Source organism: Eurosta solidaginis, chromosome 2, assembly GCF_040869045.1.
Source record: "Eurosta solidaginis isolate ZX-2024a chromosome 2, ASM4086904v1, whole genome shotgun sequence".
Taxonomy (NCBI): Eukaryota; Metazoa; Arthropoda; class Insecta; order Diptera; family Tephritidae; genus Eurosta; species Eurosta solidaginis.
The window spans coordinates 150,888,762-150,960,850 of NC_090320.1; positions in this window are offsets into that span (position 1 = coordinate 150,888,762).

Consider the following 72,089-nt stretch of genomic DNA (forward strand, 5'->3'; position numbering starts at 1 on the left):
AATGTGCTGTCACTTTTTTTGAAAAATTTTATTTTAATGCAGTTTTGAAACTGAATTCAAAATACATCGATCACAAAAAAAATATTTACATTTTTAATTTTTACGTGATGTGGACATTGTGTCGTCAGCTATTAAAAAGAATGTTCTAAGTCAACCTTTCAATAATATCTATCTGAATTACTAGTCATTTTATTTATTTATTTAATTCATTCAGTCTAAAAGTACATACTTTGTTGTTGTTGTTGTTGTTGTTGTTGTATTAACGATAAAGACACTCCCTGAAGGCTTTGGGGAGTGTTAACGATGTTGATGGTCCTTTGCCGGATATAGATTCGGTACGTTCTGGTAACAAAGCACTATTAAGGTACTAGCCCGACCATCTCGGGAACGATTTATGTGACCACATTAAACCTTCTAGGCCATACCGCCCTCCCCATCACCTCGTTCCATAAGGAACTTGGCGTCGCCAGAGCCTCGGCTGTCAATGAAACGGGACTCGCCACGGTTAGGTGAGGTTGACAATTGGGTTGGAGAAGCTATATATTGCGCTGGAAAGCTCTTTAGAGGGTTGCGAACACAACCCCTTGAAATTGGATTCACTCAATTGGGACATGCCTTTGGTGTTTGATAAATGCTTTGCGCTGACCATAATCCACTTCAATTCTTATATGTTGATAACTATGTAGATACATGCTTTCTTACAGACTAGTTAAAAATAGAAAACAATTCAAGCTTAAACTTATATAAGCTGTTATTAAGATTAATAACACTACTGAATCGATTTGCTAGATGTAGTCCTAGTTATAGGTTCATTCATAGCATAATTCGTTTTATGAGTTCTTTCGATAAATAATCTATTATGCCGAAGATGACGCAGTGGAATATATGGAATGAGCAAATTAGATAAATCAGAGCAATTCGTACTAAAGTTTATTACATTATAGGCAAGCATGAATGAGATAAAAGTTCTTCTGTCATGCAAAGCCTGACGACCAAGCAATTTGTGCCTGCTAGTATATGATGGGAGGCCGTCTGGCCAGTGAAGCATACGTAAAGCAATTTTTGTAAAATTTTTTTGAACTTTCTCAATTTTATAGGAGTTAGATTCATAGAAAGGATTCCATATTATTGAGCAATATTCAAGCTCTGACCAAGGATATATAAAGTGCCTTCAACGTCATAGGGGCCTTAAAGTCGCTGATGTTACGTCTACTGAACAAAACCATTGCAACAAATTTTGAAACAATGAAGTCAATGTGACTAGAAAAAGAGAGTTTGGAGTCAAAAATTACACCCAAGTCTTTACTCTCTTGACAACGATTATGAGATCTAGCATTTAGTTTATAGATAAAGTATGTGGCAGTTGTCTTTTTTGGAATAAGACACAACACAGCATTTGTTTGAATTTAAAAATAAATTAGTGTCTGCGCACCATCCGTCAAAAGAGTCAAGATCAGAACCGTTAGAAATTACTTACTTAATTGGCGCTTAACCGTCTAAACGGTTATGACCTTCCAACAAGGCGCGCCAGTCGCTCCTTAGCTCCGCCAACCGGCGCCAATTGGTCACACCAAGGGAGTTTAAATCGTTTTCCACCTGGTCCTTCCAACGGAGGGGGGGGGGGGGGGGCCGCCCTCTACCTCTGCTTCCATAGGCGGGTTCCGATAGAAACACTTTCTTGGCCGGAGCATCATCTTTCATTCGCATAACATGGCCTAGCCAGCGCAGCCGCTGCGTTTTAATCCGCTGGACTATGTTGATGTCTGCGTATAGCTCGTACAGCTCATCATTAAATCTTCTTCGGTACTCGCCATCGCCAACGCGTTGAGGTCCATAAATCTTTCGAAGAACTTTTCTCTCGAACACTCCCAAAGCCGCTTCATCTGCTGGTGTCATGGTCCATGCTTCTGCCCCATATAGCAGGACGGGTACGATAAGTGACTTGTAGAGTATGATTTTCGTTCGCCGAGAGAGGGCTTTACTTTTCAATTGCCTACCTAGTCCAAAGCAGCATTATTGGCATTTATTTTTTGTGAAATATATAGTTTTAGTGTTATATTTCAATCATTAAAGGGGAGGTGTGATGGGAAAATATTGAGTAAAAAGTGCTAAGTCAGGAGAAAAAATTTGGTTTGAGTGCGGAAATTGTGCCAAGTCATAAAATTGCTGCTGGGTTAGCATATATGATCTTTATTTATCTTTTTCAAAGCTTCTACACTCAAAAGTATTGCAACGAAGGTATCCTCATTCACAGTTTTGTAAAAACAAGGTTATTTAAAAAATTATTCATTTTTTTCGTCTCCTGTAAAATTCGTAAAAAGTGACTTTTCACATTAAGCTAACGATATACCAAATTAAAGGTAATGAAATTATCTTCAACACGATGGTATTAAAGTAAAGTGCCAATAACACATTTTTCGACTTATTATTCGATTTATGATAAGTTAGCAATCATTTTCCCATAAAAACATAATTTTTTTTAAAGAAATTTTTTCTAAATATAGATGTTTTATATATCAAACAAAACATTGTTTTATTACCTATCTAAAGACATTACAATTTTCAAGATTGACTCAATAGTTTCAAAGATATTTTGCTTTAAAAAATGTAAAATTTACCTTTTGACGTGGAATTACCCCTATAGTTATTATTTGCACAAAAAAAAATTATACGGTTGAACTCACCATAAACACCACTATCGATACTCATATAAATTTTTTTAATTTGACAAATGTATGTATTCTGCACTTAAGCCCAAAAGTGGGGATAGGACACCACCCTGTGGCACCCCTTGTTTAATTCTTCTTGGCTTTGATGTATCGTTTCTAAATTGCATCGATGCCTGCCGACCACCCATATAATTTGCGGCCACCTTTTAAGAAATGGGTAGACCCTTTCAGGTCTTGCAGTAACGTGCCATGGTTGACCATATCAAAAGCTTTTGATAGGTCTAGCCCAACGAGTACTGTGCTATGGTGGGGGTTTTTATTTAAACCGCAATTTATCTGGGTGCTAATGGCATTTAGCGCGGTGGTGGTGCTATGGAGTTTTCTAAAGCCATGCTGATGACTGGCTAGCTGCAAATTTGCTTTGAAGTAGGGGAGCAAAATGGCTTCAAGCGTCTTGGCTACTGGCTATAGGAGAGATATCGAGTGATATGACTCTCCTATGTTAGCTGGTTTCCCAGGCTTTTTCGGGAATAACAAAGGTGGAAAGAGACAGGTTGAAGACATGTGCTAAATATTTGAAACCCTCTTTCCCTAGACTTTTAAGCATCGGTATGGCTATGCCGTATGGGCCGGCCCACTGCTTTGGATGGTTTAGCATGACCGATGGCGTCCTCAACCTCTTTGGCAATATTCGCCATTCATAGTAGCCCATGAAAATATTTGAATCAAATCAAGTTCAAGTTATTTATGCACAAGCTAGTTTGATCACGCGGACAACACGTATACAATTGCATATTATCAGCGTAGATGTGATCATTACAATACTTAAGGACATTGGCTAAGTCATTGATATACAGAACAAATAACAGACGACCCAGGATAGAGCCTTGTGGGACGCCTCATAAGACATGTAGGAAGACAGACTTTCTACTATCTATACATACTGCTTGAGTCCTATCGCCAAGAAAAGACCTTGTATTGTAGATCCTGTCATAGATATATATACTGTTCTGAAGAGTCTTCTAGAGTTGAAACCAATTTCCTCTCCGGGTCCAGATGGTGTTCCTAGTTGTATTCTAAAGTTTTGCGCTGTCAACTTATCTAAGCCGATCCTTAAATTATTTACACCTTCTCTTGAATCTTCTGTATTCCCTTCAATTTGGAAGCAATCATTTATTATTCCCTTACATAAGAAAGGTAGTAGGTCCAACATCGAGAACTACAGGGGCATAGCTAAACTTTCGGCTATTCCTAAAATGGTTGAAAAGATCATCAGCTGCCAAATTCAATATATATGTACTTCTTTATTATCACCCAGCCAACATGGCGGCCACCGTGGTGTGATGGTAGCGTGCTCCGCCTACCACACCGTATGCCATGGGTTCGCACCCCGGGCAAAGCAACATCAAAGTTTTAGAAATAAGGTTTTTAAATTAGAAGAAAATTTTTCTAAGCGGGGTCGCCCCCCGGCAGTGTTTGGCAAGTCCTTCGGGTGTATTTCTGCCATGAAAAGCTCTCAGTGAAAACTCATCTGCCTTGCAGATGCCGTTCGGAGTCGGCATAAAACATGTAGGTCCCGTCCGGCCAATTAGTAGGGAAAATCAAGAGGAGCACTACGCAAGTTGGAAGAGAAGCTCGGCCTTAGATCTCTTCGGAGGTTATCGCGCCTTACATTTATTTTTATGTAACATGGTTTTGTGCGTAGAAGATAAACCACAACCAACTTGTTTTATTCCCATACTCTAATGTATGCAGATGATGTTAAACTATGCTATACATACTTGCCTTCTGACTCTTCCCGTTTGGATCTACTTCAGGCCGATTTGGACTCATTTCAATTATGGTGTACAGTAAATCTACTAGTTTTGAACTGCTGCAAATGTAAACTAATAACATTTCACAGAGTCAACCCAGTTTTAAAATCCTATATGCTAGATGGTGCTCCCTTGGAGCGTACATCTGTAGTATGTGACCTAGGTGTTCTTTTTGATGCGAAATTGAGCTTTAACATGCATATTTCATCTATCGTAAACAAAGCATCGGGTGTACTCGGATTTATTAAAAGATAGGCTAAGGAATTTGACGATCCTTATTTAACCAAGACCCTTTGCACATCATTGGTACGTCCAATACTTGAGTATTGTTCCTGTATTTGGTCTCCGGGGTATAAAAATCATATAGATCGAATTGAATCGGTACAGAAGCAGTTTCTAATATTCGCTTTACGCGGTCTTAACTGGGAATCTAATCAACATCTTCCGCCTTATAGAAATATACTTCTTCCCATTAGTTTGCCAACTTTAGAGAATAGAAGAACATTAGGATAGGGATAGGTTAGGTGGTAGCTGCCCTGATAAGGATAGCTCACTTGGACAACACGAAGGTCCGTTGTGATACCACATACACCAAAAATAACGGTGACTTAGATCTAGCTACTTAGAGAATCGTTGGGTAGCAACGATAAAGCTCCGAATGATACCGATCTCAACTTTGGATATATCCTCGGGAGATCCAAGTGAGTCGCGACCGAAGCACTTTCGCCTAGTTCTGGCAAAAGCTGGACAATCAAGCATAAAGTGATTTGGTGATTCCACCTCATCATCCTCCATACAGCTGCAGCAGGATGGAGTTTCTGGTATATTGAGACGTACCGCATGTATACCCATGGGACAGTGCCCTGTCAAAACCCCAATGACCATTGATAGGTGAGCCTTAGTGAACCCAATTATTTCAGCAGACCTCCTGCCATCCACTTTTGGCCAGAAAGATCTTGCTACCCTGCAAGACGTGGTATCCGCCCAACGTTTGCTGAGCTGATTCGAGGCCCAGCTATGGAGGAGCAATACACAGGTGGCCAGGGGGATCCCGAAATCCCTACAGCCATCTTCATCCGGTTCAGTTGTACCGATGCGGGCTAAGAGAACCGCTTGACAGTTACCCGGGATATCACTATGGCCCGGGACCCAGATAATCTTAATTGTAAAATAATTCGATGCAATCGCAAGCGAGGTCAGGCACTCCCAGACCACCCTCGATCGCACTGTAGTTGAGCTCAAGACCTTGATAGCCGCTTGGCTATCAGAGTAGATGTTAAATTCCCTAACCGTGGTAGCACTGGATAGCATTCCATCCACCGCATCCTTAATCGCAGAAATTTCCGCTTGGAATACGCTGCAGTGATCAGCCAACTTAAACTTGCGGCTTAAATTTAGCTCTTGACAAAAGACCCCCCACCAACCTTTCCATCCAGCTTTGATCCATCCATGAACAAGTTAACCGGTCCCATGCCCCAGATAATTCCTCTTCCCCAATCCTCTCTCTGGAATAACTGGGGTGAAGGTTGTATAGGGAGCAGTTATCGGCATACAGTAGTCCGTTCTGTCCGGGATAAAGTCGAAACTGGTATGAAGGCTAGAGTGTCCGCGGTCAGAAAGTCTATATCCCATATCACGAAGTCTGACCAACGACCTTGCCGCGGCCGCCTTTCCCGCAATATCTACTGGGTACATGTTCAGCATGACGTTCAGTGCCAAGGTAGGTGTTGTTCTGAGAGCGCCACTGATACCGATCAGCGCAGTCCGTTGCACTGACAATAACATTTTGGAGGTGCTCGCCGTGCACCCCATATAGCAGAATCGGTTTGACCACCATCTCATAAAGCCAGTGTACTATTCTTGGCGAGAGTCCCCATCTCTTTCCGATAGCTCCTCTGCAGCAGTACAAGGCAATGGCGGCCTTCCTGGCCCGATCTGCCACATTGGGTCTCCAGGACAGTTTCTTGTCCAAAACAATCCCCAAATATTTAACCCAATCAGAAAGTACCAACGGTACCCCTCCAATCGAGGGAGTTCTGAAATCGGGCATCTTATATCTCCTTGTGAAAAGGACCAATTCCGTTTTTCCCGGGTTGACCGCCAACCCACATGATTCAACCCACCTAGCCACAGTATCCAGGTAGCCCTGCAGATCATCGCGCAGGGTGCCCAGAAATTTGCCTCTGACTAGGATAGCGAGGTCATCTGCATAGGCAACCACCCGACAGCCATTGGCTTCCAGCTCCACAAGAAGCTCGTTGACTACCAAAACCCAGAGGAGAGGAGATATGACACCCCCCTGTGGCGCGCCCCTGCACACCTTCCTCTTAATTATGGCCCCTCCCCACTCCGCTGCGACTCGGGGTGATGTTCCTTCATAAACTGATTATCGGTGAGATAGACTCCACTGACCTTGTAAGCAGACTGAATTTTTCTGTTCCTGCGAGAACTACAAGACACTATGTACTCTTTCATTTACCCATTCTACGGCGTAATTTTGCCAAATATAGCCCTATTCGCAATTGGTGCTCGCGCTATAATGAACTGTACAACTGTATTAGTGTTGAGTATTCGATTGCTGCTATCCGGAAGGAAATACTCTCACGTCTGGCATGATATTGTTCAAAGATTTTTAAATAAGATGTCAATTTTATTTCAATATTAATGTTAACTAATTTTTATTTTTGATTTGATTTATGTATTAATAAAAAATTTAACTTAATTAATTTGATTGTTTATTATTTAAGTTTTATTTTAAATTTTGTTTTTACACTTATGTTTTTTTCCTTGTTATTTGTATTGTATTTTATATCCAGTAGTCGACCGCTTTGTGTCTGTGTTGACTTTAATAAATAAATAAATAAGGGCAGCTGCATGACCAGGGAAATTAAATAAGTTTTCAGCTTCCTACAAAGCAGAGTATGGTCTACAGAATCAAAAGCTTTAGAGTGGTCGAGAAGTGTTAAGAAGGTGATGTAATTTTCATCCATTCGCTCACGATTTCTTCTGTTGTTGTTGTTGTTGTTGTAGCAATGCTCGCCGCACCTAATAGCCGCGACCGATCACAAATTGTCATCAATATCCTCTAACGGGAGTCCAAGGAAACTTGCCGTTTCAACAGTGGTGGACCATAAGGAAAGGGGTGTTAGAGGCGTTGGTTCCACATTACAATTGAAGAGATGGTTGGTGTCATGTGGGGACACATTGCAAGCGGGGCATACATTTTGTATGTCGGGGTTGATTCTGGATAGGTAAGAGTTTAACCTGTTACAGTATCCAGAACGAAGTTGGGCAAGAGTGACACGCGTTTCCCTGGGGAGTATGAGTTCCTCTTCCGCAAGTTTTGGATAATTTTCGTTAAGTACTGGATTCACCGGGCAATTCCCGGCATAAAGGTCCGACGCCTGTTTATGGAGTTCACCAAGGACCTGCTTGTGTTTTTTCACTTCATACGGCTGGGTTCTCAGGTGCCGTATTTCCTCAAAATGCTTACGGAGATGACTCCTTAAGCCACTAGGCGGTGCTGGTTCATCAATCAGATGTCTGTTGGGATGCCCAGGTTTCTGGGTATTCAACAGGAACTGTTTGGTCAGCATCTCATTTCTCTCCCTGATGGGGAGTATTCTCGCCTCATTATGCAGATGGTGTTCTGGGGACATAAGAAGACAGCCCGTGGCGATTCTGAGAGCAGTATTTTGGCAGGCCTGTTGTTGTTGTTGTAGCGATTAGGTTACTCCCCGAAGGCTTTGGGGAGTGTTATCGATGTGATGGTCCTTTGTCGGATACAGATCCGATACGCTCCGGTAACACAGCACCATTAAGGTGCTGGCCCGACCATCTCGGGAACGATTTATATGGCCACATTAAACCTTCAGGCCATCAGGAGAAGCTGTATAGTGCGCTGGCAACCTGAAGGATTGCGCTACATAGCCCCTTGAATCTGGTATTTTAGTCGCCTCCTACGACAGGCATACCTACCACGGGTATATTCTGACCCCTAACTCGCTGCTGGAGTGGTCAACGGTCAAATCCTTGTCTAATCCTACCAAACACAATGATAAAGTTTCTATAGCCTTTGGTGATAAAACTTTATCTGATTCGAGGAAATGCGCAAGCGACTTTTGCCGACAATTTATAATGCATTCTTCTGTTGGCAAAGCCAGACGTCGTGCTAACAGACGAGCCCATAAACAGAAACACGACGTCCCACCCATTACCATCACCCCCACAGAGGTTGATAGATAGATAGATATATTGATATTTATTATTAATATGTGTACATATTTTTGATTTCACAATAAATTTAAAATATCACAATTTCATTTTCATTTCACAGACGTGTATGATATATATATATTAAGTAATAAAAAAGTAATAAAAAAGTATTTTAGCTCGAATAAAATCTATGTATAGCCGTTTGAAATTCAAAATATTATTCTCTCCTTTGATATAATCAGGTAACGAGTTAAATATATTAAGGCCCTTATATAACAAGGTGTTTTGGGCTGAAGTAGTCCGCTGTAATCCTAGTCGAAAGTCATTCGCACTCCGAACAGCATATTGGTGTGTATCTCTAACATACTGAATGCAACTTGTTAAATACATCGGCGCGATGTTGTGTTTAATTTTAAAAGTCATTATTAGTGTATTGAGCATCAGTTTTTGCTCAATATTTAGCCATTTCAATGTTTGAAGCATGAGAGTTATTGGGGTGTATTTGTGGCATTTTATTATGGATCTCATACATTTGTTTTGTAATTTCTGTATTCTTCCTATTTGTGATTGGTTGCAAGATGTATATGGAATTGTGGAACAGTACTCAAAATGTGGCTTTATGATTGTATTGTATATTATTATTGCTGTTAAAGTGTCTAATTTATTTCGTATTCTAAAGAAGTAATTTTTTTGCAGCTTTTTTACACAAATAGTCCACGTGATTGTTAAATTTGAGCTCATTGTCTATTATTACACCTAAGTATTTCATATTGGTTACTTGTTCAATACTTATACTTATCATACTTATAGTATTATTTATCACTAAATTTATTTCGCTATTTGTATTCATCACCATTACTTTTGTTTTCTGTTCATTCACTTTGAGCCTATTCATTTTAAGCCATTTCATAATTATATATATAAAAATAAGTGCACATTTTTGGTGGTGCTTTATAATTTGAGACCGGCTCCACCAAATTCAACCAACGGTACATTTGGGCTATCATGTATATGGTTTCTGCAAAGTTTGATTGAATTTGGTCGAGCGGTTCATGAGATATATCACACCAAGCTACGGCTACGTTTCATACCAATAGATGATGCTTATTTGCATATTTGCGTTATTTCATGAAATAGGTGGTGCTTATTTCCATTTTGCATTATTCAATGGAATTGACGTTTCTAGAATTATAATTTGATGTTCGGCATTTCTCAAGTGAAAACCAAACGAAAGAAAGAAGTAATTTGTTTTGTTTTTTTTTCATAAAAACTGTGAAAAAAAAATAAATGAACTGGATTTAAGTAAATTCGGTATATGCCGTGCTTCAATTTGGTGAGTAATGCCCCACTAAATTTATTAAGTTTGATTTTGTTGTGTCATAGAAACAACATTGTAATAAAATTGCGTTGCTTTTCTTCACAAGCAACCATGAATACAGTTGAAATAATCTCGGAAATTGCTGACCGACTGCATTCTGATGAAGATGTCATACATTTCGCATCGGCAAATTCATTTTTGGCTGGGATTTTGGCAACCAGAATTCAAGAGTATCGAGTTCATCGCATTTTTTACGACGAAGCGCTGGTGCATTATTTCGGTCAATATTTTAGATTTCTCGAAATCAAAATCCGACATTCCGCAAATTTCAACTGATTCTTTTCAAATCGTCGCTTCCTTACTGAAAATTTACAATATCTCCTCATTACACAACTGTCGCAACAAACAACGGTTCGGCGCAACGTGTTCAATCTTCTTTCACAACGAGAAATCACTTATTGGGAAAACGAATATACAGAATCGTTGACTGTTGCCATTCAACTTGCAAATTTACGACTACCAAAACTGATAGCCATAAGATTTACATATACAATGTTTCTTCGAAATATGGATCAAGTCAACATTAGAAACATTCGCCCACCTGTTTTCGAATCAATATCGCTACAGCTATTTGGTAACCTAACTCATGGATCCTTCGAGTTCATCGAATATATTCACCAGCGTCCCGAAAATTGTTGTTCCTACACACTTACTAACTTTTTTACTCTGATGCCTTAAGAATAAAAATTTAAAAAAAAAGTAATGAAGAAATGTATATATTGTGACGAATATGAGTGACACTAAGTGATACTCACATCTCTAGTTGTGCTAAGTAAATGAACTCACATCAACAATAAATCAGACAGTCACTTGTATCTACATAAACGAATCAATCATTATGTCTACACATATGTACATACACGCAGCTGAGAAGCAACGCACAACCACATGCATATATCTGAGATACTCCCGAAAGTATGCAATGAGAGAAGCTATAAAAACGTGCAATTGTAGTTACAGCTGAGAAATTTGATAGCGATGGCCAACTAGTAGATTCTGGAAATGAAAGCGCTAGAAGATGCGAACGAGAAAATCAGAGAGTATAAAAGGCGATACCAGTAGAGGCGGTCGAAACGAAGCGAGCCACATACGCAAACCCAAAGCCAACATTTGCTGAAACGGTATCACATGCATTGACTCAGGAAACTGCCTCCCTATTGAGTAAACCAGCATATAAGGCTCATCGTGTGGAAGTAGAAAGACCAGAGTGGGTACACACAATTTTGGAAACATGGAAGGGTACGCAGCAGAAGAATAATGATGCAGTCAAATGTTTTAAGTGTGGAAAGCCAGGGCACATTGCGCGTTATTGCAACACCAACCCTAACAGTTCCAACAATGTGGGTGGTCGTAAACGCAGAGCTGAAGGAGATGAACAAATCTCAAAATCCACTCAATCGTTAAACTAAAGAGAGTCAGCCGCAAGGGGCGACAGCTGGCTCCCTCAATTGAATGTCCCATAATCTCTATCTCGCAAATTGGAAGAAGGTCAAGCAATCTTACTGTCGGAGGACAATGGATGGAAAGGAACGTTTACTGACTATAGATACGGGTGCATCCCATTCCATCATTCGATCAGATTTAGTCAATAAGAAGATAAGACCATTGCTTGGAGCAAGATTACATACAGCCACGGGAAAGGACACCCAGGTAATTGGAGAAGTAGCATGTGAAGTAGCAATTGGCAGAGATTGTTGATGAAATCATAATTGGAGTGGACTTCTTAACCAACCAGCAAAGCAAGACGATGCGATATAAGAACATGGATGTGCCACTTAATTTCGGCTACGAGAGAGGCTACAGCAGTAAACGAGTGATGGTGGAAGAGAGTCAGCAAATACCACCAAAATCCGAAGCAGTCATCTGGGCAAAGGTTGATGGAGATTGTGGGACAAACAAATTGTGGGTTGTCGAAGCAGCAAACAAATCAGCACCGAACATACTTGTAGGAAAAACCCTGGCTATGACAAAACAAGATGGACGTATTCCGGTAAGAGTACTCAATGAGTTCAAGTCACCACTCAAACTGACCAAAGGAGATATTTTGGGAAGATGCCAAGAGGCTGAAGTAGTCATTAACTGTGAACAGCTCCAGGAACACGTTTCATCTAGTAATACTGATCTTTCAAATGACATCACGGCATGTACGGAGGGGCTAGACGAAGATTATTAGAGTAAGGCAAAGCAACTGCTCCTAAAGTACGCAAACATATTTGACCAGGATGGTTCCAAACCAGGCCGCACCAATGTTGTGAAACATCAAATTGACACTGGAGACGCGAGGCCGATACGTAAAGCTCCTCGTAGTGTTCCACTGGCAAAACGGGAAGTTGTGAGTTAAATCGTACAAGAAATAGCGAGAGCGGCGTCATCGAACCATCAGCTAGTCCATGGAGCTCACCTGTGGTACTTTTGAAGAAGAAGGATGGGAAAATGAGGTTTTGCGTGGACTACGGCAAGTTGAACGACTTCACGAAAAAGGATAGCTACCCATTGCCAAGAATTGACACTCTGGACTCGCTCTCTGGTACGAAATGGTTTTCCACACTGGACTTGAAAAGTGGCTACTGGCAAGTGGAGGTGAAGGAGGAAGACAAAGAAAAAACAGCCTTCAGCGTCGGAGATGGTCTTTGGCAATTTACAGTAATGCCTTTTGTACTTTGTAATGCACCAGCTACTTTTGAGAGACTCATCGGGTATTAAAAGGAGTGCACTGGAAAACATGCTTGGTATACCTGGACGACATCATCGTATTGGGCAAGAAATTCGATGAACATCTTAAAAACTTGGGGGAAGTTTTCCAGAGAATAGCTGGCGCTGGTCTGAAACTAAGTCCCAAAAAGTGTGCGCTGTTTAAAAAGGAAGTAAATTATTTGGGTCACAAGGTAACTACAGAAGGTATCCGTACAGCAAATGAAAATATAGAGGCAGTAAAGGATTGGCCAAGACCACAGAACTTGCATGAATTAAGAAATTTCCTTGGGCTGTGCACATATTACCGGCGATTTGTACCAAACTTTTCCAGCGTAGCCCATAATCTCCATGAGCTTACAAGAAAAAATAAAGCTTTTGAATGGAAGAAGGAGCAAGAAGTGGCTTTCCAAACATTGAAAGAGCGTTTGTGCACTGCCCCAATGTTGGCATATCCGATTCCAGGAGCAACCTTTATTCTAGATACAGATGCGAGTGGATATGCTATAGGAGGCGTTTTATCACAACTGGTCGGTGGACAGGAGAAGGTAGTTGCATACTACATCCGATTGATTGGAAAACCAGAGAGGAACTATTGCGTTACACGGAGAGAGCTGTTAGCATTGGTAGAGTGCATTAAACATTTTCACAAATATCTCTACGGCCAGCGATTCCGCGTCAGGACAGATCACGCAGCGTTGAAATGGCTTCTGCAGTTCCGTAATCCAGAAGGACAATTGGCACGGTGGATCGAGCGGCTACAAAGCTATGACTTTTCCATTGAGCATCGGAAAGGTAGTACCCATGGGAATGCCGATGCAATGTCACGAAGACCATGTAGTTTGGAATGCAAGCACTGTTCAAGGCCGAGGCTAAAGAAGACATTATATATGTCCGGCTAATGACTATAACGTGTGCGGATGAATGGGACAAGGAACAGCTAAAGAAGTGTCAGCTCGAATGAAACGAAAAACCAAATAGAGAGGAGATGTCAGCAAAGAGTCTCATTGCGAAGTCATATTGGGCACAGTGGGACAGTTTAGAATTGATATTCGGTTGCTTGCATCGAGTATGGGAGAGTGAGGATGGTCAATGCAAGAAGAAACTGATAGTTGTTCCCAGAAAGAGGATTCCTGAGGTGCTCATCGAGCTGCATAATGGTGCAAGCGGAGGTCATCTTGGAATCACGAAGACGCTCGAGAAGATTAAACAGAGATTCTATTGGGTTGGTTGCCGTCAGTCGATCACTGAGTGGATTGCGAACTGCGAGGTTTGCAGCAGAGCGAAAGGGCCCAAAACCCGAAGTCATGGCCAGATGAAGCAATATAACTCAAATGCGCTATTTGAAAGGATCGCTATGGATGCCGCATGTCCATTTCCTACTAGCAGCTGCGGAAACAAATATGTATTGGTTGTTATGGATTATTTAAGCAAATGGCCAGAGGTATACCCAATCCCAAATCAAGAAGCGGAAACAGTAGCAGAAGTGTTTATAAACAATTGGGTTGGAAGGCATGGTGTACCAATGGAGTTACATTCTGACCAATGCAGGAATTTCGAATCAGCTGTATTCCGGGAAATGTGTAAATCATTGGGAACTCGAAAAACACGGACAACTGCATTGCATCCTCAGTCCGATGGTATGGTGGAACGATTCAATAGAAAATTGGAGGAGCATTTAAGGAAAGTAGTAGACAAGTACCATAAGGAGTGGGATACACATATATCATTATTCTTGATGGCTTACCGATCGGCAGTGCATGAGACAACGGGCCGAACTCCCGCAAAGGTAATTTTTGGCAATGACCTTCGACTGCCAGCTGATTTGAAGTTTGGGGTAGATGCCGATGCGGAGACAAATGCCAAGAAATCCACTGGTGTCTTGGAAGAAGAGCTGAGAGAGATACACGATCTTGTAAGGCAACGATCAAAGATTATGAGTGACAAGATGAAAGCGAGGTACGATAAAGCAATTAATTCGGAAGGGTTTCAGGAAGGAGATTTGGTGCTGTTATACAACCCACAACGAAAAAAAGGTGTGTCCCCGAAATTGCAGTGTAATTGGGAAGGCCCATACAAAGTTGTAAAACGGATCAACGATGTAGTGTACCGCATACAAACCATTGGCAAACCACGAACCAAAATGAAATGACCCTAATAGATCAGTAAAGCTGAAAAACTACATATAAATTATAAATAAAACTGATCGGGAATTACCATTAAATGAAAGTGGTTCATTTGGAAAGGCTGGCAGCGTTTAGATCGAGAGATTTGTCTCGGGACGATCAGAATTAGGTGGAGGGCAGTGTGACGAATATGTGTGACACTAAGTGATACATCTCTAGTCTGAGGCTAAGTAAATGAAGTCACAACCACAATAAATCAGACAGTCACTTGTATCTACATAAACGAATCAATCATTATGTCTACACATATGTACATACACGCAGCTGAGAAGCAACGCACAACCACATGCATATATCTGAGATACTCCCGAAAGTATGCAATGAGAGAAGCTATAAAATCGTGCAATTGTAGTTACAGCTGAGAAATTTGATAGCGATGGCCAACTAGTAGATTCTGGAAATGGAAGCGCCTAGAAGATGCGAACGAGGAAATCAGAGAGTATAAAAGGCGATACCAGTAGAGGCGCTACAATCAGTTTCGATTAAGACGCTATCTAGCGAGCAATAGCAGTATTATTTAAAAAATAATACTAGTGTTATTGTGAAGTACTTTAATAAAGGCCATTTTGCATTATTACATATTGGAGTTATTTATTCAACAGTTTAGTGATTCGAACTTAGCAGAAGGTTGCAAATAAGAGGATTTGCAGTAAATTCGTTACAATATGATGTGTTGTACTGATTCATCTGCATCTGATCGAGTTTTCTTAAACAAGAGTATGAACAGTGAACATGGCTGCCATTTTGGCAATAGGGATTTTTCAGATGCAATGGAAAGATATACACCACAACACAACATATCTGTCACATCGTACTTTCGGTGTATATTGACATTAGGTCTTTTTGTTATGAACTATGGAGAATCAACACGTGTGTTCAATATTTATGTAGTTTTCGATTCATAATTGAGTATTTCTTCATCTTCAATTGAATTCATATCAATATTTATAATACTGTCACGGATATTAGCATCACTAAATTATCCCATCACTAAGGCGATGCTAAGGCCATGCCAAGCAGTATTTACGTTAATAATCAAATCCAGTATACACTTATACGCCTATATGCGCGCGAGAGACTGTAAACTACAAACATTCACATCAATAATTCAATCATTATGTATCTACATAAACGAATAAATAATTGCGTCTACACATATGTACGTATACGAGCAGCGGAGCGGCAATGCACAAACACATGCATATATCTTATCTGAGTTGTCACAAGAGAGAGCAAAATTTGTGCACGTAGTTGTGGCTGGCGATTTTGTAGCCGAAACAACTAGTAAGTTCTGGAAATCGAAGAGCCTAGAAGTATGCAGCGTAAACTATAAAAGCGGGGCAAGCGAGTAAGAAGTAATTCAGTTTGAGTTGAGCTATCAATCAGTTTGATTAAGCACGCGATCTGGCGGCCAATAGTAGAGTTTCATTTGAGTTATCAATCAGTTTGGTTATTAAGCCAGCGAGTAGCAAAGTATAAGTGTTATTGTGAAGTACTTAATAAAGGCCATTTTTCCATCATTCAATATTGGAGTTATTTATTCAACAGTTTAAGTGATTCGAACTTAGCAGAGGATTGCAAATAAGAGGATTTGCAGCAAATTCGTTACAATACATTGGGAATTCCTTCTGTAAGTATGTCGTATCGTTGAACAAAAACATTGCAGAAAATTGTGGTAATGATGTGTCATGTTTTTCTCTTCAAATTTATTTTTTCAAATGTTCTTTCTTCGTTCATTTTACAGAATACATTTAGTGATTTCAACTGTATCTAATCGTGCGCTCGTGTTTTATTGTGTTTTTAAAATTTTTTGCACGGTTTGTATTTTCGTTTTGTCTTTTGTACATATACGTGTGGACGTATTTCGACCGCGCATTTTTTGTTTGCACATGTGCTTTTCGTAAATTAAATTTCTTGCGTTGAACATGGAGTTTTAGTGAATTTTTTTCCTTTCTCTTGAAGAAAATGCCTCTATCCAGACGTCAAAATATAGGTCGACGTAAGCGTAGTGCAAACAGAATGTTACTTCAAAGAAGAGCGCAAGGTATTGATGACCTCTCACCAGGGCCGTAGAGAGAAAATCCGGGCCCGGGACTAAACAATTTACGGGCCCATTATAAAAAATCGACTAATACATTTGATTAATTTGAATTAATGACGTCTCATTCATGAATCATTATTGGCACATATATCACAGAATATTTACTATTTATACTGTAACGAATTTAGTGCAATTCCGCTTATTCCAAATCTTCTGCTAACGTTCGAATCACTAAACTGTTGAATAAAGAACTCCAATATTGAATAATGCAAAAATGGTCTTTATTAGACTACTTGAAAATAGCACTTATACTTCGCAACTGATAGCTTGCTTAAATCAAACTGACTGGTCGTGCCTCAACTGTTGCTGCTTTTATACTGTTTGGTTTCCTCGTGGACATATTTCTAGGCCCTTCTATTTCTAGAATTTACTAGTTAGTTACCAGCTATAAAATTACCAGCTATAACTACGTTTATAGCTTCTCATATAGTGTATATGTGAGTGGTACTTGCACAAATTATTGCCTACTTTTGGGAGTATCTCAGATATATGCATGTGTTTGTGCGTTGCTCTCCGCTGCTTGTATGGACATATGTATATGTATTCGTTACAATATTATTTTATTGTAACGTATAAATAAAATTCTTTTTTAACACCCACATATTGTTTCGAACAATCTTTTCTAGTTATTTGGTAAAATTTTATTACATTTCTGATAAATTTAATGATGAATATAAATTCTAATTATTCAATATAGAAGGTTCGGTTATCAAAGAGTGGCTTTTATTGCTTTTTTCGCTGCAAAATATTTTATAATAATATCAACATTTAACTGTCTTGCCAAAACGGATTCAACACAAAGCGTGGCAAGTCATAAAACTCGCCCTTTATATGAACACGATCTATGAAAGTTTTTGATTCTTGAAAGGACACTGAAGGAACGTTCTGCACTAGCTACAGTGACAGGTATAGTGCAAAAGATACGTAACACAAATGTTGGGAAAATCGTATACAGATTTCGAACATATGTAGATGGCATTTAGCAATTCCAATGGTGACAAACCTTTATCAAAATTTGCTTCGTAAATGTGTTTCAAGTGAATTATCCCACATTTTAAGCTTTGAGAAACGTCCGACTTGTATTTTTCGACAAATTTCGCTGCGCTCGCCCGAACCGTAGTTTTGACCCTGTCTTCAAATTGCCACAAAAAGGAAAACGTCTCGCTCAAATTTCTCATAGCTGCAAATCGTTCAGTAATGCCAGTGATTACTGAATCAAAGATAACCGGGAATGCATTGTTTTTAAAATCAGACTCTGAATCATCCGTAATCATCTCATTTAAATTATTTTCAGAACGTCTTTTGGGTTTTCTCTTTCGAATGTCCGGAAACTTTGGCGAAATGTTCAATTGAGTAGCAACTGTTTTGCATTCGTTTAAAATTGTTTCCCATAGGTTCCTGCCCAACTTCAAATCAGCTAATAAGACATCTAAATGTCGGACCTCAACATCTATGGTGGCGTCTCTAGCTTTGAGGACCACGTTTCTTTCATTAATTGTAGTCAGTATTTTGAACCAAATTGAGGACAGCAAGATACATTCCAACTTTTTGGTGTACTTGAGAATGAAGGTAACATCGCCGTATGCTTGCGCAGTCAAATTTGGCTTTTGGCTGAAAGACTATGAAGAGAGCTCGGTAAATTTTTTTTTTTTTTGAGTATGTCCTATCGTTGTGGAATGTGTGCTGAAAATAGTAAAACATTTTTGTACAACTCCGAAGAAAGTAATTGCAGTCGTAAAACATTCTGCAGTATCAACACCACATAAATTGAGACTGTGGTTTGCACAAGGTGAGTAATCAGCATTCGAGTCTTTGTCGAGAATGTGACGTAGTGCTCCGTTGTAAGCCCCTTTCATATTGGCGTCGTTATCGTACCGTTGTGCACGACAATCTTTTAATGGGATTTCATGTTTACCTAGAGTATGGCAAATTATATCAGCGATTTTCTGACCAGTTTTTGGTTACAATTCACGAAAGCCAAAAACCGGTCTTGAATTGCAAAATTTGTTCCTTTCGAATTGAAATGGAGTTAGCGCAAAATGAACGTAGTCAACGTGGCATAGCATCAACGATGATAGCAAAATACTTGGCTTTCTTGCCTTGATCTAATATAGTTTCCCTCACGTGTTTTGCACAAATTTCTATAAACTCGTTCTAAATGTGTGGAGAAAGATAGTGAACTTGTTAACGTTTGTGCCGTCGTTGTGAAATCCTAACTTTCTCAAAATGATCTCTAAGTATCGGATCATAATCGCTTATGAGACCTTAGATGCCCAAAAAATGTCCATCGTTTCGTTCACCAAGATATATACTTTCGCCTTTGAAAGCTAGGCCTCATTCACCCAAAAATAAAATTATGTCCAAAATTCTATATAAAATTTCTTTCCACTTTTGAGTTTCAGTGATTAGCTGTTCATTTATAAGTGTATCAATTGCAGCCCCCTGTTGAATTAGAGTTTGTAAAGATCGCCATTGAATATAACATTTAATGTGATCTAGAGTATTTTCATGTGCTGGCAGTTTATCGTATAGCTTCTTCCCACCTGCAATTTCGAATATCCGCCAGGACAACGAATTTTAGGTCGATTTAAAGGATTGGTGCTTAACAGAAGACATGGTAGGCAATAAAAAGCATTGCTACTGGCACTCCACACTAACCAGTCACGCTCCACTTTCTCTCCATTTGGCAAGATTCTGTTTAACAATGCGGTAGGAAATCCCTCGTCATGACAATCACGTTGAAAAATAACAGGACACTTTTGATGACCTCGAGGAACTATTTCGTTGACTTCTTCAGATCGCAAAATCTCATTATTCACGGTATCGATATAGAAGTTGTTTAAATAATCTGGACTTTGATACAGAGTTGGTGGTATTGTTGGAAGACTTTTTGAAGATGAACCTTCATCAGTGTCACCACGAAAACTTTACGATTTCGGATTCATGTAAATATACATTTTTGTTTGATGTTTTTATTGTCTCCTCACTGTTCGAAGGCCCAGGAAAAAAATCATTCAGCCCAATTCTAAACGAAAATTCCGTGCGAGTTTTTTCCCTTCTCCCATTCTTCGTATTCTAAATAAAAATTCCTTGTGAGTTTTTTAACTTCTCCCTTTCCTCCTATTCTGAACAATGTTCGAAAAAGCGGAAACCGGTTATGGGAGAAAAGTAGGTATTATGAATGTGAGGGAGAGGGAGATTTCTCTGCCATTTCATAGGAGTATTTTCACTAGTTAAATTAAAGGGGTGCATCAAAATAGTTAAAAGGAAATTGGTTATTTTAAGAAAGAACACTTATTTGTACAAATTTGTGCTAAAATATGTATTTACGTTCTACCACAATATTCTCACTGTTAATACAACAACAACAATAACCACAATATTCTTTATTTTAAGTCGAAAAATATATCGTAAGCAACGGAAGAGCTCTTCGCATATTTGATGCAGCCATCCAGAAATTGCGCAAGGATTTTTTAAGAAGGCTTAAATAGATTTTAGCATATGGCGAAAGGCGAACTCAACTCGACTTGGCCGCCAGAAAATTGCTTTGCAGAATGAATGCAGGCAACTCCGGCGGATTTGTGTTATCCCGCCGGTCTTCTTATGCTCCTCTGTTGATGTTGCTGTGGCACCAATTCATTACTCATTTCAGTGAATACCACATGAAATGCAATAATGTGCATTGTTTATACCTTATTTCTTAATTTCAAACAATTTGGCAACAATAATTAAACTTTAAAATTTTTTAAACAAAATAAGAAATGCGCAACGAAATTTCAATTGACAAAACAGCTGACTTCGAAAATTCGAAATTCCTATTCCCCAATTATTCTTCTCCCTAGGAGAAAAGAATTGGAGGAATTTTTCCGCGAGAACAAAATTCCGCGAGAATATTTAGAATTGGTCTGATTATCAATATCGTTGCTTTTGAAATTCGGCTTAAAATTTGTACATGGAACAACTAAAGACTCTCCTGAATTAAAAAGAAAATGTCTTAGTACTACTAAATCGCGCCCCCCCTGAGAAACCACGGGCCCGGGGGAAATCCCCCCCATTCCCACCCCCCTCTCGTTGGGCCTGCCTGTCACAACAAAATGAAATAGACGTGAACGATATGCACGAAATAGATCTGCAGAATCAAAGCGGCAAAGAAATCCAGCACGACCAATACAAATACGACGTCGTGTTCTAGAAAATATGTATCGTGCTGCTTTTAATTACGATCCACAAATTGATTACAGTATGCATGGATATATTGGATGAATAAGTGCGATATGTCCACATTGTGCAGCAGCTAAGTTTCTGGATGAAACCGCTGGCATGGCTGTGCTAATGGCAAAGTGAAATTGCCGGCATTTGAAACTCCACCTGATCCATTGCACTCATTGATTTTTGGAGGATCACCAACGTCGAAGCATTTTATGAATCATATACAAGAATACAATTCACCATTTCAAATGACTTCTTTTGGTGCTACAAAAATTATAAGAGACAATTTTATGCCGACATTTAAGGTGATTACTTCATGTGGAATATCTTATTGGTCTGTGGATCTAAGTAACAGTTTCTACAATGTTTTTAAGGATTCTGATCCAACATCAAATTACATTGCATACACATTATAGATTCAAGGTCAGATTTATCATCGAGCGGGTGCATTGTTACCATTTCCTGACGCTAACCATCAATTTTTGCAAATATATTTTATCGGAGATGAAAATCGTGAGCTGGATGAACGTTGCACAATTGACTCACATACAAAACGAGCGATTATTTGCGATCTCCAAAGATTTTTTCATCAGAACAATGAATTGGTGAAATTCTTCTAAACCGCTCTCGATCGTATGCCATCTGATAATCACAAAATCATAATCAGAGCGGATAAAACGCCTTTTGGTGAGCATGCCAGAAAATTTAATGTACCGACGATTGATGAAGTGGCAATTGTAATTGGTTGCGATCAGTTTCAATCCCACGATATTGTACTTCATCGTAGAAATGAACAATTACAGCATGTTTCGGAGCTTCATCGCAGTTACGACGCATTACAATATCCAATTCTACATTGGAATGAACATATTTTTTACAGGTCGAAATGTTCAAAAGAAAGTTTGTGCGATGAATTATTATTCTTATCGATTGATGATTCGTGCACAAGAACAAAATTACATTCTGAGATGTGGTAAACTTTTTCACCAATACATTGTAGAGATGTATGCAAAAATTGAAACGAATGTCTAATTTGGAACACGCTGCTTTTATATGGAGGCCCAGTCACAAAAACTACGTTAACAGGATTGAACGGGTCCAAAAAGTTTTTCTCAAATATGCTTTACACTCCTTGAATTTTGATGAACCAATTCCATCTTATGAATCTCGCCTGCTTTTGATAAATTTAAAAACTTTGGAAGCCAGACGAACGGTTTTCTCGCTTTCTTTTGTTCATAATATTATGTGGCGACATTGACTGCTCTTTTCTTTTGGAGAAAATTAATTTTAACACACCTCAGCGAAATCTTCGTAGCTTTCTACCTTTTTATGGCGTTAATTGTAGAACTGATTATTCACGTAATGCTCCTCTTGTGCGAGCCATGATTGAATTTAATTTAATCTCGAGTTCTATCCAACTTGATTTTTCATTTTCGAAAAGTGTTTTTTTCTAAGATTCGAAATACTATATTCTAGGTTTTTAGTCTTAGTTTTTATTTTTCATTGTTAATTGTTATTAGTCTGTAAGAATCTTTTGTTCATAGACTAACTAAATAAATAAATTTCATCCGATTCAATCAAGCCAAATTGCGATCTGAAGAGTACATACATTTGCAAGATGCAAACGTGAATGATATCGGACGTCTGGCGATATTACCAGCTTATATTGGTAGTCCACGCCACATGCATGAATATGCACAAGATGCTATGTCAATCGTTGGGTCGTGCCATATTCACCGATACTGTCAGAAGTTTTTCAGGCTCATATAAATGTTGAGTACTGTAACTCAGTAAAGTCTATCAAATACATTTGTAAATATGTGAATAAAGGAAGTGATATGGCTGTTTTTAGAGTAGATGGTGAAAATAGAAATGATGAAATCACTCAATATCAAACGGGGCGATACATAAGCAGTAATGAAGCAGTTTGGCGTATCTTTTCGTTTCCTTTGCACGAAAGACATCCTGTTGTTGTCCATTTGGCAGTTATCTGGAGAATGGTCAACGAGTTTATTTCACTACTGAGAATGTACAGCAGAGAGCAGCACAACCACCAGCAACTTAACTTTTTTTTTTTTTTCAATTGTGTGAAATCGGCACATTTGCTAGAAATTTGATATATATTGATATACCGCAATATTACAACTGGAATGCATCCTCGAAAAAATGTCAACGGCGTAAACGAGGAACACCAGTTGATGGTCATCCAGGTATTTTCCAAACAGATGCCTTGGACAGGATGTATACGGTACATCCAATGCTGAATATTTCTATTTGCGAATGTTGTTGGTAAACGTTGAGGACCAAAATCATTTCAGGATTTAAGAACAGTTCACGCTCATTTTTGTCAGGCATATCGCGAAGCATGTCAGCTCTTGCTTTTGTGAGAAGATGACACTCATTGGGGCGCAACACTTCATGATGCATCGATTTCATCTCATCCACAGCAAATACGAATGCTATTTTCGATTATAATATCAACATGCATGCCATCGAATCCAAGTGAATTGTGGAATAAATATAAAGATTACATGACTGAAGATATTTTAATTCGGATGCGTCGTAGAGAAAAGGATCCTGATATGCTGATTACATTGGAAATGTACAATGAAGCTTTGATAATAATTGAAGATATGTGTCTTGCGATTGCCAATAAAGCATTGGGGCAGTTAGCTTTGATTTCACCAAATCGTCCAATGCATGCTTTATTTGATCGAAAGTTGCAGCGTGAACAGCAATTCGATTGTGACTATTTACGTACATTTTTTCAATTCAAAATCACCAAATTGAACAATCAACAAAAGATATATATGACAAAATCATGCAAGCTGTTTCTGATAACACTGGTGGACTATATTTTTTGGATGCACCTGGCGGCACCGGAAAAACATTTGTGATTTCATTGATTTTAGCAACTATTCGATCGCAACAGAAAATTGCTTTGGCACTCGCTTCTTCTAGAATTGCTACAACTTTGTTGGATGGAGGACGAACTGCTCATTCAGCTTTAAAATTGCCACTAAATATACAGGTGGTTGAAACTCCAACCTGTAACATATCCAAAAATTCAGCGATGGCAAAAGTTTTGCAACAAGCAGTGGTCTTTCTATATGGGATGAGTGTACAATGGCAAACAAAAAATCATTGGAAGCATTAAATCGAACGATGCAAGATTTACGTGGAAACAGAAGGCTTTTTGGTGGTGCTTTAATTTTATTGTCAGGTGACTTTCAACACACATTGTCCGGTATTCCACGATCAACACCGACAGATGAGATCAATGCATGTTTGAAGTCTTCCCTTTTGTGGCGATACGTGAAAAAATTAACATTACACATAAACATGCGTGTTCAGTTGCACAATGGTCAGTCTGCCGAGAAGTTCTCGAAGCAATTGTTAGAGATCGGAAATGGCAAAATTCCAATCGACAAAACAAATGGTTTGATTACATTGCCAAATAATTTTTGTACAATTATACAATCAAAAGAAGAATTAATTGAACGAGTGTTTCCAAATATTTTTCAAAATTACATGAATCACGATTGGTTGAGAGAACGCACAATACTGGCACCAAAAAATGTACATGTCAATGAAATCCATCATCACATTCTGAAAAAATTGCCAGGTATGGTGACAACATAGAAGTCAGTGGATAGCGCAATGAATCAAGATGACGCACTGAATTATCCAGTTGAATTTTTGAATTCTTTGGAACCGTCTGGTATGCCACCGCATTGTTTAATTTTGAAGGTCGGCTCATCAGTTATTTTATTACGGAATTTAAATGCACCAAAATTGTGTAATGGAACAAGACTGAATGTAAAAAAGTTGATACTGACCGGCAAAGCGAAAGGTGAAATTGTGCTTATACCGCGAATCCCAATGATACCAACAGGCATGCCATTTTAATTCAAGCGTTTGCAATTTCCAGTGCGCCTGTCATTTGCTATGTCAGTCAACAAGGCGCAAGGAAAAACGCTTCGAGTATGCGGATTGAATTTGGAGGAACCGTGCTTTTCGCACGGACAGCTATACGTTGCCTGTTCCAGAGTAGGCATTCCAAATTGTTTGTTTATTCATATCCCAGATGGAAAAAAGAAAAAATGTAGTGTATACAAATGTTTTGGATTAATTGAAATAAAGATTAAAAAAATTCAATGATATTTTATTCTTTTTCCAATATTTCTATTGGTGTAGCGCAGCACACCGGGGTCCCGCTAGTTTCATCTATATCAAATTCTAACTTTCGCTTACATTCTTCCACTGTTTCTGCTTCTGTATATACCAATGTATCGTCGGCATATATTACCACTTTGGATTTTGATATCATTTTTTCTATATCATTTATATAAATTATAAACAGAATTGATCCCAGAATCGATCCTTGGGGCACCCCTGTATTCAGATATGAAAAACTTGATTTTGTGGATTTTATTTTTGATTGCTGTCTACGATTTGTAAGGTAGTCCTTAAACCAAAGTAGCTCTTTTCCTCTTATTCCATACATATATAGCTTTTTAACACGCTTTTATTTGTAAGAATACCTCTGTCTATTGTTTCAAATGCTCTTTTAAAATCAAGAAATAGCGCTGCTATTATTGTTTTCGTGGACGCTTGTTCCACTCACAACGAATTTTATTGCACTTTCACATGAATGATTCTTACGAAATCCGGACTGGTTTAGAGACAGTATATTATTAGTTTCAAGGTACGTTTGTAGTTGATTTTTCACAACACTTTCCATTATATTTTCAAATATCTTAAGAGTATTTATTGGACGAAACTCTTTTTGTTTTAGGGATTTTTTCAACGGGCACTACCAATGAGTCCTTCCATTCGTTTGGGAATACTCCGCTAATTAATGAATGATTTATTAACTTTGTTAAGAAAGGCCCAAGCACATTCCAGTTCTCCAAAATAATCTTTGGGCTCACATTATTCCAATCTTTTTTTGTTTTTAAGTTGTTTACAAATTGCCTTCAGTTCGCAAATTTGTATTTCTTTAAAATGAAAAGTTTCAGGACGATGATCAATATTGTTAATATATATTTCTTTTCCAATTGAATTATCTATTAATTCTCTAGAGCCTATTTCGTTTACATCTTTGCTAAGTATTAGGTTTTTGAGTATTCACCACCTTTCTTTTTGATTTGTTACGCTATTGATTTTTAGCTTAAAGTATTTATTTTTTGCCTTTATTATCTCTTGTTTGTATATTTTACATGCACTTTTATAAATGAACCATGAATTGGTACCGTCCATTACTCTTACAGCTTGGTATGCTCTAATTTTATTTATCTTTAGCTTCTTTAACGTTGAGTTAAACCATTTGTTGCGACTTGAGCTATTTCTAATCGTTCTACTTCTCGTATTAGATGCCACCAAGTCTTGTATGCACTTTTCTAGAATAACAGTGTTTTGGTTTACATCACATGCGTTACTATGTTTTAGGTTTTTATTTATAAGCATTCTATTAAATTCACGCTGGTTGTAGTGGAATTGTTTAATTACTTTGTGTTTAGCTTTTATTACACTTTCGCGAGTAGGTGTTTGCAGCCATCCGTAAGGCCAGGCCCTCCAAGTCGAAGGGGCCCCGACGGAATAGCCGTGCCAATGCTAAAACACCTTGGCGATGAGGGAATAAAATACCTAACACATGTTTTCATTTTGTCTGTGGAATCCTTCCTTCTCGAAAAATGGAAAATGGCAAGGATAATCCCGCTACTAAAGCCTGGCAAACCTGCCAACGAAGGCGCATTGTATCGACCGATAGCACTGCTTTCGCTAGTAGCTAAGACATTGGAAACCGTTTTGCTCCCTCATTTCACGGCGAATCTTCGCGTAGCCACGCACCAACATGGCTTCCGTAAAATGCCCAGCCCCACCACCGCGCTCAATGCCATTAACACTCAGATTAATTACGGCACTTGACATGTCAAAAGCTTTTGACACAGTCAACCACGGCACTCTACTCCAAGACATAGAAGACTCACACCTTCCTGCTTGTCTAAAAAGATGGACCGCTAATTACCTGAGCGTTCGGAAGGCGTCGGTTGGATTTAGGAACGAAATTTCTAAACCTAGACAAATTAAACAGGGGGTTCCACAGGGTGATGTCCTATCCCCGCTTCTGTTTAATTTTTACATATAAAAACTCCCTTCCCCACCAGAAGGAGTCACAATCATTTCCTATGCTGACGACTGCACGATTATGGCTACATGACCTGGCCCTTCAGTTGATGAATTAGTTTCTAAAATAAACAGCTATCTCCCCGATCTTTCCGGTGTCTTTCACCTCGCGCAACTTGGCATTATCACCGACAAAATCAACGACCACTCTGTTTACGACGTGGAAGGAACAGATGTCGAAAATATTGGACGTACGCGTCGATGGTGTCACACTAACACGCCACCCAAATATCGTAGGGGTAACGTTCGATAATACTCTAACCTTCAAGGCTCATGCCACCGAGATTGTTTCTAAAGTACAAATTCGCAACAAAATCTTCAAGTCGCTTTCCGGCTGCACATGGGGAAAAGATAAAGAAACGTTGCTAACCACGTACAGAGCAATTTACCGGCCGCCCATGAGCTACGCGTCACCAGTCTGGTCGCCTAGTCTTAAAAATACACACAGGAAAAGGCTACAGGCTTCTCAAAATGCCGCATCAGAACTGCCACCGGATGCCTCCTTATGACTCCCAAACATACATAGTGAGGCCAAAGAGCCCAATATCAAAGAACACAATGAAATGCTGAACAAACAGTTCTTGATTAATTATCACAAACCAGGACATCCCAGAAAATAACTGCTTGATTTAGCACCGCCTTCTCGGGGATTAAGGGAACATCTCGATGAGATCCGGCACCTGCCAACACTGCCGTTTGATCTAGGCAAACATAAGCAGGCTCTTAGCCAAATCGACACAGAATCGGTAAACGCCTTTGTCAGGACGCGCCCGGTGAATCCGTTATTAATATACAATATCGCACCCTTGCAGAAGAAGAAAGCACACTACCTAGGGAACCACGAGTCACCCTGGCCCAACTTCGTTCTGGATACTGTAACAGGTTAAACCCTTACTTGTACAGAATCAACTCCGACATACGTAATGTATGTCCTGCATGTGATGTGTCCCCACATGACACCAACCATCTTTTCAATTGTAATGTGGAACCTACGCCTCTAACACCCATCTCCCTATGGTCCGCCCCTGTTGAAACAACCAGTTTCCTTGGCCTCCCGTTAGAGGATTTTGATAACAATTTGTGAGTGGTCGTGCCCATTGAGTGGGGCGAAGCACTGTTAATACAACAACAACAACAACACCGGTCGTCAAAATTGAGTTGACCTAATATCTAAGTGATGTGGGGAAGGATTTTAGGAAGAATTACTTTTAAAAACTATGAACATATACCAATGGGGTTTGCGTTAGACTTCACAGAAAATATGGATTGGACAACATCACTCAAAAGTGCTAGTATCAACATTAATACGCATGGAGTAGTTTTGGCAGCGATTTAGTTTAGCACCCCCGAGTTCGGGGTGGAGCTTGATATCAAATGACAGAGGGAGTTCTCCCGATCACAAATATATATATATATTTTAAAGTGCGCAAACTTATAGTTTATAAGTTATTTGTTGTTAAAGTTTGCAAATGGGTTTAAAGTTACCATGGTATAACTATCACTTTCTATCTACATAATTCACAAGAATTTTATACATAAGTACACTCTATAATGTTTATAAAACAACAAACTATTTTCTTTTGTTTAAATTTACGTCCTCCCAACTCCGCCAATTCGCCAGAATGGAGTGCAGGTGCCACCTTTATTAGGTCCATTTAAGATTTCGGCTCAACCAAGTCAAGCCCGAAATTATTTGGTTGAGCCGAGGCTAGCACTGCACAACCATCCTGACGAAAAGACAAGAACGGAATTCTGGATTTCAATTACTCAATGAATAAAATAAAATTGAAACGCTGGTCTTGCCGTTCCTAAGATTGTAGCTCATAGAATTGCCAGAGCCAACTATTTTTATTTTTGTTGTAGCGACCGCGTCTACTCTTCCAAATGGACTTGTCCGTTAATCACGACGAGAGCCGCATACGTAAACTTATACATATTTAGAGTGTAGGTATATCCTTTTTTTGGTTTTCTATTTGTATGGCCGAGCAGTCCACTCATATGGCCAGGGTGATCAAAACATTATGCTTTGCCAGATGTTCAGTTTTTATAATTGATGTGTTTTCTTTATGTTGGTTGTTTGGAATGTTGACAATAGTTTCAAGCAGATTGTTGAGTTTCAAAACGATTGCTCAAAGAGCATTATAAAGACAGTAATGTAATGATGCTTGCCATTCAAAATGTATTTGTTAATGTTGTTTAATATTGAGATGGCTTCCTTAGGTGTTTGATTTGTCGTCTTGGTTTTTTTTAGGTATGTACATCTTTATTTCAATTAGTCAATGGACTTAAATCCTTACATACTATGATACAAACTAAAATTAAGAGATAGTTATTTGAAAAATAATACATGCTACTTAGAAAGCAGATTTTAACATATTTAACAGTATCGCTTTTGGAGCAGAAAAGTCTAGAGTTACAACAGTACTGATAGAGTTAAACTCACGGAGAGCACGAGCAATGGGAGCATTACTGGAATAGTGGGTTTTAAAATTGTCACAATAAAATGGATACAAACTGCGAAGACACCTCCAAGGAATAAATATGGACAGTCAACGGACCCATTAATAATATCATACGTAAATGACAAGCAGAGTATTGATCTACGATTTTGTAAAGACTTAAGGCTTAAAAGCATAAGTAGCGCAGAGTAGGCGGGTATAGCATCAGAGAAGTTTAAAGGACGAAGGGCATATTTGAGAAAAATTTTTTGTATTCTTTCAATTCTGGTAATAGCAGTTTGACTACTTTGTCTCCAAATAAATACGCCATATTCCAGATTAGATCTAACAAAAGACGAGTAAAGTAGCTTAAACGTGTAGGGATCAGAGAATTTGACAGCATTGCGCCTCACAAAGCCAAACATAGCATATGATTTAGAGGTTATGAAATTTATGTGCTTACTAAAAGAAAACTTATTGTCAAAGACAACACCAAGGTCCTTAATCTCATTAACACATTGAAGCTCACAATTAGAAATACTATAATTTGTAGTTAGAAGATTAATTGACTTCGAGTAGGTCATTTTAAACCATTTGGACGGATTCAAAGAGATACCGGAGTTCAGGCACCATTGGCGCAACTTATTAATATCATTCTGCAACATTAAGGCATCATCTGTTGTCTTAATGGCATAAAATAGCTTTAAGTCATCGGCGTATAGCAAACACTTCGCGAATGAAAAGCAACTACTTACGTCATTAATAAATAAGATAAATAAAAGTGGACCTAATATACTCCCTTGGGGAACCTCAGAAGTGGCTACAAACGGACTAGACGATTGTCCATCAATGGAAACAACACACTGTCTGTTACTTAAATATGACTTTATCCATAAAAGAAACGAAGAGTGGAAACCAAGGCAACCTAATTTTTCAATTAAAACACTATAATGGATTTTGTCAAAAGCTTTTGAAAAGTCAGTATAAATACAATCAACCTGAAAACCTGCAGAGAGATTCAACACAATATTCACTAAACACAGCAAGATTAGAAACTGTTGATCTACCAGCGACAAAACCATGCTGAAATGGAGATATTAAAGACTTAACCGCAAAACTCAACTTGGCATTAACAGCATGCTCAAAAATTTTGGAAATGGTAGAAAGATTTGAAATAGGTATGTAATTACGCACATCATTTTTGTTACCACTTTTAAAGACGGGGGTAATGGAGGTGAGCTTCCACTCGCCAGTGAACGTACCGGATGATAGAGATTTATTAAAAATTATTCATAAAGGAAGAACTAGAGTCGGGCAGTTTTTTAACAGGACTGAAGAAAACCCATCAACGTCTGTTTGAGGCGAAGATTTAAGTTTGAGAATAGCATCACTAATATCATCAGAAGAGAGACAGAGGGCACCAAAGTTTACAGCAGTGTTAAGATTCGAGGAGGCATCAAACGATTGATAATTATCGTCGGCAGAAAAATTTAATTTAAAAAACTCCGCAAATAAGTTGGCTGTATCACCTGGTGCTCGCGCTGAGTGGCCATCAAGGAACACTCCAGACGGTATACTGGAGCAACCTTTTTTGGACTTGATATAGCTCCAAAATGTTTTCGGATTCAATTTAATATTAGACTCGATTGTATGAATATAGTTGGTGTATAGAAGCTTATCCAAATAATTAAATTTCTTCAAGTATTGCTTGTATTTAGTGAAGAACAAATGGTTCTTCGTATGTTTAAACTTACGCAATTATTTATTTCTGAGATTCCTCAATTTTTTCACATCTTTCGTATACCACGGAAGTTTGTAAGACCTCATTCTTCTCATAGGAATTTTATGCAGGCAGTGATTTAATAGAACAGATTTAAAGGTTAGGAAACTATTAGAAGTATCCAGTCCCTCAAGTACCACTTCCCAGTCTATTTCAGATAAAAAACTATTAAAACTGGGAAAATCAAACGAATTAAAGTTAAAAGTAAATCTGCTTTCAGAAGTATCCTGTGCATAACTATAAAAACTAAAATTAATAGGTAGGTGATGCCTGTCCTTGTGAGTGATTGGATTTGTACATTCACTGATTTCACAATTAATATTATCACTAATAAATATGAGATCGAGTAATCTATTTAAAGTATTAACACATTTGTTGATTTGCAATAAATTAAGACTAAGTAAATTATCAATGAAATATAATTCGTGATTTGCAGAGAGATTATTAGGTGTAAGACCAAAATTACAAACATTAGTTGACCAGTCAATATTGCATAAGTTGAAGTCACCAAGCACGCAGATTTTGATTGATGATAGTTCAAACGTTGTTTAGATGCGGTTTAAACGATTGCCCAAGTGGGCATTACATAAGTTGTATTTAAACAGTATGACGATACAACATGTATTTAACCAAAAGGCTACAATAGCCAAAACTTCTGATGTGCAATGAGCAGACAAAAACGAATATTTTGAACAAATAAAGATAAAAACAAAAAATAATAGCAATTCCTGCGTTGGCCTCTTCTGTTGCTATACTAGAACGAAATCGTTAGAGAGTAAAATTTTATATTACAAAAGTTTGTAATCAATTAAATCAAAAATGCATATCGTTATGTATGAATATAAATGTCTATAAAACTAAGTTATACATATATGTATATATAAAACGATGTATATATGTATGTATCAGTCTTGAGATATAATTTTTTTTTATAATTCTAAATTTGCTTCTTGAATAAAGTTGCAGAGTTGTTTGAGAGATGCAGTCTCTTTCTTTTAAAATGTCAGTGCAATTGTGGTGGTTTTTACTGCATTGTACTTTTTCCTAATGTTATTACGTTTTTTGCAAATAAAGATCATGTGATTGTAATTGCCAGTTTTTACTAGCTGTCTTGAGGTCCGAATTGAAATAAAAACACAAGGGTTTTTTTTTATATTACCAATGTATTGCGATTACACACGGTAATCGTCTTCAGGGTGAAAACTACAAAACATAAAAAGAACAAAATAAATAAATAAATAACAAATTTTCTAACATACAAATTTTTAAAAAATTAATCACATACATTTTTTACACGTGTGTATCACTTGACGTGTTTCCCAGCATTCCCACACAATTAACCCTTGAGATCATAAGAGACAATTGGATGAAAATAGAACAACACACAAATATACCAAAAAACTGCTTATGGAAATACTTACGTTTTGCATCGAAGAAAATAGGTATTTCAAATTCAATGATATATTGTATACACAGCTAAAAGGATTGCCGATGGGATCCCCAACATCACCAGTAATTGCCGATATAGTGATGGAAAAACTATTAGAGAACACAACAACAAAATTAGCAAGAGTACCCAGATTACTCACAAAATATGTCGACGATCTATTTGTTATAATACACAAAGATGATGTACAAAGTACGCTGGACACACTAAACTCTTTCAACAAATATATAAATTTTACAACGCAACTTGAAGAAGACGGAAAACTACCATATCTTGACTCAATTGTTATTAGAAGCAAAAATTAATTGAAGTTAAAGTGGTATAAGAAATCAACATCAACAGGACGAATCATCAACTTTTATTCAAAGCATCCAAAGACGATGATAATGAATACAGCAATGGGCTGTATAAGAAGAATGTTAGAAATTACGGACGACACTTACCACGAGGAAATTAAAAATGAAATAAAAATATTATTAAGAAGAAATGATTTTCCTGAAAACATAATTAAAACCCTGTTAAATAAATATCAAGAAGAAAAGAATCAAGAAAGAGAAAAAGAAAAACCGCAGAAAATATGTAAGTCAGTAGCTTATGTGCCAAAATTGTCGGAACGATTGGCCAAATCAGACTGCTACAACAAAGATGAAGTAAAAATAGCCCATAAGCCGATAAATACTCTAAAAAACATATATAATCAAACAAAATCAAAAATTCCACATACAGAAAAAAGCAGTATAGTGTACGAAATCCCTTGCAATGGAAAAAACAACGAACCATGCCACAGCGTATATGTTGGAACAACAAAAGGCAAACTTAAAACTCGACTAGCGCAACGCAAATCGTATTACAGATATTGCCACCAGACTGCAAACCAAAAAACTTCACTTATGACCCACTGTACTGAAAAATCCCACTCACCAAACTTTGGCAAAGCTACTATTCTTCAACAAGAACAACATAATAGAAAACGATTTACTCTGGAAATGCTTCACATTATTAACACACCAACCAGCAAACGAATGAACTACAAAACGGACGTAGATAACTCCGCTAGCTTCTATAGATATTTGTTGACAAACAAACGATCAGTAATAAACTCCACGTCAAGTGATACACACGTGTAAAAAATGTATGTCATTAATTTTTAAAAAATTAGTATGTTAGAAAATTTATTTTTTATTTATTTATTTTGTTGTTTTTATGTTTTGTAGTTTTCACCTTGAAGACGATTACCGTGTGTAATCGAAATATATTGGTAATATATAAAAAAACCCTTGTGTTTTTATTTCAATTCGGACCTCAAGCCAGGTAGTAAAAACTGATTAGTTAACAAAAAGGTCGCCAAAATCAAAATTAAAAAAAAAAAAAATGATTGTAATTGTCTATCGTATGACAAACTTCACAGAGGTTAGTGTTGATAATCTTAATTCTGTTTAAATATTCTTTGTCGTAGGTATGACCTGTTAGAAGTGTATTAATAATTTTTATTTTTTTTCGTTTGGATCGAGGGTTGAGTTGTGATACCAGGGTTTCGAAGGAATCTCTGGGAAGAACTCAAAAAACGTTTTACCCTTATCTTCTGATATTCGTGCGTATCTAGTATTCCATTAATCTCTAATTTTTGTGTTTAGTTGACTGAGAGCTTCTTCAGAGGTGAGTTTAACTACCAAGGGTGTTCCAACATTAACTGCCCATTTCGCTAAGTCATCTGCTATTTCATTAATTTCAATTCCTGCATGACCTGGAGTCCAAATTATCTGGCATTGAATTTTATATTTGTTGAGAGTTTTATGAATGTTGGCTACTATGTAATTGTTGGAAAATTCTTTTGATAATAGTTTGCATGATGTTAAACTATCAGTGAAAATTGCTATTTTTATAAGTTTGTCTTCGGAGGCTATTTCTACAGCTTTTGCAATTGGCCATAATTCGCTAAAAACTGAGGAGGTCTTAAGGTTTATGTTGAATAAAAATTTGTGTTTGAGTGTTGCATTATAGTTAGTACCTCCTGAGGCATCCGTAGCGAAAACTGTAAAATTGTTTTCTCTATACTTCTGCAATAAAAATTTTTATTCGGATTTAATTTGTTCTTTAGATAGCTCACTTTTTTTTCTAGAACATTTTCTATTATTTTAAGTTGTTTGTTTTTTATGTATTCTATTTCTGTGTTTACATTGTCAAAGATTTCTTTGAATTGATAGTAAGTATTAGAATAGCTGGAATTGAGTTGCCTGTGAAAGGTTACACTATTGTATACATTGATGTTGATAAATTTGAGTTTTACTAATTCACGACACGTGAGGAGTTTTTCTCTTTCCCTAGGTTGAAGTTCATTCGCTAAGACATAGATGTTGTGGGTTGGAGTTGAAGGCGATAATCCTAAACATCTTCGTAGTGATTTGTTTTGGAAAGCCATAATTCTATTGTATGTTGTTTTGGGTAAATCGTAAGTTGTAGATCGTGCTACTTCGATTTTAGACCTGACTAATATATATATAAGTTGACTGCTATTTTTGGTTTAACTCCTGCTTTAATTGAAGTGATATTTTGAATTAATTTGACATTATTTGCAGCTTTTTTAATTAATTTGTTGTAGTGGGAGGTAACTGTGAGAGAGGAGTTTAATGTGCGACCTATAAAGTTAATTTGATTTACTTGTTCTATTGGTTGGTTATCAATATTAATTTTAACTTGTTTTTTGTTAGTTTTCGCAAAATATATTATTTTTGTTTTTTGAGTGTTAATATTGAAATTTAGCTCACTGCATTTATCAATGAAGGTTTTAAGTTTGAATTCTAATTTTAGTGATAATGTTCGGATATCTCTATCATGAACCATGATAAGAAAGTCATCGGCAAATTGGAAAATATCGGTGGAATCATCCTCATATTCATGTACTGCTTTTGTGTATAAATTGAAAAGAAGAGGAGAGAGGCAGCTGCCTTGTGGAAGACCGTCATTAATAGTAACTGAGTTTTTTCCTAGTTGAAGGATTCTTTTTTGCAAAAAGGACTGTATCCAGGTTATATATTTGCTGTTAATATTACATTTTTCGAGTATTTTTGTAAGTGATTTTGTCGGGACACAGTTGTAAGCATTACTTATATTCACAGCAACCGCTGTAACTTTAAAGCCTCTGTCTTTGTAAACTGCAATATTGTAACGAATTTAGTGCAATTCCTCTTATTTGCAACCTTCTCTGCTAACGTTTGAATCACTAAACTGCTGAATAAATAACTCCACTATTCAATAATGCAAAATGGCCATTATTAGACTACTTTCAAAATAACACTTCTATTGCTCGCCAGATAGCGTCTTAAATCAAACTGATTTTCGTGCCTCTACTGTTGCTGCCTTTTATACTCTGTGATTTCTTGTTCGCATACTTCTAGGCGCTTCCATTTCTAGAATTTACTAGTTAGTTATCAGCTATAAAATTATTACGTTTATAGCTTCTCCTATGCGCGGGTAGATGTGACTGATACTTGCACAATTACAATTGCCTACTTTTGGGAGCATCTCAGATAAGATATATGCATGTGTTTGTGCGTCTCTTCTCTGCGTGTACGTACATATATGTAGACATAATGATTGATTTATTGATGTGCATACAAGTCACTGCTTAGCATCGGCTTAGAGATTATAATATCCCTTAGTGTTGCTAATATTCGTCACAATATTATGTAAAATTTCATTTAAGCACATTAATGCAGATCTACCTTTGCGATATGCAAAGCTTCTATTAGGAAGGATCTGATTTTTCATTAAAAATGGATCCAATCTAGCTTTAGTCATCAAATTTATTGTTTTTAAGAATACTGATATTAAGGAAATCGGCCTATAGTTTCTGTAGTCAGTGAGGTCACTATCAGTTGTAGGAATTGGTACTATTTTTATGATGCGCCATTGGTCATTGAAAGGATTTATTGAAAGCTGTAAGTAGATTTAACTTAGCACTATCAGATAATGCTCGAATCATATCATAAGTAATTTTATCATGCCCGCCTGCTGACCTTTTGGTTTTATTCGGTTCGGTTAGACTAAAATTCTGAGTCGATTCGTCATTTGTGTCTAAAAATGGGACATTAGTAATGTCATTTGGGATGGACACTTGATTTTTTAAATGAAGTAAGAAGTCATGGCTGGAATTCTCGAAAATTTCGGAATTGCAGGTTTTTGCATTTTTACCTTTCATGTTATTTACGAATCTCCATGCTTCTTTTGTATTTGGTTGTTTGTTTAAAAAATTAATGCTGTCTTGAAAATTATTTCTTTTCGCTTTACGTACCTCGACTTTCCATACTTTTTCATACTCTAAGGCATTTTTAAAGTTTTCCGGAGTAGGATATTTGTTGCATTTTTTGGTCGCTGCAATGTAAAGTCTAAAATGTTTATTTAGGCTTTCATGCCACCACTGATTTGAAGTTTTATTAGAGAGAATGACTGTAGCTTTAGAAATTTCGTTGGCAAAAGTTTTGGTGATATTTTTTGTAGAAGGTTCTAATGATATTGAATTTAAAGAGGTTAGGAGTTTTTTTTGAAAGAAAATTTATACTTTTAGATTTTGGTGGCTACCACCTAGATGGTATTGTATTAGTTCCCAATGAATTGGTGACGAAATATTTGTAAAAGTAAAAATCTAAAACCGAACCTTTACTTTTGTCCTTTAAGTTAGGTATGAAAGTGGCGGTCCCATTGTTTATGCAGTGAAAAATTGAAATTTCAGAAAAAGTGCTGAGCCGTTTTCCTTTTAGATTGTCTCTAGTGTGTCCCCATTTCTTTGATCGGGCGTTAAAGTCACCCATAATAAGTACATTTGTATAAGTCTCAAGGGTACTAAATAAGTTTGTGATGATTGCTTTAAAGGTAGGTAAATCCATGGATGGTGCAAAATAAACAGCGAAAATTACTAGATTTTTTGTTAAGTTTTTAGTTTGAATCATGATATCATTTGATATCCTTATCATGATCAGTGTGAAAATTGATTTTTTTGAAACGAATGGAATTTCGCAGGGCAATAGCAACCCCTCCATATCCATCGCTTCTCTTCTTTTCAATTATATTAAAATTTGATAATTTTTTGTGTTTGGTCGTGTCATCAGGTGAAAAACTTCACTGAGACACGCTATTTCAATTTCTTTTGAATTTAAGAAGAAATCAATATTATTTTTGTTTTTAGACAATGATTGAATATTATATTGTAGCACTCTCAGTTTGATTTAATAAAGATTCTTCACTTATATTTTCTGACACAGCATTTTCTAGAATTGAAAATTGTTATTTTAATCTATCCGATAAATGCACAAAAGCGTTTACACCTGCTGGGAAGTCTATTTGGCGGAAGGCATCCCTAGCAAATTTAGCCATTTCAGTGGTAATTTTTTCTATTTCAGAAACTAGATGGAGGTTAGGCCGACTAAAAGCTACTCCATTATTTTGAGTTTTTTTCGAACGTACTAATTTAGTTTGTGGGGCTTTTTCCCTAATTGTCGCTTTTGGACTTTGCTGTTTGGTAATCCTGGCATATGACAATGGCGTTAATATTTTGTTAATTTCATTTTGATTGTTTTTGAACGATTCATTTTGAGAGGCAGGTGGAGAAAAATGATCCTCACTAAGAAGCTCAAATCTATTAGTAGTTACTCTATTAGAAGTTACTCTTTTAGTTTGATTTTTTAAAGTAATTAATTTGACTATATGATTTTCATTTTTCCAAACCGAACAATTTTTTCTTTCAAAAGCAATATGGGAGGAATCCCCGCAAAGGATACATTTTGTGAAGTCACAGTTGTTAACACATACTTCTTTTTTGCCGCATTTCAGACATCTGCGTTCTGATTTACATGCTTTTTGAGTATGACCTAATCTGCCACAGCTGTAGCATTGTCTCACCATAGAGAAAAAGTAGTGAACTTCAAGAATGGTGTAGTTTAGCATAACGCTTTTTGGAATGTTGTTTCCAGAGAAACCTATTTTAACCGACCAGGTCGGAACCCTGGTATCACTTTCCTTACTCTCCTTTCTAAAAAATCTTTGAATTGATGTAATTTGTACATCCGACACCAAGCCTTTCCTGATTTCATAATCAGAATAGTCTAGTGGAATGCCTTTAATAGCACCATAGGACTCTATGTAGCTTTTAGGAATAAAAGTGTTTATATTAATAGATTTGATGCTATCATTATTTATGCATTTGTTTGCAAAATATGCATTTTAAAATGTTATTCTATATAAACCAATTGCTTTGATGTTTGAAATTCCTTTTAAGTTCAATTTTTCAATTTTGCGCCATAAAAATAGGCCATTTTGCACTTTTTTATTTTGTATGTTTTCAGCTTCGGATGTATCAAAGAGAACGCTTGCTTTGTCTTTGTGGTTTGCTGGGTAAAGCACCGTTTCTCTCATTACATCTTGCTTGGCTATAAAGACACCTGCAATAGCGGGATTTTCACTAACTGTACTTAAATTTGTTGTTGCACTTGTTGCATTAGATGAAGGAACTGTAAAATTATTTTCTGCCATTTCTTTATCTAAAATTGAAAAGTCCGAATTTTGTTGTCTATTAAAATCTGCTTCTGCATCTTTTTTCCTCTTTCTGCCTATATTTTCCACAAAATTTGACGCCATGGCGTCACCTCCACTATTTAAAACACGTTTCAAAAATTTATATTTTCAAGATGAAAAATAATTAGGCAATCAATGTACGCACAATGCATCTTACCTGGAAATATATTTTCCTCTTACCACACACTGTAATAAAAACGTTGATTACACACTTTATTAGACAAACAACTTTTGTATAAAATTAGCAATTTTTTTTTAGCACAGAAAAAACCGCCCGCTATGTTGTTGTTGTTGTAGCGATAAGGTTGCTCCCCGAGGGCTTTGGGGAGTGTTATCGATGTGATGGTCCTTTGCCGGATACAGATCCGGTACGCTCCGGTACCACAGCACCATTAAGGTGCTAGCCCGACCATCTCAGGAACGATTTATATGGCCACATTAAACCTTCAGGCCATCCCTCCCTCCCCACCCCAAGTTCCGTGAGGAGCTATCTTTGCTAGTTCTATCAGAAGTGAGGTATATGCTTTATTAATGCTAGTTGTCCGAAGTAATATTGGACGAACTAAAAACCCTGTCACATAAGCAGTTTTTCATATAGATACGTTTAACACACTCGTATGCATTATGAGTAGATTGCACTTATTTGTATTTAGAATGGTAGATTAAGCGACGCTGACGCCATCTGGCTTGAAAAAATAGCCAATTTGTAACTTTTGTTGCAAGCAAAGCATAAGAAGAAGAATTTGCTACAACAGCAACAAGAATTTGACATGTGCTTTGACTAAGGGTGCTGTCACACTCTGCAAGGGAAATTATTTTTCTCACTCGGTCGTAACAATTCTAACATTTTTCGCATGTAAAAACTGCAATATAACAAACAAATTTTATCAAGAATTTTGTTGTATAGGGAGAATCTTTTGTATGTGAATGGGCAAGGCGAAAAAGCCTTCAATTGCCAAGTCTGTAGCGATGTATGGTATTCAAACGGAAATCGCTCGCAGTTAAGGTACGCGCACATTACACTGCGCGACATATAGCGGCAGCGGCGCTTCCCATTAGACATATTTTGGTAAAGCATTCTAAGCGGCTATCGACCGTCATGTTGCGGCAAAAGGTTGTGTAAATTTTTGTTTGCAAAATGGACGACATAGATTTTGAAGCTGTAATAGTTTCATTTTTATGCGAAGAATAAGAAAGGAGAAGAATATAAGGAAGGAGAGTTCCACAATCTTTTGCCCATATAAAAAAATATGGTGCAAAGTTCCACACATACTTTAGTATGACAGAAGAAAAGTTTAAAGAATTGTTAACCACAACTTGACCGAACGCGATGATTTTTGATTTAAAAAATTCAAATACAATATTAAAGTAAACGACTAAATCTATATATCTATTTAATTTATGTATATAATATGGAACGTGATTTGTAGCCTCAAAAATTTGAGATACCAGTCCAAATATGGGCAGAGATTTCGGGTCACTTTTAGCTGGAGTTACTGCAGTACTGTTACTTTTTATGACAAAGCATCACGTTCCTCGGCGAAGTGTGAGCAGCTGTGACAACGGTGCACATTCGTTGAATGAAATTTTGACAAACTATTGATCTTCACTAGCAAATCAGACGCAACATAAAAATGTTCACTGCGCCATTGCAGCACACTATATTCATATTATACTATGCCATATTCTGAAAAATAACAACAAATGAATCTTTTTAATAATAAATGTGATATTTTAATTAATTTTAAGCATTTGGCATTGATCGCCTTGTATGCTGATATGTAATGCATTAATATATGGGAAAAAAAGATCAAAAAAAAATAAATGTAAGGCGCGATAACCTCCGAAGAGATCTATGGCCGAGCTTCTCTTCCAATTTGCGTCGTGCTCCTCTTGATTTTCCCTACAAATTGGCCGGACGGGACCTACATGTTTTTATGCCGACTCCGAACAGCATCTGCAAGACAGATGAGTTTTCACTGAGAGCTTTTCATGGCAGAAATACACTCGGAGCGCTTGCCAGTCACTGCCGAGGGGCGATCCCACTTAGAAAAATTTTCTTCTAATTGAAAAACCTTATTTCTAAAATTTTGATGTTGCTTTGCCCGGGAGTTGAACCCAGGGCATACGGTGTGATAGGCGGAGCACGCTACCATCAATATGTGAATATTCCATAATTCATATTTCGAAAAGAACGAGCGTTGGCCAATGGATATTTACCCAAGTTGAAATATAAACTGCTCACTCGATATAGAAAAAGTTTAAAGAAAAAACAATAACCGTTTTTTTGAAATATTAATTTTAAAAAAGTCATAAATTTTTACTAAATACTAAAAAAATAATTTTTTTTCTAACTATATGCAATTGTTTATAAATTTATATAAAATTAAAAGCAATAGCGAACATTTCAAAGAAAAAATCATGAGAATCGGTTAGTTTTTGACAAAGTTATTGTATGCTGTAATGCATTGCATCAATAAATGGGAGGAAAAATGTTTGATATTCAAAAATGCATATCTCGAAAAAAACAAATGTCGGCTAATAGGCATATAGCCAAGTTGAAATATGAACTGTTCAATCAATATAGAAAAAGTTTAAACAAAAAAAAGTAACGTTTTTTGAGAAATTAATTTTTGAAAAAGTCATACATTTTTACTAAATACTAAACACATTTTTTTTAAACTATATGCTACTGTTTATAAAGTTATATAAAAGTAAATATAATAACGAACATTTCAAAGAAAAAATCATGAGAATCGGTTAATTTTTGACAAAGTTATTGCCAGTTGAAAAAATAGGTGAATAAAATACCGACTGCATTTTATGGAAAAAAAAATTTTTGAGGCAAAAAAAAAATAAACTTGTGTCATTATTTTGACCAAAGAACAACATATTAAAATTTCATCGAAATCAAAAAAATGTCCTGCCCGGACCGGGCGTCTTGAAATGGAATAAGCCTATAATAAAAATTACTTCATAAATTGCATGCATTTTATACCTATGAATTATATCTTAAATTTTCTCTAACTATTCGTTTTGTGTTGACTAAATTTTGCGTTCCGTATGAATATCTTTCATTGGCTTTATAAGATGACAATTCCAGGGGTCGTTTTCACCATCTTCGGTGTTTGCTAACAAGCACTTTATTTGAAAGAAATCGTTCAGTGATTCGTTAAAGTATTACTTTGAAATACGGACGTTAAAAGTTCCCCTGTCACAATATACGCAAGAGAAAGAGTCACATTTTGACTTATTGTCATCAGAAAAATGAAATACAATTATTTTTATAACATGAAGATAGATAGAAAATTTATTGGGGATTGCACTGCGCGTTCCAGGAGGGTATGTTCGCCGTCTCCGCTGATCGATCACGAAATCGACATGAATACAAAGTTATGTTTTTTATTTAGTTGAACGGCGATAGAAACTCTTCTATTATTCAGAAAATACAAGAAACTTCGAGAAGAACCCTAAGTTTTGAATTGTTTGTGTTTTGCTTTGACGTTGGCGGTGCGTTTCTTATAGATTGAAGCATTTAATGCGCGTGTTCAAAGTCAGATGTAGACGGAACGCAAGTGCCAAAACGACACAAAAGTCTCCTTAAGTGTAGTTGCTTCACGTCTTATTTATCATTATTAATTAAAAATGTTGGACCTCGTATGAAGTTAAACTTAGACAAGAAAGGCGCGTACAAAATATAGCATGCAGCTACGATTTTCTACGCCTCAAGATTTTTTATGCTGTGCCTAATACGTGTCTATGAAGCTACGCCTCGTGTGCATCTTCCCTTAGATTATTTTCAAAGACAGTCTTTTTATTTTTAAACTTTGTTCATAATATTCATATACATGTCTACTACTATGGCAGTCGCTTCCATTCTACTATTTCATTATTTAAAACATATGTAGTTCTGAAAAATTCAACCTTGTCACATGCATTCTCAAATACGGTTGCCACACCATGTTTTCATTTAGGACCAAACTTAATCGAAAAAAAGACCAGATCTCAAAAAAAAAAAAAAGACCAAATTTTAGCTTTATTTTAAAAGGAGACACTTGGCTTTAATTCAAATTGCACAAACAAAAATAAAGTGTACCTTTAGGTATTATATTTTCAAATTTCTAGTATTAGCCTATGTCTTTAACCAACCAAACGTTGTGAACCTAGTTTTGCTTGATTGCAATGAAATAAAATATATAGCGCAGTTAGGTTTTATTATAAAACGGTTAAAAATTTGCGTTGTGACAAACTCAATCGTAAATGAAACTAAGCAACGGTGTTAATGCTATTTTTATAGATGTTTAATTTTTCCCTAACAGTTTAAACTTCATACCAGAGCCTAAATTCAGTAAGTGTGAGTTTTGAACTCAGACTAAAAATCAAGCGTCTCAAAAGTTTGAACTTTGTAATAACTAAATACTGATCGAAATATCTAACCACTAAAACAAGTCTTTTTTCTGATAAGTCCGTTGTGTCATCAAAAATTAATGACAATGTGTTTGCCCGAACATTCAACACTTCCCTTTTTAATGCCTTGCCTAAATTATCTCCCAGGTGAAATGTCATTGTTCTGCTACATTTTATTGATAGATCAATTTTCGTGGTAAGAATTCCATTGAAGTAAATTGACAATTATATGTAGGTAATAGATTTGCGGAAAATTTTATTGGCAGTATTTTGAATTTTTGTTTCAGTGAAAAATAAATAAAAGTACCAAACCCGTGCCGAACAAGAACCAAAATTGAGAAAAAGGGACCAGCGGACCATATGGGGTTAAAAGGGGCCATTTTTGGTCAAAATGGACTGAATTGGCTACCGTGTTCTCAAATGAAAGCTTCCACATCAAACACATATACATATAAGTAATTCGACATTACGAAATACATTACCCATCATCCGGTGCCAGATAAATAATTTTGCCTGTAAATGCAACAACAACAATTTAGCCAGATAAAACCAGATAGAAGTCTATTTCAAATTGTGAGCCAGATAATTTGTTAACTACTTGTCTTTAGTTTGGCAACGCTGCCTTTTTTTTTCAAAATAGATGTCGCTGCTTAGCCTTTCGCCGTATGAGTTAAATGAAAAACAGCGGCGATATCTGCCTATCACATTTCTTACTTACTTACTTAATTGGCGCTTAACCGTCTAAACGGTTATGGCCGTCCAACAAGGCGCCAGTCGCTCCTTCGCTCCGCCAACTGGCGCCAATTGGTCACACCAAGGGAGTTTAAATCGTTTTCCACCTGGTCCTATCACATTTCACGTGTGCGAAAATATCACGACCTCTGCTTCTCAAGTCTCAATGATGCAGAGCATCCCCGTGAGAATTGAGCGTGATCCGGAGCTGTTGAGCTCACTGGATGACGGCTATTGTCGCGTTGTGAGGCAAAGTATTGTCGCATAAAACCTTTTTGACCACCACAATACCACAGATTAAGTATACAATTTCACAAAAATAATAAATTTTTTGAAAAATCACACCGAATAACTGCAGTCATTGTTTACGACTTTAAAAACATTAAGAGCGTTTGATTAAGTTATCGAGCCAGGGCTCACAATCTCATTGGAACGATGTGGATCAAATTTATAAGAGCTGGCAGCACTAATATAAAACATCTGTTTTGTTGAAAATAAGGAGAAATGTACACAAAAGTGACGATACTGATAAAATTATTAACATTTAAATAGTTTCGCACGTAAACAAACTATTTATTTTCCTTACATTTTCTTCAAGTTGTTTACTCTTTCCCTGTTTTTGCTTTTAAATATGGCGAAATCTTTTATGTATACACATTTGTACACATATTTATTTCAGTGCTACCATGGCTCAATTATATGGTTGGCTCATCACATCAGCTGATTCAATTTTTTTCATTTCACTGGAGTAGAGATTGTCAGAAGGAGATAGCAAACTAAAAATGAAACCAACACATTGACAACATTTTCTTACTACATACTAAAGCTGCCAAGTTTTTTGTTTTCATTCCATTCCATTCGTCTAACACCAAAACGCTGATTTTGACAATCTGAACAAAGGTATGTTGTTGCTGTAGAGATGAGCCAACACACAAAACAAAACAAAACGAACACAACTGCTATCCGGATCACAAATTTCATTTGCATGTTAAATTTCTATCCGTATCTGGTTCACGCGTCAATGGAACGTAACTAATGAGAATGGTAAATACCAGAGAGGATAGATAGAATAAGAGACGTAATTTCATACTTTTTGCGAAATTTATTTGTAATGTCCCATTTGAGGGGTAATTTTAAATTGCTTCTACAGGATCGTAATAATTAAGCAATTCATTCTCTTTCCAAAAATCACAATATATATTAATATAAACTTCTGAAAAATGTGTAGAAAGCAATTTTCTAATACCCGCCAATCAGGTACATTACAAATAAAAATTGAAATGACGTCTATTATTCCGTCTATCCTCTCTGGTAAATACGAACGTGTATGAAATGTAATGTCAAAACGTATAAGCACATGGTTGTTATTTCAATGCACGAAAATGCTTTAAAAACGCATGAAATTGTTAAAAGAAAATTGAAAAAAATTGATAAAAACTTTAATATAATAAAAAACTTCATCGAGCACTGTGCGTGTGAATGTGTGACGTTTCACCGATTAGCTGTTAGTTGCGCTACTTGGTAAGATTTACAATGGTTGCAACAAATTCTGCTCCAATTTGTTTGGATATTTCGCCCCAAATATTATTTTTTCTTATTTTCTGCGCGACACTTCCCCACGCGGCTGTTTTGCCTATTTGATCGTGGCCGCGCCGCGCAGTGGTGCTGCCGCTAGGTGTGAATTGCTGCTTAAGAATATATGCAAATAATATTTTGCAGCGCAGTGTAGTGCAGCTCAGTATGTTCTTAGCTTAACACTGCTTACACGGTATTTATAAGCGATCATGACGATGCTGATCGTCAGTGATGCATTTTAAGATAATACTATGCACAGCACAGAGTTGTATTTTGACAGGAGATTAAAACGAGTCCACATGTAAAACAATTAACATTCATGGTATACTACATAGACATATGGAACAATTATAATATATGAAAATATATGTAGCTCTTACAATCTTCCCCTAGGGTACTGAAATCGACCCGATGATGTAGGAGTGGTTTTTCGAGGGCGTCCTTTGCGGCTTATTATATTAACTGGAGCTTCTGGTACGATGTCTGAACTACGATATGGTGTCAGTGATGATACGCGGTATCTGCCCAACGGACATGCGAAATTGTCCTCATAAGCAATTACGTAGGAGGTGGCACCTTGTTTGTCAGTAATCACGTAAGGCCCATCAGGTCGTGGAATAAATTTCACCCGTTGTAGCATTGCTCAAAACTTGAGTTATCACAAGCACCTTAGCTCCAATCTGTAACCCCTGTTGGTCACGTCTTCTGGTCCTAAACAGATTATTTTCCGACAAACGCAGCAAAACCACTTCTCAGGATCGGGGTCAGGAGTCGGACCCGGATTGGGTTCGATACCTTCCCGGGGCAGGAGAGAATAAAACATTCCCGCTGTAAGGAGCTGCTGGGAGGATGACAATTTGTGGGAGGGACACAACAAATTAAATGGGGTTACACTGAAATGACAGTCCTTGGTCGAGAAAAATCCCGAGTCGCTCCGGTACATAGAACCGACTGCCTTGTGAAGCGACCACTGCTACAAGAACAACAACAACGTCTTCTGGTATTGGCCTTGTTAGCGTCTTGTTTTTGTTCGTCTTCTTGCGTGGCTTTGAATACATCTGCTAGTGTGCTTAGATACGGCGTGATTTCAGCAGTAAAGTTGTCCGAATGGACAATGGCTCTTAAGACATGCTTGACGTCGTCGATTGTGCATAATTCACGTCCAAATGTAAAGAAAGCTGAAGTATATCCTGTACTTTGGCAGCGTGTCGTGTTATTGCGAAGCAAATCGCTGGCAACTTCTGCCCAATCGCGGTCTTGTCTGCCTATCAAAATGAACTGCTCCGTCTTCATATCTCGATTCTTCCGCTCGACAGGATTTGCTTGGGGATGATAAAATGGTGTAAATACTTGGCGTATGTCGAGGCAAAATGCGACTTTCTGCATTGCACCCGATACGAATTGCACACCGTTGTCACTTATGGTTTGTCTAGGGGCTCCATAGCGCAGGAATGCCTCATCTATGAGCGTTTTTGCACAGCATTCAGCAGTAGCTTCTTCTAATTTCAGTAGTTCCATTTTTTACATTTTCGTGAACATAATGGTAATGCACTTCAATTGAGTTTTTTGTAAAATTTCCATACTTCGCTATAGTCAAAGCCCCTGCGTTTTCTTCATGTATTTTTATAGGTTTATAAATTTTTATGAATATATCATTCGTTACATTAAGCAATAATAAAAAAAAAAATAATATCTGTTACAGCTTCTCACATAGCGATATATTCGGAAAATGTTGCTGGCTTAGTTACATTATTTTGTTTCTTAGACTTCCAATATATTAAAAAATAAATAAATGTAAGGCGCGATAACCTCCGAAGAGATCTAAGGCCGAGCTTCTCTTCCAATTTGCGTCGTGCTCCTCTTGATTTTCCCTACAAATTGGCCGGACGGGACCTACATGTTTTATGCCGACTCCGAACGGCATCTGCAAAGCAGATGAGTTTTCACTGAGAGCTTTTCATGGCAGAAATACACCCGGAGTGCTTGCCAAACACTGCCGAGGGGCGACCCCGCTTAGAAAAATTTTCTTCTAATTGAAAAATCTTATTTCTAAAATTTTGATGTTGCTCTGCCCGGGAGTTGAACCCGGGGCATACGGTGTGATAGGCGGAGCACGCTACCATCACACCACGGTGGCCGCCAAATAATCGAATAACAAAACCTGATGTTGACTTCCTGTCTACAATATCTCCTGCAAAGTCTGCGTCTACATAGCAGTCCATTACATCAGCATTACTATTTTTACTATACGTTAATTTAAGTGCTTTGGTTAGGTATAAATATTTAAGAACTCGCAATGCATACTTAAAATGTGTCTCATTGTAACAATTTTGAAATCTACTTAGAAAATTTACACTGTAAGCAATATCAGGTCTTGTACCGGAGCTTATATACAATAGTGCACCAATTAAGTCTCTATACCTTACATCTTCTTTCAGCTCAGATTGTTCTAATTTTAAATTTATTTCCATTGGTGTCTTATACAATTTTGCTTCTTGAATGTTATACCGTTTAGCCAATGATTCTGTATAACGCTCCTGACTTAAAAACATTTTATTACGTATTTCATATTCGTATTCAATGTCAATTCCTATATAGGTTTTAACTTTTCCCATATCTTTCATTTAAAATATCTTACTTAGTTCGTTTTTAATATTACTGATTTCTTGTATATCTTCGCAACATATTAACAAATCATCTACAAATAATAGTAAACATGCATTAAAGTTATTTCCGGTTTTAACATAAAGACAGTAATCATATTTGCATCTACGAAAATCCAGTGAAGTTAAAAATTTGTTTACACATTCATACCAAGCACGTGGACTTTCCTTTAAACCATACAATGATTTATTTAATTTATATACTTTTTGTGTATCATCTACACATACCTCAGATAGTGCCTTGCCATTTAAGAAAGCTGTTTCAACTTCCATTTGATGAATTTCTAAACATCGCCCTTATCTTCGTCCACGTCTTATTTGATTCCAAACTGCTCATCTCTCGATCCTTTGCTGATTTCCATTCTTTTGCTTCAACGCTTGTCACAGCCTGATGATAATTTATTGGGTCGTAGCATCACTAAAATTTGCCCCTACGCAGTAGTAGCCGAACTCATCATCAAACCTCAGTAATTGTTTCTCCCAATAGCTGATGTGTTTTGAACAAAGTTCACATCAAGATACTTTATACGTGAAAATGCAAAACAAAACAACAAGGGAAACGCATAGCAGACCGTTATTTTTTAGGGGTAAATTTATTAGTATTTTTTCGAAATGGGTATTTAAAAGTGCAAGACCAGTGAGTCTGTTCTGGGACATTGTGGACCGTAACCACGTTTTCAACCGGCGAAGTGTCGAAAAACTCCTTTCAGCACAAGCATTGCTAGCTGGAAGCGTGGCCAGAATTTTGATAAGAGCATTTATTGATGGAAACGCATATTCATTGCAATCATTTAAAACATTTTCAGCTGATAGTGGAATTGATTTTTTGTGTTTCTTATCAGACCAGCAATAACTAAAAAGATATATTAATGGAGAAGATAATTAACGCAAAGTCTCAGATTTCCATCTTTTTTGGGAATTAAAACAACAGGGAATGACCATCGTGATGCACTTTTTCAATTACGCCATTTTTTAACATGTCGTCTAATTGAGCCTAGCTTTCATAGCTGGCGAAATACGATAGGGCGGTCATGAAATTGGTGCATGCCCTTCAGTTTTAATGCAATGTTCGACCTGACCTATTAGCTTTGCTGACTTTTCAAAAACACTTTCTTTCACAGCTTTCAAAGTTTTCAAAGCGGGTTTTCGATCCTCCTTGAGATTTTTAGCTTCCTCATTGCGCAATTTTATATCAAATGAGTTCAATTCAATCGAGCAGCCCACTCTTCCTTCAGCTCTTTCGCACTTTTCCCATCGGTGGAAACATAATGTCGTGTTCCGGCGTTTCAAAACCGATTGGTAAACTATCTTTAAAAATTTCGTTGATAACCCGAGGTGCATACTCATTTCACTACTCACTTGTCGACCTTCACTATTGGTTTTTTGAAACCAGGACATGAACGTAGAAACATCATTTTTTGTTCGTCATGCTTTCGTACATTTGTGGCGGTAAGTGTGATTTTTTTTTGTTTTTGTTGGTTGCATTTTAAACTCAAAGATTGTGTCAGGACAATCTGCGAAGTGCCATGTGCGCTGAGCTATATCCATAACAACTTTAGCTTGTTGCAAAAAATCGATACCTAGCAACGTACGGTTTTTCCTAGCAGTTGAAAAGCATATAAAACGAATGCGCTTATTTTTCCAATAATAACATCGACGATAGCTGAATACACTTGTCTCCTGCGGGGAATTCCATCAGCTAATACAATCTCTGTAAATACTTCTTGGAACTCAACGCCTTTTTGCTTGAGCTGTTTGAAGAGTATCCAACTAGCGATGCTCGTGCGAGCAGCCGTGTCTAAATATGCTTCACCGTTTAACCCATTTACATTTATATCTATGGTGGATACATCTCTACCGACAACAGTGGCTTACATCGAGCTAAAATGAAAAGTTGTGTTGGGCTGTTCAAGGGGTTTCTTTTGTTACAGGTTGGACAGTTCGAACGATAATAACCTGCTGCGCCACAACCGTAACAGTTTATAGTACACTCAAAGAAAAGTTAACATCAAGGCGATGCCATCTAGGCATCAATGTGCAATTTTTGCTTATCTTTTTTTCGTCATCAATAATCTTATGTTATTGACATTTTCGGAATATTAGTTTGATACTTGTATTTGTCAAGTTAATAGACTACATACAAATGTAATGCGTTTTATAATCAATCTAGTATTAAATGTTATCATAATGAAACTAGGAAATTTATACAGGTATCATTTTGATACATTTTAAGGGCGAAACAAATATTTTCCATGGGAAATCAATAGTCAAGATACAAAATTGATACTTTTAATTATAATTTTTATAATATTTATCGTTGCATTAAAATAAATGTAAGGCGCGATAACCTCCGAAGAGATCTAAAGCCGAGCTTCTCTTCCAATTTGCGTCGTGCTCTTGATTTTCCCTACAAATTGGCCGGACGGGACATGTTTTATGCCGACTCCGAACGGCATCTGCAAGGCAGATGAGCTTTCACTGAGAACTTTTCATGGCAGAAATACACCCGGAGCGCTTGCCAAACACTGCCGAGGGGGGACCCCGCTTAGAAAAATTTTCTTCTAATTGAAAAACCTTATTTCTAAAATTTTGATGTTGCTTTGCCCGGGGTGCGAACCCAGGGCATACGGTGTGATAGGCGGAGCACGCTACCATCACACCACGGTGGCCGCTGCATTGATACCACGAAAATGATACCGTTTATAGTTCATTTTTGCACATCGTGTATTAAATTAATAGTGATATATTTTTTTTGAGTTTAGATTTATTTTCTTTTACCGCGTTTTTCTTTTCCGCTTCTATCTTTTTGTAGCAATTCTATCCAGAGTGATTTTTCTTCCTACAATAATTACAGTGAGCGGGGGAGCTTTTCAGAAACAGTCCTAGGCTTGTAAACTTCGCCTTTGTTCTCTACTATTAGCATTTTCGCTTCTCGTGCTTTGTCTAATGGTTCATAAAAAGAATTTTCGCTTGCACGAGGCACTTTCTCGCGAATATTAAATAAAAGCTGTGAATAAATTATGTTCAGTATAGTTGCCTCGCTTAACTTTTCTTTAAGTTGTGCAAATAGCTGAATTTTCTTACATATGAATGCATCAATTGATTCAGACAACTTTTGCTTTTCTCGATTTATGTCGGAAAATAGCCGCCAATCTGGCTTTATGGGACAAAATGTTTTACAAAGAAGCTCAATAGCATCATTAAATGATGTAGACTCATTTCTAACACCCTGCCACCAGCTTGCAGCATACTCTTCCAGTAATAATGGAAAACTTATTAAAGCACGTTCATCGGTAACGAGTATAGTTGCACAATACAACAATAAGACTAAAGGATTTTCAAGCAACAACAACCACCGATGATATCAGCTTAGTTTTCGATGTCACCAATTTCAGAACAAATTGTACTAGCTCAAGTAGAGCGCTTGTTTTACCAAAATATTTGCAAGCAACAACAAACGCCTGATTTCATCCAAGATTCAACGCGTAGAAATTCACAACAACACGGAAACTATTTATGTATATTGAGCGCTTGAATGCAAAATATTAACCAGTTTGTATGATTTTAATAATCGGGGATTGCCCATATTGCTTTTTTAAATGTATGAAAACATTTATTTGAAGCAATTTTTTAATTTTATAATTTATTTAATAATTTGGGAAAAATTTAAACAACGTGACATCAGGACGGACAAGGCGACAGCTGTTTCGATTATACCTTGTAAATCTCTTCAAAGCCGTTTCTCCCGGGATTGGGAGTCGAACTCGCACTCCTACGATAGTTGAAATGGTTATAAACGCATTCAGCTACGTCATGCCTTAGTTGTTGTAAAGTTTTTCCCAATCGCCTTCTTTTTGTATATTTTAATCTTTTACACATTGCATACATCGTATGCAATTATGTGTTCAAGCTATGCTTGGTACGGCGGTTTTCAAAGAAACTTTGGTTTTGTTGCTGTTTTTGTTCTATTTATAGAACTACAACGAATTAACCAATTTTGTCTGTTTGTATGATTTTAATAATCGGGGATTGCCCATATTGCTTTTTTAAATGTATGAAAACATTTATTTGAAGCAAATTTTTAATTTTATAATTTATTTAATAATTTGGGAAAAATTTAAACAACGTGACATCAGGACGGACAAGGCGACAGCTGTTTCGATTATACCTTGTAAATCTCTTCAAAGCCTTTTTAAATAAATTAACCAGTTTATTCAGTGGTAATTGTAGATTTTTTTTCCAATGAGTAAATGTTGGGTGCCAGTCTGGGCGGTGGGTTTACCAGCAATTTTTACTGGAGTATTGTTGGGCGCCAGTGTAGGGGGTGGGTTTACCAGCAAGGTGTGCCGGAGTATTGTTGGGCGCCAGGGTAGGGAATGGGGTTGGTTTCCCTAAGGGAGGCTTAATAGCATCTGCCGTCAGAGCCACGGATGTCCACTGTCGTCAAGATGGTACCAAGTTGTCGATAGTCAAAAGCAATATGGAACTTCAAAAAAAAAAAAAAAAAAAAAAATGATTGTCAGCCAACAGAGCTACGAATGTCTTCAATTAGAAGTGCCGTAAAAGAAATACGCGCAAGTCAAATTATGAATGATCTTTATGAGTTGATCGACTGACTGATGTCCAAAATCTTCTTACAATGCAAAGCTCGAATTTAGCTAAATAATTGAGTGCATAGTCAAAATATGAAAATATGTTACCGTTGAGTTTGCATTTTTGAACGATAGTGGCGAATGTTATTAGGATTATAGCAACTTAATATTACATACAGCACTGGTTATAAAAATGAACTTAACGAGCGTTAAATGTTTACAATGCACAAATATCAAAAGAACATAACAAAATATAACATTTGCTTAATTATTAATGATTGTGTTTAAATAATAGTATGCGCCGTTACACTATTAGTATTTTACCTGCACTATCTACAGTATTTGAGCCCCATATTGCTGAAAAAATCTGTTCACATTTCAACAGTTATAACTTGCTATCTCTGTTCCAGTCAGGCTTTAGAGCCAAACACAGTTGTACCAACGCTATGACCTTTTTAAAGCCTTTGATTTCGTCAACCATCAACTTGCTTCGTGTTTTTCTTTTTTTATGTCCAAAATTATATTGGTAATGGCCGCCTTTTCTTTTGCCGACCTCCCCGTTTCCAACTTGTTTGAACACCTGTTGTCCGTTCACAATAGAGAACAGGGTTGCACCAAGTGGGAAACAGGGCTGCTGTTACACTGATAACTAACTAGTAAGTTCTGGAATGGAAAAGCCTAGAAGTATGCAACGAGAAATCAAAAAGTATAAAAGGCCGCGACAGTAGAGGCGTGAGAGTTAGTTTCATTTAAGCTATCAATCAGTTTGAGTTAAGCACGTTATCAGTAAGCGAAATATAAGTGTTATTGTAAACTACTTTAATAAAGGCCATTTTGCATTATTGAAGAGTGGAGTTATTTATTGAACAGTTTAGTGATTCGAACTTAGCAGAAGGTTGCAAATAAGAGGATTTGCAGTAAATTCGTTGCAATTGGTGTCAGAAGAGGAATTGTTGAATAAGTTCCAGGGGACAACAAGGACATGGAAAAGTTCAGTGAATTGAAGATCCAGCAACTGAAGAAGGAGTTGGAGAGCCGTGGATTGAATAAAACCGGCATTAACCTCGAACTTCAGGCACGACTACGAGAGGCAATGGAAGCAGAAGGAATTAACGTGGAAGAGTATGTATTTCATCTTGATGGCGACGAGACAACAACAAAAATTGAAGAGAAAAACGAAACATCACATCGCATGGCTGCAATAGCTGCTCAAACATCGACAGCGGCATTTCAGCTGGAATCGCAGGAGACACGTTTAACATCCAAGATGGAATCACAAGAAACGCGTATGTCAGAAATGTCGACACAGATTACATCCAAGATGGAAACTCAACTGGAAGAACAGAAGACATATACATATGGCATCCCAACTGGAATAGCAAGAGACACGCATAACATCTAAGATTGAAGCACAGGAGACGCGTATTTCCGAAATGTTGGCACAAATTTCAGCAGAGATATCATCTCAGATCTCCACACAACTAGAAGAGCAGGAAGTCCGTATATAATCGAAACTGGAAGCGCATATGGAAGAAAAACTAACCCAGTTTCATGAGGACTTCAGTGGTCGACAGGATAAAATAGAGGCCGAGATGGATGCTTTGAAAGATCGTATACAGGAGTTGCAACTAAATCTCCCAGCAGTTTCAGCGAGTAATCCAAAGGTAAAAACACCATCCTTTGATGGTTGTGTTCCTTTCCAGGTCTTTAAGCTACATTTTGAGAAGACCGCGGCAGTGAACAACTGGAATGCTGAAGATAAAGTTGCAGCTCTATTCGTAGCATTGAAGGGGACAGCAGCCGAAATCCTACAGACGATTCCTGAAGGAGAGCGGAACAACTATGAAGCATTGATGGCCGCTGTCGAGAGACGTTATGGAAGCGAGCATAAAAAACAGATATACCAAATTTAGTTGCAAAACCGTCACCAAAGAGCGAAAAAAACTTTGCAGGAGTTTGCGTCGAATGTTGAACGATTGGCTCATCTCGCAAGTGCAGACGTACCCGTGGAATACACTGAGAGGGTTAAAATCCGGAGTTTTATAAAGGGCATACGGGACGTGGAAACGAAGCGAGCTACATACGCAAACCCAAAGCTGACATTCGCAGAAACGGTGTCGCAAGCTCTTATTCAGGAAACAGCGTCGCTTCTGTGTAAGCCAGTTTTAAAGCACGCCGTGTGGAAGTAGAAAAGCCAGAGTGGGTAGACGCAATATTGGAAGTGCTGAAAGGATCGCAAAAGCGGAGTGAAAGAGTTATCAAATGCTTCAAATGCGGGAAGCCCGGTCACATTGCACGTCATTGCGATCTTGGTCCTAATAGTTCCAACAATGTGGGTGGCCGTACACGCAAAGCTGGAGGAGATGAGCAAGAGCGTGTCAGATGTAAAGAACGAAAACTTGCCCCAGCTTTTGAATGTCCTGTGACATCTGTGTCGGAAATTGGAAGAAAATCGAGCAGTCTTGCCGTCGAAGGAAAGCTGGATGGCAAGGAGTGTGTACTGACTATAGATACGGGCGCATCTCATTTCTTAATCCGATCTGACTTGGTCAACAGGAGAGTAAAAACGTTACCTGGAGCAAGGTTGCGTACGGTCACTGGCGATTATAACCAAGTCCAAGGAGAAGTGGTATGTGAGGTATTAATTGGAAAGGTCATGGTTCTACACAAATTAATTGTGGCGGAGATTATTGTTGAAGTCATATTGGGAGTGGACTTCTTATTTGACCATGACATCAAGATCGATATGCAGAGAAGGGTTATGCGTTATGAGAACCAGGATGTACCACTTAACTTTAGTTTGGAGGAAGAGTTTCAGCAGTAATCGAGTAATGGTGGAGAAGACTCGACAAAGACCACGGAAGTCAACGGTAAAGGTTGATGGATGGAATCGGCCAAATAAAGGGAAATCAAAAGTACCTGCAAGAGAAACACTGCCATTGACAAAACCAAAGGGACGCACGAAAACGAAGGAAAGAATTTCCCAGAAGGAATGCAAGGGTGGTTTCAAGCCAGGTCGCACCACTGTTGTGAAACGTGGGAACGATACTGATTGTGCGAAGCCAATCCGTCAAGCGCAAGCTCTGCGAAGTAGTTCATTGGCCAAACAACAGAGTGTGAGAGAACGATCCAGGATAATGAGTAGTAAGATGAAACGGGGGTACGATGAGAACAATAACTCACCGGCGGAAAGGTGTTCTATCCAAATTTCGGTGCAGTTGGGAACGCCCGTACAAAATTGTGAAGGTCAGTGATACCATGTACCGCATACAAACCATTGGGAAACCACGAAATAAAAGAGTGGTACATTTGGAGATGCTAGCAGCGTTTAGATCGAGAGATTTGTCTGATCGGGACGATCAGACTTAGGTGAAGGGCAGTGTTACGAATATTAGCAACACTAAGGGGTACTGTCATCTCTAAGCCGATGCTAAACAGTGCACATCCATAAATGAATCATTATGTATCTTCATAAACGAATCAATAATTATGCCTACACATATGTACGTGCACGCAGCGGAGAAGCAACGCACAAACACATGCATATATCTTATCTGAGGTGCTCACAAGAGAGGGCAATAATTTATGCAAGTATTACTCACGCGCATATGAGAAGCTATAAACGTAGTTGTGGCTGGGGATTTTGTAGCTGATAACTAAGTAGTAAGTTCTGGAATGGAAAAGCCTAGAAGTATGCAACGAGAAATCAAAAAGTATAAAAGGCCGCGACAGTAGAGGCGCGAGAGTTAGTTTCATTTAAGCTATCAATCAGTTTGAGTAAAGCAAAATATCAGTAAGCGAAATATAAGTGTTATTGTGAAGTACTTTAATAAAGGCCATTTTGCATTATTGAAGAGTGGAGTTATTTATTGAACAGTTTAGTGATTCGAACTTAGCAGAAGGTTGCAAATAAGAGGATTTGCAGTAAATTCGTTACAATATTTATAAATGCATGGTGGGTAATCTCTATAGCACACGCCACTGATTCCACGAAACATGGTGTGGCAACCGTATTTGAGAATGCATGTGACAAGGTTGAATTTTTCAGAACTACATATGTTTTAAATAATGAAATAGTAGAATGGAAGCGACTGCCATAGTAGTAGACATGTATATGAATATTATGAACAAAGTTTAAAAATAAAAAGACTGTCTTTGAAAATAATCTAAGGGAAGATGCACACGAGGCGTAGCTTCATAGACACGTATTAGGCACAGCATAAAAAATCTTGAGGCGTAGAAAATCGTAGCTGCATGCTATATTTTGTACGCGCCTTTCTTGTCTAAGTTTAACTTCATACGAGGTCCAACATTTTTAATTAATAATGATAAATAAGACGTGAAGCAACTACACTTAAGGAGACTTTTGTGTCGTTTTGGCACTTGCGTTCCGTCTACATCTGACTTTGAACACGCGCATTAAATGCTTCAATCTATAAGAAACGCACCGCCAACGTCAAAGCAAAACACAAACAATTCAAAACTTAGGGTTCTTCTCGAAGTTTCTTGTATTTTCTGAATAATAGAAGAGTTTCTATCGCCGTTCAACTAAATAAAAAACATAACTTTGTATTCATGTCGATTTCGTGATCGATCAGCGGAGACGGCGAACATACCCTCCTGGAACGCGCAGTGCAATCCCCAATAAATTTTCTATCTATCTTCATGTTATAAAAATAATTGTATTTCATTTTTCTGATGACAATAAGTCAAAATGTGACTCTTTCTCTTGCGTATATTGTGACAGGGGAACTTTTAACGTCAGTATTTCAAAGTAATACTTTAACGAATCACTGAACGATTTCTTTCAAATAAAGTGCTTGTTAGCAAACACCGAAGATGGTGAAAACGACCCCTGGAATTGTCATCTTATAAAGCCAAAGAAAGATATTCATACGGAACGCAAAATTTAGTCAACACAAAACGAATAGTTAGAGAAAATTTAAGATATAATTCATAGGTATAAAATGCATGCAATTTATGAAGTAATTTTTATTATAGGCTTATTCCATTTCAAGACGCCCGGTCCGGGCAGGACATTTTTTTGATTTCGATGAAATTTTAATATGTTGTTCTTTGGTCAAAATAATGACACAAGTTTATTTTTTTTTTGCCTCAAAAATTTTTTTTTCCATAAAATGCAGTCGGTATTTTATTCACCTATTTTTTCAACTGGCAATAACTTTGTCAAAAATTAACCGATTCTCATGATTTTTTCTTTGAAATGTTCGTTATTATATTTACTTTTATATAACTTTATAAACAGTAGCATATAGTTTAAAAAAAATGTGTTTAGTATTTAGTAAAAATGTATGACTTTTTCAAAAATTAATTTCTCAAAAAACGTTACTTTTTTTTGTTTAAACTTTTTCTATATTGATTGAACAGTTCATATTTCAACTTGGCTATATGCCTATTAGCCGACATTTGTTTTTTTCGAGATATGCATTTTTGAATATCAAACATTTTTCCTCCCATTTATTGATGCAATGCATTACAGCATACAATAACTTTGTCAAAAACTAACCGATTCTCATGATTTTTTCTTTGAAATGTTCGCTATTGCTTTTAATTTTATATAAATTTATAAACAATTGCATATAGTTAGAAAAAAAATTATTTTTTTAGTATTTAGTAAAAATTTATGACTTTTTTAAAATTAATATTTCAAAAAAACGGTTATTGTTTTTTGTTTAAACTTTTTCTATATCGAGTGAGCAGTTTATATTTCAACTTGGGTAAATATCCATTGGCCAACGCTCGTTCTTTTCGAAATATGAATTATGGAATATTCACATATTGATGGTAGCGTGCTCCGCCTATCACACCGTATGCCCTGGGTTCAACTCCCGGGCAAAGCAACATCAAAATTTTAGAAATAAGGTTTTTCAATTAGAAGAAAATTTTTCTAAGTGGGATCGCCCCTCGGCAGTGACTGGCAAGCGCTCCGAGTGTATTTCTGCCATGAAAAGCTCTCAGTGAAAACTCATCTGTCTTGCAGATGCCGTTCGGAGTCGGCATAAAAACATGTAGGTCCCGTCCGGCCAATTTGTAGGGAAAATCAAGAGGAGCACGACGCAAATTGGAAGAGAAGCTCGGCCATAGATCTCTTCGGAGGTTATCGCGCCTTACATTTATTTTTTTTTGATCTTTTTTTCCCATATATTAATGCATTACATATCAGCATACAAGGCGATCAATGCCAAATGCTTAAAATTAATTAAAATATCACATTTATTATTAAAAAGATTCATTTGTTGTTATTTTTCAGAATATGGCATAGTATAATATGAATATAGTGTGCTGCAATGGCGCAGTGAACATTTTTATGTTGCGTCTGATTTGCTAGTGAAGATCAATAGTTTGTCAAAATTTCATTCAACGAATGTGCACCGTTGTCACAGCTGCTCACACTTCGCCGAGGAACGTGATGCTTTGTCATAAAAAGTAACAGTACTGCAGTAACTCCAGCTAAAAGTGACCCGAAATCTCTGCCCATATTTGGACTGGTATCTCAAATTTTTGAGGCTACAAATCACGTTCCATATTATATACATAAATTAAATAGATATATAGATTTAGTCGTTTACTTTAATATTGTATTTGAATTTTTTAAATCAAAAATCATCGCGTTCGGTCAAGTTGTGGTTAACAATTCTTTAAACTTTTCTTCTGTCATACTAAAGTATGTGTGGAACTTTGCACCATATTTTTTTATATGGGCAAAAGATTGTGGAACTCTCCTTCCTTATATTCTTCTCCTTTCTTATTCTTCGCATAAAAATGAAACTATTACAGCTTCAAAATCTATGTCGTCCATTTTGCAAACAAAAATTTACACAACCTTTTGCCGCAACATGACGGTCGATAGCCGCTTAGAATGCTTTACCAAAATATGTCTAATGGGAAGCGCCGCTGCCGCTATATGTCGCGCAGTGTAATGTGCGCGTACCTTAACTGCGAGCGATTTCCGTTTGAATACCATACATCGCTACAGACTTGGCAATTGAAGGCTTTTTCGCCTTGCCCATTCACATACAAAAGATTCTCCCTATACAACAAAATTCTTGATAAAATTTGTTTGTTATATTGCAGTTTTTACATGCGAAAAATGTTAGAATTGTTACGACCGAGTGAGAAAAATAATTTCCCTTGCAGAGTGTGACAGCACCCTTAGTCAAAGCACATGTCAAATTCTTGTTGCTGTTGTAGCAAATTCTTCTTCTTATGCTTTGCTTGCAACAAAAGTTACAAATTGGCTATTTTTTCAAGCCAGATGGCGTCAGCGTCGCTTAATCTACCATTCTAAATACAAATAAGTGCAATCTACTCATAATGCATACGAGTGTGTTAAACGTATCTATATGAAAAACTGCTTATGTGACAGGGTTTTTAGTTCGTCCAATATTACTTCGGACAACTAGCATTAATAAAGCATATACCTCACTTCTGATAGAACTAGCAAAGATAGCTCCTCACGGAACTTGGGGTGGGGAGGGAGGGATGGCCTGAAGGTTTAATGTGGCCATATAAATCGTTCCTGAGATGGTCGGGCTAGCACCTTAATGGTGCTGTGGTACCGGAGCGTACCGGATCTGTATCCGGCAAAGGACCATCACATCGATAACACTCCCCAAAGCCCTCGGGGAGCAACCTTATCGCTACAACAACAACAACATAGCGGGCGGTTTTTTCTGTGCTAAAAAAAAATTGCTAATTTTATACAAAAGTTGTTTGTCTAATAAAGTGTGTAATCAACGTTTTTATTACAGTGTGTGGTAAGAGGAAAATATATTTCCAGGTAAGATGCATTGTGCGTACATTGATTGCCTAATTATTTTTCATCTTGAAAATATAAATTTTTGAAACGTGTTTTAAATAGTGGAGGTGACGCCATGGCGTCAAATTTTGTGGAAAATATAGGCAGAAAGAGGAAAAAAGATGCAGAAGCAGATTTTAATAGACAACAAAATTCGGACTTTTCAATTTTAGATAAAGAAATGGCAGAAAATAATTTTACAGTTCCTTCATCTAATGCAACAAGTGCAACAACAAATTTAAGTACAGTTAGTGAAAATCCCGCTATTGCAGGTGTCTTTATAGCCAAGCAAGATGTAATGAGAGAAACGGTGCTTTACCCAGCAAACCACAAAGACAAAGCAAGCGTTCTCTTTGATACATCCGAAGCTGAAAACATACAAAATAAAAAAGTGCAAAATGGCCTATTTTTATGGCGCAAAATTGAAAAATTGAACTTAAAAGGAATTTCAAACATCAAAGCAATTGGTTTATATAGAATAACATTTTAAAATGCATATTTTGCAAACAAATGCATAAATAATGATAGCATCAAATCTATTAATATAAACACTTTTATTCCTAAAAGCTACATAGAGTCCTATGGTGCTATTAAAGGCATTCCACTAGACTATTCTGATTATGAAATCAGGAAAGGCTTGGTGTCGGATGTACAAATTACATCAATTCAAAGATTTTTTAGAAAGGAGAGTAAGGAAAGTGATACCAGGGTTCCGACCTGGTCGGTTAAAATAGGTTTCTCTGGAAACAACATTCCAAAAAGCGTTATGCTAAACTACACCATTCTTGAAGTTCACTACTTTTTCTCTATGGTGAGACAATGCTACAGCTGTGGCAGATTAGGTCATACTCAAAAAGCATGTAAATCAGAACGCAGATGTCTGAAATGCGGCAAAAAAGAAGTATGTGTTAACAACTGTGACTTCACAAAATGTATCCTTTGCGGGGTTTCCTCCCATATTGCTTTTGAAAGATAAAATTGTTCGGTTTGGAAAAATGAAAATCATATAGTCAAATTAATTACTTTAAAAAATCAAACTAAAAGAGTAACTTCTAATAGAGTAACTACTAATAGATTTGAGCTTCTTAGTGAGGATCATTTTTCTCCACCTGCCTCTCAAAATGAATCGTTCAAAAACAATCAAAATGAAATTAACAAAATATTAACGCCATTGTCATATGCCAGGATTACCAAACAGCAAAGTCCAAAAGCGACAATTAGGGAAAAAGCCCCACAAACTAAATTAGTACGTTCGAAAAAAACTCAAAATAATGGAGTAGCTTTTAGTCGGCCTAACCTCCATCTAGTTTCTGAAATAGAAAAAATTACCACTGAAATGGCTAAATTTGCTAGGGATGCCTTCCGCCAAATAGACTTCCCAGCAGGTGTAAACGCTTTTGTGCATTTATCGGATAGATTAAAACAACAATTTTCAATTCTAGAAAATGCTGTGTCAGAAAATATAAGTGAAGAATCTTTATTAAATCAAACTGAGAGTGCTACAATATAATATTCAATCATTGTCTAAAAACAAAAATAATATTGATTTCTTCTTAAATTCAAAAGAAATTGAAATAGCGTGTCTCAGTGAAGTTTTTCACCTGATGACACGACCAAACACAAAAAATTATCAAATTTTAATATAATTGAAAAGAAGAGAAGCGATGGTTATGGAGGGGTTGCTATTGCCCTGCGAAATTCCATTCGTTTCAAAAAAATCAATTTTCACACTGATCATGATAAGGATATCAAATGATATCATGATTCAAACTAAAAACTTAACAAAAAATCTAGTAATTTTCGCTGTTTATTTTGCACCATCCATGGATTTACCTACCTTTAAAGCAATCATCACAAACTTATTTAGTACCCTTGAGACTTATACAAATGTACTTATTATGGGTGACTTTAACGCCCGATCAAAGAAATGGGGACACACTAGAGACAATCTAAAAGGAAAACGGCTCAGCACTTTTTCTGAAATTTCAATTTTTCACTGCATAAACAATGGGACCGCCACTTTCATACCTAACTTAAAGGACAAAAGTAAAGGTTCGGTTTTAGATTTTTACTTTTACAAATATTTCGTCACCAATTCATTGGGAACTAATACAATACCATCTAGGTGGTAGCCACCAAAATCTAAAAGTATAAATTTTCTTTCAAAAAAAACTCCTAACCTCTTTAAATTCAATATCATTAGAACCTTCTACAAAAAATATCACCAAAACTTTTGCCAACGAAATTTCTAAAGCTACAGTCATTCTCTCTAATAAAACTTCAAATCAGTGGTGGCATGAAAGCCTAAATAAACATTTTAGACTTTACATTGCAGCGACCAAAAAATGCAACAAATATCCTACTCCGGAAAACTTTAAAAATGCCTTAGAGTATGAAAAAGTATGGAAAGTCGAGGTACGTAAAGCGAAAAGAAATAATTTTCAAGACAGCATTAATTTTTTAAACAAACAACCAAATACAAAAGATGCATGGAGATTCGTAAATAACATGAAAGGTAAAAATGCAAAAACCTGCAATTCCGAAATTTTCGAGAATTCCAGCCATGACTTCTTACTTCATTTAAAAAATCAAGTGTCCATCCCAAATGACATTACTAATGTCCCATTTTTAGACACAAATGACGAATCGACTCAGAATTTTAGTCTAACCGAACCGAATAAAACCAAAAGGTCAGCAGGCGGGCATGATAAAATTACTTATGATATGATTCGAGCCTTATCTGATAGTGCTAAGTTAAATCTACTTACAGCTTTCAATAAATCCTTTCAATGACCAATGGCGCATCATAAAAATAGTACCAATTCCTACAACTGATAGTGACCTCACTGACTACAGAAAATATAGGCCGATTTCCTTAATATCAGTATTCTTAAAAACAATAAATTTGATGACTAAAGCTAGATTGGATCCATTTTTAATGAAAAATCAGATCCTTCCTAATAGAAGCTTTGCATATCGCAAAGGTAGATCTGCATTAATGTGCTTAAATGAAATTTTACATAATATTGTGACGAATATTAGCAACACTAAGGGATATTATAATCTCTAAGCCGATGCTAAGCAGTGACTTGTATGCACATCAATAAATCAATCATTATGTCTACATATATGTACGTACACGCAGAGAAGAGACGCACAAACACATGCATATATCTTATCTGAGATGCTCCCAAAAGTAGGCAATTGTAATTGTGCAAGTATCAGTCACATCTACCCGCGCATAGGAGAAGCTATAAACGTAATAATTTTATAGCTGATAACTAACTAGTAAATTCTAGAAATGGAAGCGCCTAGAAGTATGCGAACAAGAAATCACAGAGTATAAAAGGCAGCAACAGTAGAGGCACGAAAATCAGTTTGATTTAAGACGCTATCTGGCGAGCAATAGAAGTGTTATTTTGAAAGTAGTCTAATAATGGCCATTTTGCATTATTGAATAGTGGAGTTATTTATTCAGCAGTTTAGTGATTCAAACGTTAGCAGAGAAGGTTGCAAATAAGAGGAATTGCACTAAATTCGTTACAATATTGCAGTTTACAAAGACAGAGGCTTTAAAGTTACAGCGGTTGCTGTGAATATAAGTAATGCTTACAACTGTGTCCCGACAAAATCACTTACAAAAATACTCGAAAAATGTAATATTAACAGCAAATATATAACCTGGATACAGTCCTTTTTGCAAAAAAGAATCCTTCAACTAGGAAAAAACTCAGTTACTATTAATGACGGTCTTCCACAAGGCAGCTGCCTCTCTCCTCTTTCTTTCAATTTATACACAAAAGCAGTACATGAATATGAGGATGATTCCACCGATATTTTCCAATTTGCCGATGACTTTCTTATCATGGTTCATGATAGAGATATCCGAACATTATCACTAAAATTAGAATTCAAACTTAAAACCTTCATTGATAAATGCAGTGAGCTAAATTTCAATATTAACACTCAAAAAACAAAAATAATATATTTTGCGAAAACTAACAAAAAACAAGTTAAAATTAATATTGATAACCAACCAATAGAACAAGTAAATCAAATTAACTTTATAGGTCGCACATTAAACTCCTCTCTCACAGTTACCTCCCACTACAACAAATTAATTAAAAAAGCTGCAAATAATGTCAAATTAATTCAAAATATCACTTCAATTAAAGCAGGAGTTAAACCAAAAATAGCAGTCAACTTATATATATATTAGTCAGGTCTAAAATCGAAGTAGCACGATCTACAACTTACGATTTACCCAAAACAACATACAATAGAATTATGGCTTTCCAAAACAAATCACTACGAAGATGTTTAGGATTATCGCCTTCAACTCCAACCCACAACATCTATGTCTTAGCGAATGAACTTCAACCTAGGGAAAGAGAAAAACTCCTCACGTGTCGTGAATTAGTAAAACTCAAATTTATCAACATCAATGTATACAATAGTGTAACCTTTCACAGGCAACTCAATTCCAGCTATTCTAATACTTACTATCAATTCAAAGAAATCTTTGACAATGTAAACACAGAAATAGAATACATAAAAAACAAACAACTTAAAATAATAGAAAATGTTCTAGAAAAAAAAAGTGAGCTATCTAAAGAACAAATTAAATCCGAATAAAAATTTTTATTGCAGAAGTATAGAGAAAACAATTTTACAGTTTTCGCTACGGATGCCTCAGGAGGTACTAACTATAATGCAACACTCAAACACAAATTTTTATTCAACATAAACCTTAAGACCTCCTCAGTTTTTAGCGAATTATGGCCAATTGCAAAAGCTGTAGAAATAGCCTCCGAAGACAAACTTATAAAAATAGCAATTTTCACTGATAGTTTAACATCATGCAAACTATTATCAAAAGAATTTTCCAACAATTACATAGTAGCCAACATTCATAAAACTCTCAACAAATATAAAATTCAATGCCAGATAATTTGGACTCCAGGTCATGCAGGAATTGAAATTAATGAAATAGCAGATGACTTAGCGAAATGGGCAGTTAATGTTGGAACACCCTTGGTAGTTAAACTCACCTCTGAAGAAGCTCTCAGTCAACTAAACACAAAAATTAGAGATTAATGGAATACTAGATACGCACGAATATCAGAAGATAAGGGTAAAACGTTTTTTGAGTTCTTCCCAGAGATTCCTTCGAAACCCTGGTATCACAACTCAACCCTCGATCCAAACGAAAAAAAATAAAAATTATTAATACACTTCTAACAGGTCATACCTACGACAAAGAATATTTAAACAGAATTAAGATTATCAACACTAACCTCTGTGAAGTTTGTCATACGATAGACAATTACAATCATTTTTTTTTTTTTTAATTTTGATTTTGGCGACCTTTTTGTTAACTAATCAGTTTTTACTACCTGGCTTGAGGTCCGAATTGAAATAAAAACACAAGGGTTTTTTTATATATTACCAATATATTTCGATTACACACGGTAATCGTCTTCAAGGTGAAAACTACAAAACATAAAAACAACAAAATAAATAAATAAAAAATAAATTTTCTAACATACTAATTTTTTAAAAATTAATGACATACATTTTTTACACGTGTGTATCACTTGACGTGGAGTTTATTACTGATCGTTTGTTTGTCAACAAATATCTATAGAAGCTAGCGGAGTTATCTACGTCCGTTTTGTAGTTCATTCGTTTGCTGGTTGGTGTGTTAATAATGTGAAGCATTTCCAGAGTAAATCGTTTTCTATTATGTTGTTCTTGTTGAAGAATAGTAGCTTTGCCAAAGTTTGGTGAGTGGGATTTTTCAGTACAGTGGGTCATAAGTGAAGTTTTTTGGTTTGCAGTCTGGTGGCAATATCTGTAATACGATTTGCGTTGCGCTAGTCGAGTTTTAAGTTTGCCTTTTGTTGTTCCAACATATACGCTGTGGCATGGTTCGTTGTTTTTTCCATTGCAAGGGATTTCGTACACTATACTGCTTTTTTCTGTATGTGGAATTTTTGATTTTGTTTGATTATATATGTTTTTTAGAGTATTTATCGGCTTATGGGCTATTTTTACTTCATCTTTGTTGTAGCAGTCTGATTTGGCCAATCGTTCCGACAATTTTGGCACATAAGCTACTGACTTACATATTTTCTGCGGTTTTTCTTTTTCTCTTTCTTGATTCTTTTCTTCTTGATATTTATTTAACAGGGTTTTAATTATGTTTTCAGGAAAATCATTTCTTCTTAATAATATTTTTATTTCATTTTTAATTTCCTCGTGGTAAGTGTCGTCCGTAATTTCTAACATTCTTCTTATACAGCCCATTGCTGTATTCATTATCATCGTCTTTGGATGCTTTGAATAAAAGTTGATGATTCGTCCTGTTGATGTTGATTTCTTATACCACTTTAACTTCAATTAATTTTTGCTTCTAATAACAATTGAGTCAAGATATGGTAGTTTTCCGTCTTCTTCAAGTTGCGTTGTAAAATTTATATATTTGTTGAAAGAGTTTAGTGTGTCCAGCGTACTTTGTACATCATCTTTGTGTATTATAACAAATAGATCGTCGACATATTTTGTGAGTAATCTGGGTACTCTTGCTAATTTTGTTGTTGTGTTCTCTAATAGTTTTTCCATCACTATATCGGCAATTACTGGTGATGTTGGGGATCCCATCGGCAATCCTTTTAGCTGTGTATACAATATATCATTGAATTTGAAATACCTATTTTCTTCGATGCAAAACGTAAGTATTTCCATAAGCAGTTTTTTGGTATATTTGTGTGTTGTTCAAGGGTTAATTGTGTGGGAATGCTGGGAAACACGTCAAGTGATACACACGTGTAAAAAATGTATGTGATTAATTTTTTAAAAATTTGTATGTTAGAAAATTTGTTATTTATTTATTTATTTTGTTCTTTTTATGTTTTGTAGTTTTCACCCTGAAGACGATTACCGTGTGTAATCGCAATACATTGGTAATATAAAAAAAAACCCTTGTGTTTTTATTTCAATTCGGACCTCAAGACAGCTAGTAAAAACTGGCAATTACAATCACATGATCTTTATTTGCAAAAAACGTAATAACATTAGGAAAAAGTACAATGCAGTAAAAACCACCACAATTGCACTGACATTTTAAAAGAAAGAGACTGCATCTCTCAAACAACTCTGCAACTTTATTCAAGAAGCAAATTTAGAATTATAAAAAAAAATTATATCTCAAGACTGATACATACATATATACATCGTTTTATATATACATATATGTATAACTTAGTTTTATAGACATTTATATTCATACATAACGATATGCATTTTTGATTTAATTGATTACAAACTTTTGTAATATAAAATTTTACTCTCTAACGATTTCGTTCTAGTATAGCAACAGAAGAGGCCAACGCAGGAATTGCTATTATTTTTTGTTTTTATCTTTATTTGTTCAAAATATTCGTTTTTGTCTGCTCATTGCACATCAGAAGTTTTGGCTATTGTAGCCTTTTGGTTAAATACATGTTGTATCGTCATACTGTTTAAATACAACTTATGTAATGCCCACTTGGGCAATCGTTTAAACCGCATCTAAACAACGTTTGAACTATCATCAATCAAAATCTGCGTGCTTGGTGACTTCAACTTATGCAATATTGACTGGTCAACTAATGTTTGTAATTTTGGTCTTACACCTAATAATCTCTCTGCAAATCACGAATTATATTTCATTGATAATTTACTTAGTCTTAATTTATTGCAAATCAACAAATGTGTTAATACTTTAAATAGATTACTCGATCTCATATTTATTAGTGATAATATTAATTGTGAAATCAGTGAATGTACAAATCCAATCACTCACAAGGACAGGCATCACCTACCTATTAATTTTAGTTTTTATAGTTATGCACAGGATACTTCTGAAAGCAGATTTACTTTTAACTTTAATTCGTTTGATTTTCCCAGTTTTAATAGTTTTTTATCTGAAATAGACTGGGAAGTGGTACTTGAGGGACTGGATACTTCTAATAGTTTCCTAACCTTTAAATCTGTTCTATTAAATCACTGCCTGCATAAAATTCCTATGAGAAGAATGAGGTCTTACAAACTTCCGTGGTATACGAAAGATGTGAAAAAATTGAGGAATCTCAGAAATAAATAATTGCGTAAGTTTAAACATACGAAGAACCATTTGTTCTTCACTAAATACAAGCAATACTTGAAGAAATTTAATTATTTGGATAAGCTTCTATACACCAACTATATTCATACAATCGAGTCTAATATTAAATTGAATCCGAAAACATTTTGGAGCTATATCAAGTCCAAAAAAGGTTGCTCCAGTATACCGTCTGGAGTGTTCCTTGATGGCCACTCAGCGCGAGCACCAGGTGATACAGCCAACTTATTTGCGGAGTTTTTTAAATTAAATTTTTCTGCCGACGATAATTATCAATCGTTTGATGCCTCCTCGAATCTTAACACTGCTGTAAACTTTGGTGCCCTCTGTCTCTCTTCTGATGATATTAGTGATGCTATTCTCAAACTTAAATCTTCGCCTCAAACAGACGTTGATGGGTTTTCTTCAGTCCTGTTAAAAAACTGCCCGACTCTAGTTCTTCCTTTATGAATAATTTTTAATAAATCTCTATCGTCCGGTACGTTCACTGGCGAGTGGAAGCTCACCTCCATTACCCCCGTCTTTAAAAGTGGTAACAAAAATGATGTGCGTAATTACATACCTATTTCAAAGCTTTCTACCATTTCCAAAATTTTTGAGCATGCTGTTAATGCCAAGTTGAGTTTTGCGGTTAAGTCTTTAATATCTCCATTTCAGCATGGTTTTGTCGCTGGTAGATCAACAGTTTCTAATCTTGCTGTGTTTAGTGAATATTGTGTTGAATCTTTCTGCAGGTTTTCAGGTTGATTGTATTTATACTGACTTTTCAAAAGCTTTTGACAAAATCCATTATAGTGTTTTAATTAAAAAATTAGGTTGCCTTGGTTTCCACTCTTCGTTTCTTTTATGGATAAAGTCATATTTAAGTAACAGACAGTGTGTTGTTTCCATTGATGGACAATCGTCTAGTCCGTTTGTAGCCACTTCTGAGGTTCCCCAAGGGAGTATATTAGGTCCACTTTTATTTATCTTATTTATTAATGACGTAAGTAGTTGCTTTTCATTCGCGAAGTGTTTGCTATACGCCGATGACTTAAAGCTATTTTATGCCATTAAGACAACAGATGATGCCTTAATGTTGCAGAATGATATTAATAAGTTTCGCCAATGGTGCCTGAACTCCGGTATCTCTTTGAATCCGTCCAAATGGTTTAAAATGACCTACTCGAAGTCAATTAATCTTCTAACTACAAATTATAGTATTTCTAATTGTGAGCTTCAATGTGTTAATGAGATTAAGGACCTTGGTGTTGTCTTTGACAATAAGTTTTCTTTTAGTAAGCACATAAATTTCATAACCTCTAAATCATATGCTATGTTTGGCTTTGTGAGGTGCAATGCTGTCAAATTCTCTGATCCCTACACGTTTAAGCTACTTTACTCGTCTTTTGTTAGATCTAATCTGGAATATGGCGTATTTATTTGGAGACAAAGTAGTCAAACTGCTATTACCAGAATTGAAAGAATACAAAAAATTTTTCTCAAATATGCCCTTCGTCCTTTAAACTTCTCTGATGCTATACCCGCCTACTCTGCGCTACTTATGCTTTTAAGCCTTAAGTCTTTACAAAATCGTAGATCAATACTCTGCTTGTCATTTACGTATGATATTATTAATGGGTCCGTTGACTGTCCATATTTATTCCTTGGAGGTGTCTTCGCAGTTTGTATCCATTTTATTGTGACAATTTTAAAACCCACTATTCCAGTAATGCTCCCATTGCTCGTGCTCTCCGTGAGTTTAACTCTATCAGTACTGTTGTAACTCTAGACTTTTCTGCTCCAAAAGCGATACTGTTAAATATGTTAAAATCTGCTTTCTAAGTAGCATGTATTATTTTTCAAATAACTATCTCTTAATTTTAGTTTGTATCATAGTATGTAAGGATTTAAGTCCATTGACTAATTGAAATAAAGATGTACATACCTAAAAAAAACCAAGACGACAAATCAAACACCTAAGGAAGCCATCTCAACATTAAACAACATTAACAAATACATTTTGAATGGCAAGCATCATTACATTACTGTCTTTATAATGCTCTTTGAGCAATCGTTTTGAAACTCAACAATCTGCTTGAAACTATTGTCAACATTCCAAACAACCAACATAAAGAAAACACATCAATTATAAAAACTGAACATCTGGCAAAGCATAATGTTTTGATCACCCTGGCCATATGAGTGGACTGCTCGGCCATACAAATAGAAAACCAAAAAAAGGATATACCTACACTCTAAATATGTATAAGTTTACGTATGCGGCTCTCGTCGTGATTAACGGACAAGTCCATTTGGAAGAGTAGACGCGGTCGCTACAACAAAAATAAAATTAGTTGGCTCTGGCAATTCTATGAGCTACAATCTTAGGAACGGCAAGACCAGCGTTTCAATTTTATTTTATTCATTGAGTAATTGAAATCCAGAATTCCGTTCTTGTCTTTTCGTCAGGA